The sequence below is a fragment of the Zingiber officinale genome, chromosome 1B (genome assembly GCF_018446385.1).
Source record: "Zingiber officinale cultivar Zhangliang chromosome 1B, Zo_v1.1, whole genome shotgun sequence".
In the NCBI taxonomy this organism is placed as follows: domain Eukaryota; kingdom Viridiplantae; phylum Streptophyta; class Magnoliopsida; order Zingiberales; family Zingiberaceae; genus Zingiber; species Zingiber officinale.
The window spans coordinates 92,108,438-92,180,526 of NC_055986.1; the positions used below are offsets into that span (position 1 = coordinate 92,108,438).

At 37.7% G+C, this 72,089-nt stretch overlaps 3 protein-coding genes and 1 non-coding gene across 5 annotated transcripts; 1 reads left to right on the forward strand and 3 right to left on the reverse strand.

Annotated features, from left to right (window-relative positions):
• Positions 1-8,458: 8,458 nt before the first annotated feature.
• On the reverse strand, positions 8,459-14,613 carry LOC121969741 (pentatricopeptide repeat-containing protein At2g35130-like). Of its 2 annotated transcripts, XM_042519977.1 has the most exons (8): positions 14,483-14,613; positions 13,590-13,783; positions 10,996-11,228; positions 10,373-10,622; positions 10,055-10,200; positions 9,762-9,967; positions 9,546-9,670; positions 8,459-9,088 (listed from the first exon to the last, which is right to left on the reverse strand). In XM_042519977.1, the coding sequence occupies exons 1-8, from the start codon at positions 14,521-14,523 to the stop codon at positions 8,505-8,507; spliced, it is 1,779 nt and encodes a 592-aa protein (XP_042375911.1). In that variant the 5' UTR covers positions 14,524-14,613; the 3' UTR covers positions 8,459-8,504. The 2 variants fall into 2 exon arrangements, with proteins under 2 accessions (XP_042375911.1, XP_042375918.1); XM_042519984.1 differs by lacking the exon at positions 14,483-14,613 and having other exon boundaries at positions 13,543-13,732.
• Positions 14,614-28,894: 14,281 nt separating this feature from the next.
• On the reverse strand, positions 28,895-35,138 carry LOC121969755 (casein kinase II subunit alpha-2-like). The gene is made up of 10 exons (XM_042519994.1): positions 34,725-35,138; positions 34,475-34,604; positions 32,144-32,338; positions 31,156-31,313; positions 30,027-30,117; positions 29,882-29,947; positions 29,561-29,643; positions 29,418-29,481; positions 29,291-29,359; positions 28,895-29,207 (listed from the first exon to the last, which is right to left on the reverse strand). Exons 1-10 carry the CDS (start codon positions 35,015-35,017, stop codon positions 29,151-29,153), a joined length of 1,206 nt encoding a protein of 401 aa, XP_042375928.1. The 5' UTR covers positions 35,018-35,138; the 3' UTR covers positions 28,895-29,150.
• Positions 35,139-36,116: 978 nt separating this feature from the next.
• LOC121969766 (formamidase-like) lies at positions 36,117-58,723 on the reverse strand. Its single transcript, XM_042520007.1, has 7 exons — positions 58,446-58,723; positions 38,556-38,793; positions 38,271-38,461; positions 37,739-37,974; positions 36,920-37,163; positions 36,732-36,839; positions 36,117-36,435 (listed from the first exon to the last, which is right to left on the reverse strand). Exons 1-7 carry the CDS (start codon positions 58,662-58,664, stop codon positions 36,310-36,312), a joined length of 1,362 nt encoding a protein of 453 aa, XP_042375941.1. The 5' UTR covers positions 58,665-58,723; the 3' UTR covers positions 36,117-36,309.
• An 8,544-nt stretch (positions 58,724-67,267) lies between these two features.
• Positions 67,268-67,373, forward strand: LOC121994571. Its single transcript, XR_006115784.1, has one exon. It is a non-coding gene; the product is annotated as a small nucleolar RNA R71 (small nucleolar RNA).
• Positions 67,374-72,089: the final 4,716 nt, after the last annotated feature.

Sequence of the window (72,089 nt, forward strand, 5' to 3'; positions counted from 1 at the left end):
GAGGTATAGGAATCCTGTATGCATGTCAAACAAATGCATCCATCCAATATGTAGCATATAAGTGCAGCAAACAAAAGCAATAAATGCATCAATGTATACGATGTCAATGACATGTCCTGGTCACCCCTACTGTCAGTCAGCCATCTCACACACAATGGTGAGACCGAGTGGGTAGGACTGTGACAACCGTGCACTCTGCCATCACTGCTCCTGATGAGTGACCGAGTGGACGGGATGCTGTCGGAGTACACCTATCCTCCTACCCCAAATCATAAGTGGGGGAGCACAATGCTCTCATCTCCCTGAGTAAGTCCAGAGGAGGGATCCCTGTCGGCTACCACGCTGTGTCACACTACCCATGAGCGGACCAACGGAGCCAAATAGAGCAAATTGTCTGCCGGCTACCATGCCGCGTCTCCAGACCAGCGGAGCCTAACAGAGCAAAACTGTCTGCCGGCTACCACGCTGAGTCACCGGACCAGTAGAGCCTAATAGTAGAACTACCACACACCCTGCCTGACATACTACTAACCCATGAGTGGTGGTGTGTGCAGATCTATGTCACTGGCGATGTGCTCAACAATAATGGAGCTGACTATCGTTCAACATGCAATCATACGAGATGGTGCATGATACTAAGCATGAGAATATCCTGAACCTATCCATCTCTATAAAATGTGTACCATAGGACAAAGAATCAAATCAAAGATACACAGATCAGATAAGGTATAAAAACCTAGGTCCTGAACATAATAAAGCATGGTTATGTCACTACCCCTATAAGCATGTATAATCAGGTAGGTACTAACATGAAGTGCATAACAAGTAAACAAAATAAGCATGTAACATGTATCGGGTGGTGACCAACCGATGCAGATAAGAAATATAATCATTACTATTTGTTAAAAACACTACTATGCATATCAAATGACATATCTAAAAAGATAAGTCAAAGTACCCACCTCCAATAAAAGGATCGTATCCGAAATAGATCCCTCGTCGAGATACCGTCTCGAATCAAAGTCCTGTGATATTAAACAAAATGTCTAGTTTAGCTAATTCTATCATACAACAATTGGCCAAACTAAATTCTAATCCAATTAAGAAGTTCTAAATTGGATCCAACTAATTAATCCAACACAATTAATGAACCCTAATTAGATAAAATCAATTGGTCAACTAGGGTTAGTTTCCTTAACCCTAGTCAACCCACTATTCGATTACATTAAAAATCTACATATGAACCTAAGTTAACAATTATTGCTAACTCGATTAGAAATCAAATTACCAAAATATATCTAACTCCTACACCTCACCTCAATTCACAGCCAGATGGTTGCTACCGGAGAAGGGTTGTCCGCTACTGGAACTCAAGGTAAGCAGTTGCCGGAACCCTGTGGCTTCTGTGGCAACAATCACAAACAAATGTTCAAATCTTCATAACAGCAAGAGTCAAAAGAGAAAGGTGATTGAGGTTGGCTTACCCTCGAATCAGTAGTTCCCTCTTCGGCGACTGTTTCCGGCAGTGATTGGTACCGGCTAGGGCTACACTGGCGATGATGGCAAGAAGAATTGAGGAAGAAGGCTTAGTTGTCGACGCTAGGGCAGAGAAGTTGTCGGCTTAATCGGCACTGCTCCGGTCGAGAGACGGTGGCGGCGTCGACAGGGCACAATGACAACAACCGATCAAATCTAGGGCAGAGGACCACGGGTGCTAGTGTGAGGCGTTGGCGCTAGAGCACGGACCGGCAGTGGCTTGCGCGTTGCCGGCGCTTGGGCAGAGGTGCAGAAGAGGACCAACTCGGGGAGGAAGAAGGAGAAGAGAAGGGGGAAGAGGAAGAAGATGGCTTTAATCGCGAGCGTGCGGCAGTTTTTGCGGTGCCAGTTGGGAAGGAGGAGACGGCGTCGAGGAGGTTAGGGCACGCGAGTGGTTCGGCGGGGGAGAAAGAAAAAAAGAATAAAGGAAAAAGAAAATAAAAAGGAAAAGAAACACAACTTTTCCTTGCTTAAATAGGGTACAATAAATAGGCTTTTCCTGGGGCCCAGTTTTATCCCCGTAAACTCATCCATACGGTCTTCGAAAAATTCCCAAAAAATTTCTAAAAATTCTGGAAAATTCCCTTATGGTTATTCACCATTTTTCGGTATTTTACACTTGAGGTCAAGATTTGAAAAATTGGAGAGGGCCCTAGAAAAATTGGCAATTAGTATCAAAGGATCAAAGAAGTCAGACCTAGGTCAAAATAGGTAAGAAACATCCAATGGTAGGTGAGATTTGAGTTACAAACCTAAAGCCAAAAAGGGTATGTCTTCTTACCATAAAGTTCCATATAACTATAGGACTGGGGTCAAGTCATGGTTACAAGGGAGACTGTTCCTAAAATTAATCTTGAAAAGACTAACGTGACTAAGGCTTCTAAGCAGTCTAAGAAAGTCACTAAGAAAGTCACAAGGAAAGTTATCTCTAGAGTTGACCTAGAAGAATCAAGTATGACCAAGGCTTATAAGAAGCCTAGGAAGGTTTATGAAGGTATCAAGAGAAGTCATCCCTAGTGAATACCTAGAACACCCAAGGAGCACCAATCGATTTTGGATTCCTAGGAGTATGTTATCTACACCCTATATGGGTCTAGAGAGTGTCAACTCTAATTGAAAGAATAGTTAACTCAATTTTGATGAAGTTGACACTTAGAGGCATTGTCAAGGTTTTATACTCCTTGAAAATGAGAAAGTTTAAATGCTTACTCTTTGGAAGAGTAAATGTACCAAAATTTGAAGATTTGGACTTAATTAAAATCGACACAATTAGGAAAGAGTCAAAGAAATATCAAGTTGGGATGTTGACATTTTCTTGGGAGAAAAAGGGACAACTTAGGATTAATTTTAGTTTAGCAATTAATTATGGATACTTAAATAGATAATTTAAGTATATTATTTATGCTAAATTGCTATGCTTTGTTTGCCCATCATATGCCATGATATCATAATTTGTATTCATAATTGTTATGAAAAATAAAAATACTATGTCATGTCATGTCATACATACATCATGTAGCTATAGTAAGTTTTTCTTTTAAAAATACTCATATTGATGTATGTCATAAATCATCATGCATTACTTTAAATTCTTGTAATTAAGGACAATGACATTAGTCAATAAGTGACATTCTAGGTGAATGATCAATTTTTAAAATACCTAGATAGATATGTATGAACCCTTAGATTATGGAAAACTAATATATAGCTCACAAAGACCATAAGTTGACTTGTATGTGTTTTAGTACACATTATATACAAGTGAGATACTTAGAGAATGAACAAAACTCAAGATGTTGATTTAGTGTATGATTTTGAGTTTTAATTTCATCAAAACACATAGTTTATGTGTTATCCAATCATTGGGAAAGCTAATGTACAATACATGTGTATTTAACCCAAAGAACATGGTTGGAAATTGATTTTAAAAATCATTTCAAAATATTTTTCGAAAATCTTGGTGAAGGCTATCTTTTGATAGGATCACCATTATATAGTTAAACACAAACTAGAGTAAAACATTAAAGTTTTCAGTGATTTTAAGTTTTGTGTCAATCTTTGAAAAATAAGATATATTTTCTTAGAAACTATTTTTTCCTGATAGTATATGACTTAAATAATGTCTATGTAAAATTTTATATTTTTTTGAAAATTGTAGAATTATTTAGGTATTTCTGAAATTTGACCAAAAGCTGATTTCAGAAAAACCAGAAACCCGATCGATCGATCGATTTGGGGGGAGGGGGGTCAATCGATCAGTTGATCGATTGAATGTGGTTTTCTGTGAGCAGTGCTTATGGAATTGATTGGTCGATCAATTCAACCCTACATTGATCAATCAGTTGATTGATTCAAGTGCATTTCCCGTGAATAGAAACTCACAGAATCGATCAGTTGATCGATTGAATGGGGTTTTCTGTGAGCAGTGCTTACAGAATTGATCGGTCGATCAATTCAACCCTACCTTGATCGATCAGTTGATTGATTCAAGTGCATTTCCCATGAACAGAAACTCGCAAAATCGATCAGTTGATCGATTAAGTCCCAACTTCAATCGATTAGAAAAGTTGATTTTTGGCTGAAATGATTTGATTTCAGTCCATTAAGCCTCATTTAGTCATGTTAACCATTATTAACCCTATGAAACTCATTTATGAACATTTAAGGATCATTTTCTTGATGAAAACAAGAATAGAATGGTTAAGGAGACTAATTTAAAGTTTTGGATGAGGTTTGCATTTAATATTGATTCTTGAACATCAAAACTTTAAATTTTAGATTTCCTAAAGTTTTAGGAACTCCAAGTCATTTTTGATGCAATAACGGAAGATTGAAGCATGTTTTGAGGGGGAGCTGCTCCTTAAAAACATGATTTAAATTTATTTCCAAACAATGATGAGTGTATGCTCTAGGATGAGAATTTGGGCACAATGAAGGGTATGAGATCTTCATAGTAAGGTTGTGAATAACTCTTTAGGGGAGAGTTTTTTATATGTACCAAAGGGGGAGAATGTATGGTTTAAGTTAAGAAATTCTCCATGTTCACAGGGGAAGATTGTGAAACCCTTATGTAAAGGGGGAGAATCAAAAAAACCCTCATTCATGCTTAGGCATGAAGAAGAAGTTGAGGTTATGGGATTAGGATTAGTCTAACTTAAACGTATTGTCAAACATCAAAAAGGGAAAGATTGTTAATGCAATATCTTCTAGGTCAAGGTTGACTAGTTTGACTAAGCTTGAGTTGGCTCAAGCTTGAGTCTTGATGTTTGATTTTTAATTTTTGATAATATATGAAGATTGCTCGTGCAATTATCCATATGGAGATTGATGGTCAAAGTCTGATCAGAAGAGTCAAGTAGGTCAAGGTTGATCGGATTCTTGACTAAAAGTCCTAACTAGAGGTTGGACAAGAGTAAGTCCAACAGGAAGGTTGGCAGAAGATGAAAATCTATGTGGGCCAGTGTTGACCAGACACTTGGTGTGGAAATCCTGATGAGTAAATTTAGACAGTTGGAAAATCCTAGTGAGAGAAGCTAGGTGATGAAAAAAATCTTGGTCAGTGAAACCAGGTGAAAGTTCTAGTGAGTGAAGTTAGGCAAAGGAAAATCCTGGTGAGTGAAGTCAGGTGAAAGTCCTGGTGAGTGAAGCCAAATGGAAGTCTTGGTGAATGAAGTCAGGCATGTGGAAATCTAGGTGAGTCAAGGTTGACCGGACATTTGGTGTTGGAAGTCCAAGTGGGTCATGGAGGATCGGAACTTGGCATAAGACAGTAAGTCCAATTTGATCAAGATTGACCGGACACTTGGCACGGGGAGAAAGATCTAAATGGGTCAAAGGATTGACCAAACACTTAGTGATGAAGTTCCAACAGGTCAATATTGATTAGATGCTAGGCATGAAGGAGTTCTAATAGGTCACGGTTGACTGGATGTTGAGATTTAGAACCCTAGACTTGAGTTAGTCAAGTTAGGGTTGGTTAATCAATTAGCCGATCGATTGAACCAGAGCCTAGTTGATCGATTAGGAGAGTTTTGTAAGCAATGATAGCCAAATCAATCAGCTAATCGATTGGGGCTACGCCAGCTGATCAATTGGTGGTTGTTTGTGAAAGAGCACAGTGTGCTCCCCAATCGATCAGCCAATTGTTTTGTCTACTCCAGTCGATCAGGTGATTGATAAGGGTGTAAATGAACCAAGTCACTCATGAGCTATTCAAAACTTGATTCGATAAAAGCTCATTTGAGTTCATTTAATGAAGTTCATTAAGATAAACAAACCAAGCTCAAGCTTCACAATACTCGGCTCGTTAGCTAATGAACATGTTCGTTAGTAAGTTCATGAATCAACTTTTAAATGAAAAAATAATAGTTTTGATATTGAATTTATAGATTTTACAATCTACTTAGGAAAAATATAGACAAATATATTAAATTTATTTATTAGAATAACATTATAAATTTTAATAAGAATATTATATTTTTCTCTAAATATATAATTTAATTTTTAATGAATATTTAAATTTATAGTTTATATTTATTAAGTTCGTTTAGGCTCGATAAAAGCTCAAATAATCTCATGAGCTATGAATATATTCTTTAAACAAAGATCGAGCTCGGCTCGATTATAAACGAGCCAAACTTAAACATTTAAGAGTTCGGTTCGGCTCGACTCGGCTCGGCTCGATTACACCCCTAGAGATTGATTGGGGCTAGATTTCTCATAGTAAAGAGAGGAAAGACGGAATCAATAGGTCAATTGATTTGGGGACTTTTGTGACAGCACAGAAGCATTTTAGATCGATTAGTTGATCAATCCAGCTACTCCTAATCGATCAGCCAATCGATTGGAAGATGACTGTTGTGCAAGTTGCAAGGTTTGAATGTCTGGGATCGTATAGATCTGACGTAGCAATCGATTGGGAACCCTAGAAATGCAGATATAAAAGCGACAGCGAGGTTCGGACAAAATAGCGCTTACGATTTCATCTCCACTATTGTTCATCGAACTTCACGCTTGGAAGATAAGTGTTGTTGCACTTTCCAACTAGTCCAGAGGCATCTTCATCAACAAGAGATCAAGCAAGAAAAGGTTTTTCATTTGTATTCATGTATTTACTTCTTGCTTCGAGTTGTATCTTGTTGTTGAGTTGTACGAGGTTTCTACACCTTCGGATTATTCCAAGAAATCTTGAGGTGGATACCAAGTAAATCCTCTTGTTAGCATTGGGAGTTTGCTTGAAGTTTATCCGCTGTAAAATCAACATCTACAAAGCAAGTGAGTAAGCGAGACAAGCTATTCCCCCCCCCCCCCCCCCAAGCTCTGGAGTGTCCCAACAGGTTTGACATGTAGAATTGTGTTCTCGGCAATACTGTTAAAGTGTAATAGACTTAGCTTGCAATAATGTCTACGTCATGAACTTGAGATTAAGGAAATGCAGTAATTCCCTATACATCGACAGTAGGGAGTTTTATGTATGTTTAAGTATGTACGCGTTTGGATCTTGAATACATTGTGGGGATGTTTGGCATATATTTAAGTAACCCTAGACCAAAGCATTGGAAAGCTGTAAAGAGGATTATGTGGTATTTGCAAAGAACGAATGATTATATGCTCACATATTGGAGATCAGTCATCTGGAGATCATTGGATATTTAGACTCCGATTTGCTGGATGCTTAGATAGTAGGAGGTTCACCTCAAATTATGTCTTCATGCTGGCAGGATGGGCTATATTATGAAAAAAAAAAATATTAAACAGATGCTAATAGTCACTTCTACTGTGGAGGCAGATTTTATAGCCTACTATAAAACTTCCAATATAGGATATGAATGTGGAATCTTATTATAATGTTACAGATCATTGGGGGCATTGACAGACTATTGAGGATCAATTGTGATAATAAAAAGCTGTATAATTATATTCCAAGAATAACAGTAGTTCGTCGAAATCTAAACACATTGATATAAAATTTCTGGCGGTTAAAGAAAGAGTTTAAAGTGGTCAAATTATGATAGATCATATAAAGACATATTCCATATTAGAGGATCCACTCATTAAAGGCTTGTCACTTACGGTGTTTTATCAATATATGTTGAGTATGAGAGTTTTTTCTTTTGATGAAGTACCTATTATATAGGAATCTATATTTTATGTGATGTTCTATATTAATAAACACATATATTTTTGACTTATTGTATATACTAAAGTTTTATATGTGTATATGACTTTGACTCTATGAACACATGATTCACTATTGTGGTTTTACATATCGTTTTGTAAATTTGATGTGAGGCTCTATTTACTATTACGGTTTTGTATATGATTTTGTAAATATGATTTGGATCCGATTTCATTCATAATGAAAATTTATTGAGAATGAATATTTATAGATCATATTTCATATCATTCTTATACTACAAATTTATATTTAATATATATTGTTAATGATATTAATACTATGATTACTCTACAGTCTTGTTATAATTATAATAATTCTACTTTTCTAGCCCCCTATATTAATTGAATTGAATTAATAGATCAGAATATGTAAATGGGTATCTGACCTATAAAATTTTGGCACGTAGATTCTGAGATGCATCGTATGGTTATCTATTTTGCTTTCAAGTAGTAGTGCTGCTTCCTGATGCAGATGAGACGCCCAAGCAAACAACTCAATGAAAGTCAATGGAGACCGCTGCTGGGTTGGCATAGGAAAGTTGACTTCCATATTTTACCTCTTAGGAAAACAACAAAGTTGACTTCCACATTCTGATTGGGGAACAAAATTTCAACTCAGAATGGCATTTTAAACCTTATTTTTTTCTCAATTAAAAATATTCCATGATCATGTCCTGTGAGATTCTTCTATTTTCCCCCCTAGCTACTGGCTTCTTTTGTAGGAAACATGGCAAAGACAAGCAGCTACTGATAAATTATATATAATTTGAATCTGCACTCGAATAAATTATTCATGCAGCAAATGTATTTCTTGTTTCCTTATGCATTGATCTAATTACAGTGGTAATCTGTTCGATCTGCTCATCCGTAGCACAAGAGGCAAGCAGCACTTTTGCAGTTCCTCCATCTGGATAACAACCAGCATCTATCATCTCTTCAAAAATCTCCAAGCATTTCCTGTACTGTTTCTTTCGCGCGTATGCGCTCATCTTCGAAGTCCAAGTCACTACATCAGCTTTCAACCCTTTGCTCGCTAGGGAATGAAACACATCTTCCATTCTGCTAAAAAAACCTGCACGACCAAAGAAGTTAATCAAGATGTTGTAAGTGCTGATGTCCCCTTCATATGGACCCTTCTCCATTCCCATTAAGACTTCTTCCATCTTCTCGAACCGACCGGCCCTTCCGTAGGCGTTAAGCATGGAGTTGAGTGCGAAGGTGTCCAGCTCAAGCCCGGATTTATGCATCTGGTTCATGACTGCTTCACATTTTGGAATGTTTCCTGCTCTTGAGTAGGCAGAAAGGAGCAGCATGTGTGATTTCATGGTCGGTGTCATGCCCTGCTGTTTTAGCTCTTCAAATGCGGCCTCTGCATCTGTATGGAAGTAATGGTGATGGTCATGTCCTCCAGTAACGCCATCAGCACAAAATTTGAACATGGTAAACCCTTTTTCTGCAACTTATCTAATTAAAACATGGAAATCCATAGAGTTTCTCTCGAGGAACTTTGTCAAAGCCAAATGCCATTGAAAATATAAGAAGAAGAAGAAGACGACGAAGAAGAAGAAGAAGAAAAGGTCAAAAAGGATGTAAGTTTGATAGATACAGCTGATCATGTACTCACAAAATGATTCCCATCTCAGAAATATTCCCTGATCTAATAGCAAAAGAAGAACCAACAGTTGCTCATTATGATGTGGGAGAGCTAAAATGGATGAAGATACTCTGATGGATGAATAAACTTGTCTTACTAGACTACATATTCTAAGTTCTAAACTATATACTCTAACAGAGGCAGTGAAAAAAAATTGAGAAAGGTTGAGCTATCTTACCTTCATGAAGGCCAGCTCTTCCAAATGCATCAACCAAAATGTTGTATGAAGCTCTATCTGGTTCACATCCCATGTGTTGCATTAGCGAGAAGATCTCGTATGAACCAAATGGAAAACCTGCACGACTTTTGGATTGGAAAAGCATAGCTTCTAAAACTCCAAAATGGTTAGCCAGAGTTTGAGAGAGAATCTATCATCTTTTGGTTGTGAGCTTACTTATAAACTTCCATGAGAGCATTGTATGCATAAACATCAGGTTCATGTCCAGCCTCCTGTAGCTCTTCAAATATCTCTTCAGCCTTCTCGCACATTCCATCTCTCGCAAATGCATTTATCAAAGCAGTATATGTACATATATTTGGCTTGCACTTTTCAGTTTTCATTTCATTGAATATCTTTAGGGCCATAGCAGATTGATTAGCCTTCAATACATTGAAAGTAACAACAAAGCAATAAATGAATTATGGATTTGAATGCATCATATTAACAAATTTAGGAGAAAAAGTTACCTTCCCGTATAGATTAATCATCATTGTGTATGTGTCTGTTGATGGTTTGCACCGATCACTTTTCATCCTTTGAAAGATTTCAACAGCCTTTCTAGTGTCCCTCTCCTTTAACAACCCATTTATGTATGCATTATATACCACAGCACCTAATCAAAATGGATGATCTATCTGCATAAACTTATGATTTAATAGTTTTCAGAAGATTATTGAATAACATGAGAGTATTGAATAATGTAGCTTGATTTTAATACGACAAACCGCTACATAGAGCAACAAAGAGCATTCATGTGAAAGGTGCATCATAAGGAAGAAAGGTACTTGGATGTGTGCCATTTTGTCTCATTTCTGTAAGGATAGCCTCACACTTCTTGTAAAACCCACATCTGGAGTAAGCACCCAACAGAAGAGCATAAGTATCCTCAGTTGGGATGCATTGACCTTCAAGTAGATCTGTGTAAATCGACTCTGCCTTCCTATACTGTCTCTTCTGGCTGTATGAGTCTATAAGCAAGTTGAAGCATATGACATCAGGGCGGAAAGAGCTCTTGTATAGTATCCACTCACAAACCTACAGAACATTCCTCAATTTATGGAAATCATAGAACGCTAAAGAATTTGCATGTATCTGGTTAGACAGGACTCATGGAAGAAGGAAATACAACATAAAGTCATAAATTGAGAAAAAAAATCTCAAGAACATGCAACATAGTTTACAATATAAAATGTAACTACTAAAATATTTTTCCATGACCCAACATGCTGTCAATAAAAGTAGAAAAACATCTATTCACTGTTTATAGACATTTGATCTAGAATAACCACAATTCAAAGAGCTTGTCAAGTCGATAATGTAACAAAGGAATGTGATGTGTCTTGATCCAACATTATTTTACAGGTGAATGTAAGTGTTAAAAACAAAAACAGTGGAAGATGATGCTTACAGATATAATAGGATCCCATTGCTTGTTGAGACGAAGTTGAACTGACACATTAATAAGATCATCCCACACATTGTGAGTGGCAGGGAGAGTGTCAAGTGCAGCCCACACTTTGGCAGCATCAGGTTCCTTCTGTACAAATTCTAGAATCTGCTGAGCCATGGGGCTTAGGACAGGGAAAACTCCATCTACAAACCCAGATCCATACTTCCAACCCCGTCCCCTTAGTGAACCACCTAATAAGGAATAAGAATGACGTAAAACAAGTCATTAGAATAAAGTCAACAAATTTGAAATTTGGTGATGTTTACTTAAACTAAGCTTGTTAAGGACAAAATGATCGAGTTAAGCCATTCTTAGGTAGCACGTGAAATAGAACACTTTTTATGAACTAGTGTGTCCATTCAGGCAAAATCAAATACTAAGTAATTTGATTGACTAAAATTAGTTAACTTTTTGTGAGACGAAGCAATGATCAATGTTAATTTTGAATGTTCCAAAGGTGGTAAAATTTGTAGGCCTGAAGTTTTTAGGACTAATTTTATAACATAGTCTAACTGAAAGAACATGTAATTTGATTGACAAAACATTGGAACATTGCACATCTGACTCATTAATACTTTATTGCTACATAAGATAAAATTATTCAAAGATAAAATTTACAGGTAAACCCGTCATATTCCTTCAATCAAGATAGCAATACGAAAGTTTAGTTATGAAAGGTAACTAAATCTATGTTAGTCCAGAAAGCGAATGAGAATATATAAAAAGAATAGAAGACTAAAATATATGCTGAGTAGTATCTGATACTGAATACATGAAGAATCAATTTTCCACTATAACATATGGTCTTTGTGCATTCTGCAGGCACTCTCAATGATCAATTGCCTAAGTTTCCTGCCAACTTATTTGTTTTGGCACAGAGGTTGAGTTGGGAAAAATGCTATTTCTCTCCTTCAGAGAGTACCAAAACCAAGATTTGACGAGGGAGAAGAAATTTATTTTAGATGCTTCCCTCCATGGAGTATCATCTGAGAAATATAGAGGGACAACATTCATCCCAGATCAGAAGATTGAAATGCAACCCTATAAATACCAACCAATGCAGGAAAAGAACATTCCACAAATAGATGATATGTAGATTAACAACAGAGATATAGATGAGATAAATAACACTAACCATTTCATACACTTAAAAAACAACAACTGCATTCAGCTAATTCTTCAATGTAAGCCAGAAAAGGAATTTAGTTTTCAGCGCTGACAAGTATTGCAGAAATAGTATTATCTTGATTAATTTCTGTTGTTTGTCTATGATAGTTGGAAAATATTTTCTCATCCTTTCCCATGTCATCCCATGTTCCTTTGATTTGATAAGAAACCCATTTGATTCAATCAGAAACCAACCAGCTTCAGTGATGCAGTGATGATTTGGGAAGAGTGCAATGATTTGGATCAACTGGCCACTATTTGTGTAGGGGGCAATGGCAACTTCTGGACTGTTTGCCTTGTCAAACTTGGTTCAAATTGAATATCTCATCCACAATTGCCTCCAGACAAGTATCAATATTAGGAATTGCTCGCTCTAAACTAACCATGAAGAACCAAATTAATCAACTGATACTTGTTCTTCTATGACCTTAACAAAATTGCACAACTACTTCCTAACCTCAAAGAATGCACATGAATGTTTGGTTCCACTAGACCCTTACCATAAACTGTTCATACTTTGTTTAGTTATGCCATAAAATCCCTAATTACAGTACATCAATTATGTCTAGAACATAATTCTTCACAAGGTATATATTATACCAACAAACAAATATGCATTGTCATCAAAACAAAAACTACACTAAAGGTGTTCCTCAGCTTTCATGGAATAATATTCAACTATTTGCTATAGCTTTGCTGATTTGCTACTGCTTCAACGCAACTTGGAAAACATGGATGACAAAAATTAATGTAGGAGATTACAATGTCACTCCCCAATTTGTTCCTCCATGCCATCACAAACTTTAGCAGCTAAGACAACAATCTTCACACTTTGTTGTTCTATTGGATACTAGTTGGAAGGAGTGTAACAGATGCAATTTTGTCGATCTCTCATTGACAACCTTGGAATAATGTTCACTTGAAGCTGAGGTGTAGACATCTAGACCTCCCAGATACAGAATGTATCCTTTCCTTATCAGGTCTATTCATCAGCAGGGTTTTCTGAATCTGAGGGAAAGTGAGGCAACCTTCACAGTATAATCACTGGCAGAGATTTTTATCTATCAAATACAACTTTTCTTCATAATCCCTCTCCATATGTTTGAACAACAGTGGGAGGAATTGAACATGTTTATAAATCATATCAGACTTCCTACGAATTTGTCTTTTTTTGATAATTTTTCCATCCTCCCTTGTATAAATTTTCCCCAATAGCTTCTCAAAAAATGAGGGTTTCTCACTTTGCCATATCAAAAAAATACGATAGAAAACTATGTTTAAATGAAGGTGTATAAGAAATATAACTACTCTGGTATGCAATTAGAAAATGACATATACCAAAATCTGATAAACTTCTGTTTGACTTCTGAAACGTATTGCCCTACCCCTTTTCCTGGACAATTTTTTGGGGTTAGAGATTCTCCATTTCCCACGTTTGTCAAGAAAAACATCCTCACTAATTTCTGCCGCATCAGAAATGTTTGGATGCTTACATCCTTGTCTCTGAGTTTTGTTGAGGCCAACTATTTTGAATCTTGATTTTGCAAACGGACTGTATGGAATACCCTCAATGGTAAACCTACAAATAGACAGCATTTAGAAAAAAAAAATTTTAAAAAAAACACATTTCAAAACATCTTTTCTCGTGAGAAATGGAGGGTCAAAGACCGACAAGAGATAGATGGCTTACAAGCATACATAAAGGAAGTATAAAATGTACAAGAATACTACTCTTATCACAAGCATTACATAGGTTCCACTAGATAGTAAAGAATATCCTTTTAAGGAGTAAAAAAATTCCATAAAGGACCCATTTTGATACCAAAGTCTAAACATCATGCAGAACATATTAGATTCTCTAAGCCATCTCATGAATCCCAAAACTTTGCAAGCAAGGAATGGTGGCACCGCTGGTTAAGATAGCCACTCCAAAATTTAAAGGGAAAAGTAACAAAAAGAAAAGGATTGATGGAAAGAGACAACTTTTCTTGTTCAATTTAAGGTTGCGTTGCTCTTCCAAATTCACAAAACATAAAATAAAAAAATAACGAATGTCGAGGATTCTGCATATAAGAGACTTATAGAGGCGTATTACATTAGAGCAGTACACATTTGACGCCCTCAAATGCCAATGTCTATCGACCTACCGATCTTTCTCACGGCGTTTCTGCTCTACGAAGAGATAGAACGATGCATTGGGAACAAGAGGGACAAGAGTCTCAAGCAGTAACAACAATATGAGAGGAGAAGGGAAGGAGAAAGAGAGGGATTTGGGTACCGGAGCAGGGAGAAGGAGGTGGTCGGCGTGGTGGAAGCCATGGCGCAGCAACCAAGCGAAGCGGAATCTTAGTCACGGGACTCCGTAGCTTCGAGATATGGATTAGAGATGACGTAATAGATAACAGACACATGAACCCAAGTTCATCCCACTTTTATAATATTTATTTTACGAAATTTCACCATTCTAATAACAGTTGGTTTTTCTTGTTGAACTATGGCTCTGAATAAATTAAGTATTCGTGAATAAATGTTATATTTAATTTAATAAAAATTTATTTATGTTCATTTAATATACATAAAATTAATTAAATAAATAAATTTGAACAACTCGTTAAATTAAAAAAACAAACTTAAACATATATATATATATTGTTAACGTTTATGAACAATACTGATGAACTATATTCATTAATAAAATACTTTTCAATATACTAAATAAATAATAAAATAAATAAATAAATAGGTTTAAATTATCAAACTCAATAATTAATCAAACAACTAAAAGTTTCAAACAATCAAATAAGCTTGAATTGAGAGCTCGATAACATCTAAATAAACTATACTCAAGCCAAGCTTGAATTGAGAGTTCGTTTTAAACAAGCTCAAACTCATAAAAAATAAACTAAATCAAGCTTGAACAATCATTTCAAAAGTTTGGTTCATTTTAAACTCGGCTCAGCTCGGCTCGTCTCGGCTCGATTACTTTATCAAACAAGCTTGAACACCTCAAAGCTTGGCTCGACTCATCTCATTTACAGCCCTGTATTGAACCACGTAGATAAATTTTTAAAATTACCAAATCACGTAAAGTTGTTTTAAAATTACTAAATCACGTATCTATTTTTTGTTTTACCCCTATCAGTCGACTGATTTTTTTATCAGTCGAATTGATTTTATTTTGTATAGAAACGTTTAAATTTTGAGCAAATCAATCTACTAATATTTTTAAATCACTCGACTGATTTACTTTTTTTTTAAAATCAATTTTAGGTGAAATCAGTTAATGTATCAAATGATCTCAGATTGACATGAAACTAATTTCTATATGTTCAGTTACCTCTCCTGATTATATTCATATCCTCAAACGTCAATTTGATTCAATATATTGAGAGCGGTGATTTTTTGAACATGAATGTGTTTAAAAAATTTAATTCATGTTCAAAAAATTATTGCTCTTAAGATATATTAGATTAAATTGGTATTTGAAGACATAGATATAATCAGGAGAAGTGGACGAATACATAGGAATTAATTTCATATCACTCTGGGCAAAATCGACTAATGGACCAAACGACCTCAAATTGATATAAAACTAGATCCTATGTAATCGGCTAGTTCTCCTGATTATATCTATGCTCTCAAAAGTTAATTTGACCTAATATATTGAGAGCAATGATTTTTTGAACACAAATATGTTAAGGTCATTTGGTTCATCAACCAATGTGTTTCATATTAATGTTCAAAAAATCACTGCTCTCAATATATTCGGTTAAATTAATATTTGAGGATATGAATATAATCAGGAGAACTATCCAAACATATAGGATCCAATTTTATATCAATCTGAGGTCATTTGGTCCATCAACTGATTTTTCCCAAAATTGGCTGATGGATCAAATGATTTCAAATTAATATGAAACTAGCTCTTATAGTTCATATACTTCTCTTGATTATATCCATGCAATCAAATATCAATTTGACAAAATATATTAAGAGTAGTAATTTTTTAAATAAAAATATGTTTGAAAATTTTTTGAATGTCAAAATTTTGAATAAATCAGTCGATTGATTTACTTTTTTTTATTAAAGCCTATTTTAGGTAAAATCGGTTGATGGACCAAACGATCTCAGATTGATATGAAACTAGTTCCTATGTATTCGGCTACCTCTCATGATTATATCCATACCTCAAACATCAATTTAACTTAATATATTGAGAGTAGTGATTTTTTGAACACTAATGTGTTTGAAAAATTAAATTCATGTTCAAAAAATCATTGCTCTCAATATATTGAGTCAAATTGGTATTTGAGGGCATGAATATAATCAGGAGAGATATACGAGCACATAAGAACTAATTTTATGTCAATCCGAGGTTATTTGGTTCATCGACCGATTTTATCCAAAATCGACTGATAGACCAAATGACCTTGGATTGATATGAAACTAGCTCCTATGTATTCGTCTACTTCTCCTGATTATATTCTGTTGGTGCAATTTTTATAGGTCAAGGTTGACCAGTTTCACTAAGCTTGAGTCTTGATATTTGAGTTTTGATATTTGACAATATATTTAGATTACAGTTGTAATTATCTGTATGGGGAGATTGTTGGTGCAATTCCCCCCTAGTCAAGGTTTGACCAGTTTGTAGTAAAGAATAGTCAAGTAGGTTAAGGTTGATCGGATACTTGATTGGGGAAAGTTCTAACTAAAAGTTAAGGAAGGGCAAGTCCAACTGGAAGGTTGGCAGAAGAAGAAAATCCAAGTGGGTCAATGTTGACTGGACATTTGGTGTGAAAAGCCCTAGTGAGTGAACTTGGGTAGAAGAAAAATCCTAGTGAGTAAAGCTAGGTGAAAGTCCTAGTGAGTAAAGGTAGGCAGTGAAAAAATCCTAGTGAGTGAAGTTAGGTGAAAAATCCTAGTGAGTGAAGCTAGGTAGAAGAAAAATCTTGGTGAGTGAAGCCAGGTGAAAAACCCTAGTGAGTGAAGCTAAGGAGATAGGAAGTTTTGGTGAGTAAAGTCAGGCAATGGAAATCTAGGTGGGTCAAGGTTGACCGGACACTGTGATTCGGAGTCCAAATAGGTCAAAGGTTTGGTCAAATACTTGGTACAAGGAGAGAAGTCTAAATAGGTCAAAGGTTTGACCAGATACTTGGCGTAAGGACAAAAGTCCAAGCGGGTCAAAAGCTTGACCGATCACATAGTAAAGAAGTCCTTGCAGGTCAAGGTTGTTTAGATGTTGTTGGTGCAGGAAGCATCCAACGATTGAACCTATGTTTTGATTATGTCAAAGGGTTCAAGTTAAGTTATTTTGTTATTTAATGTGCTTGAATGAGCTTTGCAAGAAAGTCCTAAGTGTTCTTAGGCAAAAGTCCTAGCTGCGATTAGGCAAGTGAAAAACCCTAGGGGTGGGGGTGGTAATCCTAGGTGGTGGAAAATCCTAAGGGGCGGTAACCTTAGGTCCTAGGGGTGGTAACCCTAGGTGGAGGAAAACCCTAAGGGGTGGCAACCTTAGGTCCTAGGGGGTGATAACCCTAGGTGGAGGAAAATCCTAAGGGGGGGAGGGTAACCTTAGGTCCTACGGGGAGGTAACCCTAGGTGGCGAAAAACTCAAGGGGGTGGTAACCTTAGGGAGAAAGTCCAGTCGGTCTGGAGGACCGGACTTGCATCAGTTATGCTCTCCTGAGTGGAGTAGGTGAGGGCGCGTTCCCCGCGGAGGGAACAATAGGCGTCGATTCGACCTAAGATTTCCGGTCGGAAATTCGAAGTCAGAACCGGACAGTCTGAAGACTGTCAGAATATTTTATTATTATGTTTATTATATGCTAACTTTGTTTTGCAGGATATGTGGTTGTGTTTGTGGACTAACATATTTTGCAGGGATAAAAGAGCACCTTATGCCTCGGATGAACACTACCTGAGGCGCCCTCATGGAGCTTGGAGGCGCCTCGGGTGCAAAGGTTGGAGTATGCGCACTGCGGAGTTGGAGGCGCACTGCGGAGCTGGAGGCGCCCTCATGGAGGCTTGAGGCACCTCGGACAGGCTTGAGGGCGCCCTCAATGGGTATGGAGGCGCCTTCAAGTGGATCAGCGATGACAACTTCAGAGCTCATCCGCGCGGCGAACTCGACGCGGATGAGGGTGCCTTCAAGGAGGTTGAAGGTGCCCTCAACAGGCTTTATAAGGGGTATTCGACCAGCAGCTTGAGATATCAAATTCTAAGTGATTTATCCTTCGTGTGCTGCTCAAGAAATGACCCGGCTAAGCTACGACAAGTCCCCGACGACCCGAAGCTTCGAGATTTCCATTTAGAGTTGTTGGTATAGCTTTTTCTGCACTAATTGTAATATTCAAACTGTACTTTTTATGGTATAATAGTTGTTGCCCAAAGTAAACGCTCAAGGAGCGTGGGCCTTGGAGTAAGAGTCACCCAAGGCTCCGAACCAAGTACAAATACTTGGGTCTTTCTGTGTGTTTGCTTTATTTATTTCCACTGCATTACTCGAACGTTTTCGAATATGAAAAGTGAAAGTCACGAGCGCTATTCACCCCCCTCCCCCTTTAACGCTTCTCGATCCAACAATTGATATCAGAGCTAGGCCGCTCTGATTTGGTGAAACCACCAATCAAGCAGGGGGTTCCTATTTTGAAAAAAAAAATTATATATTGTTTGTGTTAAAAATAAAACCTTACGCCTTTCATTTTTTCCCTCCAAACCCATTTTCAAAAAATTCATTTTCATTTTTTCACCATTAGTCGGCATTAGCGAAATATCGCATTTTCAAAAGTTTGAAATAATTTTTTTTTAATATTTTATTACTTTTCCCCCGAAATTAGTGAATTGTTATTTTTATCTTTCTCTCACAGTACTAATCCAAGACCAAGTCTTGAGATATTTGTTTCTTTTTCCTTTTTGTGTGCGAGATTCATTTTTATGGCACTCCAAGAAGGCTATAGCACTGCCCGCCCACCGCTCTTCACCATAGATGACTTTGGTTGTTGTAAGGGTCGGATGGAGTTGTACCTTCAAACTAATTTCGAAGTCTAGATGATCATCAAAATCGGTCTGGTACTTACAACTGACGACACCGGCAAACCAATATCATGCGAGAATTGGGATCCAACTCTAATAAGGAAGGTAGAAACAAACGCTAAAGCAACATATACACTTCAGTGCGGCCTAACCAATGAGGAGCTGAACTGCGTCGGCCCCTTCTCAAGTGAAAAAGAATTATGGGAGAAGCTGATTGAGCTACACGAAGGTACAAGAAAGACAAAGGAAGCTAGAAAGAAGAAGGTGTTGAAGGCAACATGGTCCGAGTCATCAGACGAATCCGAATCTGATGAAGAAGAACAAACGAGCTTTCTCGCTCCACTGATACAAGTGAACATCGTCAAAATCGAGTCCGAGTTCGAGTCCGAAATTGAGAGCGAATCAGAAATCGAGTCTAAGCGAAGCCACATATCCGTATCCGTTTCTGAAGGACCCAAAACCCCTGTAAGCACTTTAATTTCTGGTATTAACATAGATAATCTAGAAAATCTAGTTTTTTATTTATTAAAGAAATTGGCTAAATCCAACATCCGGGTTAAGTCACTCCAAAAGGAGGTAACATCCCTTAAGGAAGTGACTAACTCGAGTCCTTTGACTGAGCCAGTTCAAATTGGAAATTCAACCCAAGTCTAACAACTTGAGGAAGAAAATTTCAATTTGAAAACTCAAGTTAAAGAACTTAAGAATACTCTTGAACGATTCATGTTGGGTTCCAAGAATCTTAATCTAATTCTTAGAAAACAAAGAGCCGTTTACAACAAATCTGGACTTGGATTTAAGGCCAAACACAAATACAAGTCATACTTATTACTTGTAAATCGATCAAATAGAAAAGTAGTCCAAGCATGGGTCCCCAAGTCAAACCTGACTAATCAAGTCGGACTTGGATACTATTGGATCCCTAAGAATCAGATACATTACCTTGATATACCATATTGAGACTATGATCCAGGAGGAGCCAATAAAAAAATTATCTTGATAAATAGATAAAATTGCTTGATGATTGTTTATTTTCTTTTCTTTATAATATGTATGTTTAGATTATGATAGATTAAGGACCTAGGCGTAATTTATACTTGTTTAGTTAAACCAAGAGGTTTCAAAAAGGAAATTAAATATATGATTTCTTTGAAAAACTCTATCTAGAAGTGGTGGATGATCTCATACCCAAGAAGGTCTTGTGCCTCGCCACAACCTGGGAGCCAATATTTGAAATGTGTATTTAATTGACTAATTGGAAAACCTAAGTCTAACTTAAATATAAATCAATCCTTAGAAATAATCTAAATCTAAAGATAACCATCTCACAAAAATCAATAAGGTTCCTTGGTTGATAACTTAGAAAAGGGTGAGATAGATCTAGGTAAAAATTTAGAATTAATTTAGAATTAATTTACCAATTTAATTAAAATTTTAATTCACCAATTTAATTTACAAATTGTAATCAACAATTGATTAAAATACTTAATCAATTCAATTAAATTAACTTAATTAATTTTAATATTAATATTTAAATCATAATTAAATTATATATTTTTTTTTAATTAATTTCAAAAGTCTAATTAATTTCAATCAAATTAATTAATTACTTTTGATATTTTCAAAACTCAAAATCATTATTTACAAAGTTATAATTTCAAATCATAATTAATCTCACTAAATTTTAAAATTATTTTAAGAACCATAATTAATCTTACTCAATTTGAAAATTATTTTAAAAATCATAATTAATTTCGAAATCTTACTCAATTTTATAATTAACTTTAAAATCATAATTAATTTCAAAATCCTATTTAAATTCTATAATTAATATTAAAATAATTATTTTCAAAATCCTATATTAAAATAATTATTTTCAAAATCCTATTTAAATTCTATAATTAATATTAAAATAATTATTTTCAAAATCCTATTTAAATTTTATAATTAATATTAAAATAATTATTTCAAAAAACATAATTAATTTGATAATTATTAATTATTTTTTTAAAAAATCATAATTAATTTCAAAATCTCACTTCATATCATAATTATTTTCATAATCATAATTAATTTCAAAATCTCACTTCATATTATAATTAATTTTTAAATTATTTATTTAAAAGTTAATTATTATTAAGGTATAAATCATAATAATTTCAAAATTTAAAATCATTATTTACAAAATTATAATTTTCAAATCTTAATTAATTTTTAAATCATTTTCAAAATCTTAATCTTAATTAATTTTCAAATCATATTTGATTCAAAATCTTAGTAATAATTAATTTTTAAATTATATTTAGAGTCTTAATGATAATTAATTTATAAATCTTAATTAATTTTCAAACCATATTTGATTCAAAATCTTAATAATAATTAATTTTAAAATTATATTCAGAGTCTTAATGATAATTAATTTTTAAATCTTAATTAATTTTTAAATCATATGTTCAAATTATAATTTCAAACTCAATTTTCAAAATATTCATAATTTTAAATGTTTACTCATTTGAAATTCAAACTCAAACTTATTTTAAATATCAATTACAATTTAAACAAAGATAACTCCGTCTCACACTCACTCATAAGCTGAACTTACTTGATAACCTAAAATGAGTGAGATGGTAAATTAGGAAAATAATTACCTTTAAATACATGCTTGGACTATAGGCATTAATTAAGGGGGAGTGAAATTTTTTTTCTAAGTTAGTTTTTCTTTAAAATAAAAATTGTTTTTGACTTAACTTCAAAAATAAAAACTATTTTTGACTTGTCTTCAAAAATACAAATTATTTTTGACTTGGCTTTAAAATTAAAATTATTTATGACCTGACTTTAAAATTAAAACTTTTCTAGAAGCTAAATTGTTTCAAAGCTAAGTACTTAAGCTAAGCTTTAATGTAAATCCTTTTTAAGTTAAGTATTTAAACTAAAATCAAGAAAATCTTTTAAAAGTCAAGTTTTTATCAATACTTTTAATCATCTTAAGAGTTCAGTTTTTCAAACAACAATTATTTTCAAAAGCTTAAGTTTAGCTAAGTATTTTTCGAAGCATTTTTAAAATTTTAGCTAAGTGTTTCTTAAAGCAATTATTTTCAAATGCTAAATTTTGCTAAGTTTTTGTTGAAAGCGCTAAGTATTTTCCAAAGCATTTTCAAAATTTATCTAAATGTTTTTCAAAACAATTCTTCTTGAAAAGCTAAGTCTTTTTAAGTCTAAATACTTGACAAAACTATTATTTTCAAAAGTTTAGCTAAGTCTTTGATAAAAGTATTTTCAAAGCAAAAATATGACTAAGTTTGTTTTTTTTTTAAAAAAAAAAAGGGGGGGGCTAAGTTTTTGCAAGATTTTTTTTACTAAGTTTATTAAACTCTCTTTCAGCTAAGTTTTTAACTAAGTGAAAGTATTTTCTAAACTTAGCTATTTAGCAACCTATTTTCTCAATGCAATCATTTTGAAGTTAAAAATTTAGCTAAGTTTATTTTTCGAAAGAGAAAAAAGTAAATATGAAAGTTTCAAAACTTATGCTTATCTAAGTTTTGTTGAAAAAGTTAAGCATTTCTAAATTGGCTAAGTATTTTTAAAACTTCATTCATCTAAGTGCCACTCTTCAGGGGGGCTTAAAGTTAAATAGAATAAATATTTTTTTCTCTCTTCTTAGTGTTCTTTTTTATTTATGTCAAAGGGGGAGAGAAAAGTCAAAGTTTCAAAGTTAAGAATTAAGAACTTAAACATAATGAATGAAAGGGGGAGCATAAGGTGTTGTTTTGAAATTATTTCATTTATGCTCATGTTTAAATTTTTACATTTACTGTTATATTTTTTATTACTTAACTTTAAACTGTGTTGCCATAATCAAAAAGGGGGAGATTGTTGGTGCAGGAAGCATCCGACGATTGCACCTATGTTTTGATTATGTCAAAGGGTTCAAGTTAAGTTATTTTGTTATTTAATATGCTTGAATGAGCTTTCCAGGAAAGTCCTAAATGTTCTTAGGTAAAAGTCATAGCTGCAGTTAGGCAGGTGAAAACCCCTAGGGGGTGGTAACCCTAGGTGGAGGAAAATCCTAAGGGGTGGCAACCTTAGTTCCTAGGGGGTGGTAACCCTAGGTGGAGGAAAATCCTAAGGGGGTAACCTTAGGTCCTAGGGGAGGTAACCCTTGGTGGCGAAAAACCCTAAGGGGTGGTAACCCTAGGTCCTAGGGGGTGGTAACCCTAGGTCCTAGGGGGTGATAACCCTACGCAAAAAGTCCAGTCGATCTAGAGGACTAGACTGGCATCAGGTATGCTCTCTTGAGTGAAGTAGGTGAGGACGCGTTCCCCGCGGAGGGAACAGTAAGCGTCGATTTGACTTAGGATTTCTGGTCAAAAATTTGAAGTCAGAACCGAACAGTCTGGAGACTGTCAGAATATTTTATTATCATGTTTATTATGTGTTAACTTTGTTTTACAAGATATGTGGTTGTGTTTGTGGACTAACATATTTTCCAGGGACAAAAGAGCACCTCATGCCTCGGATGAACAGTACCCGAGGCGCCCTTATGGAGCTTGGAGGCACCTCGGGTGCAAAGGCTGGAGTGTGCGCACTGCGGAGCGGGAGGCGCCCTCATGGAGGCTTGAGGCGCCTCGGACAAGCTTGAGGGTGCCCTCAATGGGTATGGAGGCGCCTTCAAGTGGATCAGCGATGACAACTTCAGAGCTCATCCGCGCGGCGAACTCGACGCGGATGAGGGTGCCTTCAAGGAGGTTGAAGGCGCCCTCAACAGGCTTTATAAGGGGTATTCGACCAGCAGCTTGAGATATCAAATTCTAAGTGATTTATCCTTCGTGTGCTGCTCAAGAAATGACCCGGCTAAGCTACGACAAGTCCGCGACGACCCGAAGCTTCGAGATTTCCATTTAGAGTTGTCGGTATAGCTTTTTCTGCACTAATTGTAATATTCAAACTGTACTTTTTATGCTATAATAGTTGTTGCCCAAAGTAAACGCTCAAGGAGCGTGGGCCTTGGAGTAGGAGTCGCCCAAGTCTCCGAACCAAGTAAAAATACTTGGGTCTTTCTGTGTGTTTGCTTTATTTATTTCCGCTGCATTACTCGAACATTTTCGAATACGAAAAGTGAAAGTCACGAGCACTATTCACCCCCCCCCCCCTCTAGCGCTTCTCGATCCAACAGATGCTAGGCAATAAGAAGTTCCAACATGTCAATGTTGACCAGATGTTGGGTAAGGGAACCCTAGACTTAAGTTTGGAAGTTAGGGTTTGATAATCAACTAGGTTAGTAGATTACCGAAGCTTAATCGATTAGGGTAATCGCTTAAGCTTGGAATCATGAGAAAAACTTTCTAATCGATTGGTGTAATCGATTAGGATATCGTAAGCGATTAGGGTAATCACTTACGGTGCCTTTTGCTTCGAACAGAATGGTTTTGTTTGAAGTTTAAGTGATCAGGTTGATCGCTTAATCTATTTCTTGCAATTGAACAAAATGGTGTTGAATCGATCTGGCTAATCGATTTAGCAAAGCCTAATCGACTAGGGTAGTCGATTAAAGTTGAAAATATAGCCGTTTATACAGGTTGCTCACGTAATCGATTAAGAGGATTCTTAATCGATTAAAGTGCCAACGGTTATCCTAGAAAAGAGTTTTTCGAGCACTGTTTCAATAGCTCTTTTCTTCCACTCTCTTCACCGAGCACACGACTTCACACCAGATTCTTGGAGACTTAGAGAGAAGTGTTGCTACACTTTCAAGTTGATCAAGAGGTGTCTACATGGAAGAAGTAAGAAGCTAAGGTTTCATTTGTTGTAAATCTTGTACAATTTCATATTGTATTAGCTTCTTCTTGTATTTCTATGTGTGGGTTTGTAAGAGGCTTTTTCACCTCTGGATTATTTTTAAGGAGTGTTTTTGATAGTAGATGTGTGAGTGAGAGTCAGATCCTTGGATTAGTCACCTCTTTTTGAGGTGGATTGGATACCAAGTAAATCCATCTTGTTAGAATTGGAGAAGTTTCCTTTAAGTATTCCATTGCAAAAGATCATCATTAACGGGAAGCGAGCTATTCACTGCCCCCTCTAGCTCCGAAGTGTCCCAACATATTCATGCCCTCAAATATCAATTTAACAAAATATATTGAGATTAGTAATTTTTTGAATATAAATGTGCTTGAAAAATTTTTGAACGTTGAAATTTTAAGCAAATCAGTCAACTTAGTTTTTAAATCAGTCGATTGATTTTTTTTATCAAAGTTAATTTTAGGTAAAATCAGTTGATGCATCAAACAATCTCTGATTGATATGAAACTAGTTTCTATATATTTGGTTAGTTCTCCTAATTATATCTATATTGTCAAACATCAATTTGACTGAATAATTAAAAGCATTGATTTTTTGAACATGAATTAAATTTTCAAACATATTCATATTCAAAAAATAATTTCTCTTAATATAATGAATCAAATTGACATTTGAGGGCATGGATATAATTAGGAGAGGTAGACGAACACATGAAAACTAGTTTTATGTCAATCCGAGTTCATTTGGTCCATCAATTGATTTTAGATAAAATTAACTGATAAATCAAATGACTTCAGATTGATATGAAAGTAGTCTTTATGTTTTTGTCTAGTTCTCTTAATTATATTTATGCATTCAAATATCAATTTGACCTAATATATTAAGAGTAATAATTTTTTAAAAATGAATTGAATTTTTCAAATACATCCGTGTTTAAAAAATCATTGCTCTTAATATATTGTGTCGAATTGATATTTAAGGGCATATATATAATTAGAAGAACTAGACAAACACATAGGACTAGTTTCATGTCAATTCAAGGTCGTTTGATCCATCAATCGATTTATCTAAAATTGACTTTAATAAAAAAAAAATTAGTCGACTGATTTAAAATTTTAGTTGACTAATTTATTCAAAATTTCAACGTTCAAAAATTTTTCAAAAACTTCTGTATTCAAAAAAATCACTACTCTTAATATATTATGTCAAATTGATATTTGAGGGTATGGATATAATCAGGAGAAGTAGACGAACATATATGAACTAGTTTTATATCAATTCAGGGTCATTTGGTCCATCAATCGATTTTGGAAAAAATCGGTCGATGGACTAAATAACCTCAGATTGACATAAAACTAGTTCTTATATGTTTTAAAAAAATCACTGCTCTCAATATATTATGTCAAATTGATATATGACACAATATTTTGCAAAATTGGCTGATGAACCAAATGACCTCGGATTGATATGAAACTAATTTTTATGTGTTCGGCTACTTCTCCTAATTAATATCAAACCCTTAAATACCAATTTTATCCAATATATTAAGAGCAACGATTTTTTTAAAAACAAATTAAATTCATATTAAAAAAATATATTTCTATTAATATATCGTGTCAAATTGATATTTGAATGCATGGATATCATCACGACAACTAGCTGAACACATAGGATCTAGTTTCATGTCAATCCGAGGTTATTTGGTCCATTAACCAGTTTTGGACAAAATCAGCTAATGAACCAAACGACCTCGGATTGCCATGAAATTAGATCTTATGTGTTTAGCTAGTTTTCTTGATTATATCCATACTCTCAAACATCAATTTTACTTAATATCTTGAGAGTAATTATTTTTTAAACACGAATTGAATTTTTTTTAAAGATTTTAATGTTTAAAAATTTATTATTCTCAATATATTAGATTAAATTGACATTTGAGGACTTGGATATAATCAGGAGAGGTAGACAAACATATATGAACTAGTTTTATATCAATCCAAAGTCATTTAGTTCACCATCCGATTTTGGGCAAAATCGACTTATGGATCAAATGATATCGGATTGATATGAAATTAGTTTTTATTTGTTTGTTTACCTCTCCTAATTACATTCATGCTCTCAAATATCAATTTGACCCAATATATTGAGAGTAATGATTTTTTGAACATGAATTAAATTTTTCAAAGACATTCATATTCAAAAAATTATTGTTCTTAATATGTTGAGTGAAATTGACGTTTGAGGGTATGAATATAATCAGGAGAGATAGCTGAACACATAGGAATTAGTTTCATCTCAATCCAAAGTCGTTTTATCTATTAACCAAGTTTACCTAAAATTGACTTTGATAAAAAAAAAAAAAATTAGTCGACTAATTTGTTCAAAATTTTGACCTTTCGGCAAAGAGCAAAATTGATTCGATTGATAAAAAAATCAGTCAATTGATAGTGGTAAAATGTAACATCTGCCCGGGGAGGGGCTCGCGTCTGATTAGCTAGTTGGTGAGGCAATAGCTTACCAAGGCGATGATCAGTAGCTGGTCCGAGAGGATGATCAGTGGGGAATTTTTCGCAATGGGCGAAAGCCTGATGGAGCAATGTCGCGTGGAGGTAGAAGGCCCACGGGTCGTGAACTTCTTTTCTCGTAGAAGAAGCAATGACGGTATCTGAGGAATAAGCATTGGCCAACTCTGTGCCAGCAGCCGCGGTAAGACAGAGGATGCAAGCGTTATCCGGAATGATTGGGTGTAAAGCGTCTGTAGGTGGCTTTTCAAGTCCGCCGTCAAATCCCAGGGCTCAACCCTGGACAGGCGGTGGAAACTACCAAGCTGGAGTACGGTAGGGGCAGAGGGAATTTCCGGTGGAGCGGTGAAATGCGTAGAGATCGGAAAGAACACCAACGACGAAAGCACTCTGCTGGGCCGACACTGACACTGAGAGACGAAAGCTAGGGGAGCAAATGAGTATATAATTTGGTAATTTTAAAACTATTTCATATAATTTGATAATTTTAGAAACTTAGCAATATGGTTGGATAAAAAATTATTCTAAAAATGGTAAACTTTTTTTATATAATTTATATATTTTTTAATAATGTGGGCCAGATTATAATTGATCATTTTTTTTTTAATTAATAGCATTTAATAAAATTTTCTACCAACTACATAAATGAGGAAGCACTCATAACATCCTACCATTATATCATTGTCTCATGGCCAACTTATCCCTTCGAGATAGTTTAGCAACTAGCATGTGCTACTACCATGACCAACTTGGTGCATACGATTATTTTCAATCTACTAAGCCTTAACATTTAGATTTACTTTTTTCCCTTTATTTTATTATTTTATAATTATATATTATTATTTTGTTTGCATATTGATAAAGGTGTAATTAGTGATGAAACGAGTGGAGTTGAAATAATATAAAATATTAATATTCAAGTATATATATATATATATAATATTTAAATTCAATTTAAAATTTAAAATATAAATAATTTTACTGGAGCTCGGACTTAAATTCGAATTCAAATGATTTCTTATAAAAGATAAACATTTTCCTTTTATTTATTAGGTAAAATTTGAGTGATTCATTTACTACTCAAAGCATTTAACTCAAATTGAAAACTAGCACAATTACAGAACAAGCTGTCACCTTATAACATTCCTATTCTCCTATTAGATGACTAATAATTTAATTTTCAAATATAACAAAATGAAGCTTTATTTTGAGGGCATCATTTATTTATCAAATTCATGAGTTGAACACAATTAACCCATTGATATTAATTATTGGAAAATTTCAGATGAAATCAAAACAAAAATAGCACCTTCGGCCACAGTCATCAGACTAGAATAGAAATTAAGCTGACTAAATCCATATAAATTGTCCCCTCCATGATAAAATATAGGGCTCAAGGCTTCAGTACAAACCAAAATATCTCATCTAAAACTAAATTGATCCAAGATTGAAAATTCAACTTCTGAAACAATAAATCAAACATTCGGAAAAATGAGGACAAATAAATCAACTTGTAAAGGTTATCCCACAATAGCACACGCACAATCACTTTAAGATGCATGAACATGTAAAAAAAGCATCCAGCTCAAACGATTATGGACGAGTCCTGGAGCTTTCAACATTTCGCACTGGATTGAAATAAGAATGGGCCTGGAAACAGCAGCAAATTTTCAATCAGAATCATTCATCAGAAAAATGGTGCAAGACTTGCAACAAGGGTATTCAGTATTCACCATTGCTTCCTTTGCCGTGAGCCTATCCTTTTGATCATATTGGAGCAGCTTATCGACGAAATCAACAGCCTAGAAGAAATAACATAAGTAAAAATGATAACCAGAACTTTTGAATCTAGCACATTACCTCTGGAACTGCCAGATGCTGGTTTTCAGAATTTATAAACCTTGTCCATGGCTTCCTACTGTGCCTGTGAAATGGAAAATTGATGTTAAGGAACAGTTTGCAACAAGAAGAGGGGGCTTAGTTATGGAAGGGCGTTTGAGAACCTTCCAACAAGCTTTTCAAGGTGCGGATCCAGCTCAAGTCGGTATTTGTTGAGATATGAGTTTAACCCATCTGTTCCAAGCACCTGAACCACAGTAAAGATTCCTTGCTGAGTTTCGCAAGAGTAGCGAAGTTGACTAATTGGCAAAAAGCGATCCAACAATTAAAGCAGAAGTCAATCAACATACGAGGAAGCAGTGTGTAAAGAGACAATTATACACAAATTAATAACATTTCAATTATGCTATGGGCTTGGAAGTCTTTTTGACATATTACTCACATCCGCCAACTGTAATTAACTTCCATTCAAATGTGAAGCATACCTTAGCTATTTTGACCAACTGATCATAGTTATCCTGCCCATAAAAGAATGGTTCCTTCCTGAATACCTGCTTAATCATCAGAGTAACATGAGAAAATAGAAAAAATGGTCAAATGAATGGAAGCAGTACAACAATTTTAACGCACCATCCCAGCAAACATACAACCAAGGCTCCACATGTCAAGTGAATAATCATAATCTTGCAAGTCGACAAGAAGTTCCGGGCCTTTAAAGTACCTGCAAGGAAAAGGCAAAAAAAAAAACTTATCCTAAAATTCTGCATTTGATTCATGAAGTAGCAGCAGTAAAGGAAGGAAAATGTCACAATTTCCTGAAGCAAAGAAACCAACAAACCTCATTAGATAGATATTGCCCCTCCATTGAAAGCTATGCAGCTCTCAAATCACATTAATTTGGTTAACTATAGTTTCTTGGGACTCCCTTTGCCCCTTATATCTTCAATTCTAATCAATTCATCCAGTCAAATTATAAAACACACCAATTTATTCCCTGGCAGAACCTACTTGAATTAAAGAAATATTCAAGGAATACAATGATTTGTTTAATTGATACAAACTGTGACCTAGATCTTGCAGATATTTCAACTCTATTTAACAAAGATGCTATAGCTTCCCTCTAAATGGTTCTAAATAAATTAGTATCTACAATTTGTGGGAGCTGCTCTAGCTATATAAGAAATCTTTAACTATGATAAAGAATCAATAGTTAAATTTTGGACGATTTTTGGGATTTAGTTACTTTCTAAAATTAAATTTAAATAAAAAATAAAAAAGAAAGTGTGTGCATATTGATAACATGTTACTATGTTACATGATTTCTTTGTATCCCAAGTAATGTTCTTGATATCTTAAATATAAGATTAATGAATACAAGAGAACACGTATTGCATACAAGTCCCTTATTATTCCTACGAGGGAAATTTCATATGGGTAACCATAGAAGGGATTTCAGTATAACAAATATCAATTACCCCTTTAAAATTTAGAACCGAAACAAGTATGCAAAAGAAGAAAATAGGGTTCAAAAAAGAAGAAAATAGGGTTCAAAAAAGAACAATAATGATTTCGTCTGTTTTTATTGTAGACATGCATATCAATTTGTTGCTTCCGAATTGCAAAATCTAAGAAATGGTTTCCATTCATCAAGGTTGGCAAGCTATGAGGCTTTGCTTTCTTAGAGAAACTAATCACATGCCTAAATCAATTCCATTTTACAAAGACAAGAAAGAAAATGTTAGAAGGTTGAGCATCATACCTAGAGGCAACTCTGACATTGTACTCTTTTCCCGGGTGATAAAACTCAGCTAGACCCCAATCAATAAGACGAAGCTTCCGTTGTTGATGATCTATCATAACATTATGAGGTTTGACATCTCGATGCATGATGCCTTGAGAGTGGCAATAATCAAGGGCCTATAGAGAGTTAAAGGCAATCAAACTTGACAAAATCTAATAAACTGAAAGAAAGAAAACAAAAATTTGCAACACATGCCACTTGCAATACATATGAATAGACAAATTTGCAAAATTCAAATAATTGAATCATGGTACTCTGCACATCACTGTAAATGTTAGAAATCTATTTGCAAAGAAATTCCATTAATTGGTGTAAAGCATCCTATTCAACATTTTAAAAAAAATGATGAAAAAAGCAATTTGGCTCAGACCACATTGAACCAATCATCCTAAAAGGTAAGTCATTTCACAAAAAGTCGCTGACAGGTTGAGCATGCAGAAAATCACATCAAGTTTAAAATGTCACACAAATTATCATTATAAACACAATAAATAATATATATAACCATGCTTACTAAATCAAAAGTTACAACAATAACAACAAGCAAGCCTTCATCTATATGGGCACTACATGCCATTGGGCTTGATCCCCTACTACTAAATCAAAAGTTACATCTAACATTTTTAATCAGCTACGATACATGAGATAGTATCTGGACTACTCCAATTGGATTGAGTTACCAGCTATTCTCAATCATATCATAGCTGGTCAATTCAAATCCCACTTACAAATATGTGGAAAATCAGGGAAACATAAGATACACCTTATCTGAAGATAAAAACTTACAGATATTTTGATTGGTTGATCTAAAATTGGCAAGTGCATTATTAACTACCATAACCAATACCCATGCCACAACTAATAACTAAATGTCATTCAAAATTAGTAAGTTGACTAACAAACTGATAATTTCATCTCAAAAACAAAGATGGAAGGATAAACATGCCTTTAGTAATTCATAAATATAGTATCTGATATCATAGTCTGATAATGTTGGATAGAGAACTTTAAAGTCAGTATTGTTGACATATTCAAAAATCAGACTAGGTGTCTTTGATTGTTGATCTCTGACAATATCAAGTAGTTTGATGATGTTGGGACCACCACAAAGATTTTGCAATATCTTTATTTCTCTCTTGATCTGCATCAAAGGAAAAATAGTTATGTATAAAAACACAACATAAGAAGGAATTACAAATAAGAAACATAAATGTTACAACATCAAGTAAACCTTACCGTGTGAATCAGGCAAAGAATTTATCACTATTGACTAAGTTAAATGCAATTAGAAAATAAGGAAATATACCAGAATTCAATTGTAAAAATCATCATCATCATCAAGCAGTGTTTGCCCCAACTATTTGGGATCGGCTACATGAATGCTATACTTCATTGAGCATCAAGCTATGTACAAGGCAATATCACTAGTAATATTAAATTATTTCGATTGTTATTACATTGACTAATATTTTCTTTGATCACCTACTCCTCCTTACCTTCCACTCTAATAGGTTAAATTATTCTAACTATCGAATCTACTAATTTCCTTTGAATATGTCAATACAGTTTCTATATTCTCTTATTTTATCATCTATTGAAGCTACACTTAATTGCTCTTGAATATTAATTTATTTATTTTTTTATCATTTCTAGCAACTCCAAACATCTACCTTAGCATTTTTATCTATGCTAACATTAATTTTTATATAATTGTTTCCTAGCAGCCTAACACTTAGATACCTAAAATATAGTATAATATAACCTTATTAAACTTTCCTTTAGCATAAGGGAGATATGACAATCACACAAAACTAAAGAAGCTCCTCTCTTTTTTGATCATCCATTTTTTTAACCTATTTAATTTTATCTTCATTACTATCACCTTCTTATTGAATAATAAATGTGAGGTTCCTAAACTCATTGACAGGTTCATCCATCTTAAGTGTTTTATCAATACCCTTTTTGTTATTGGAACAACATTTTTATGCATCAATTTTTATTTATTTATTTAATTCAAACGAAGGGACTTGAAGTTAACCTTTTGTATAAACCTCCAACTATGAGAAAATCATTTATAACACTCTTTGTAGACTTAACATTAATAACAATATTACCATGCATATATTTTGTCACTCATTAATATAATTAGTAGATGTTCTTTTATTTTCAAAAATGTACCACAATAGTTGTCTAAGGATTCAATCATTAGAATTTTCTCTAAATCAGTAAAAAAAATTGTGCAAGTCTTTGTTTTCTCTATATTTTTGTATTATCATCAAATAAACATCCCTGGTTATCTTGTAAACATGAAACCATATTGATTTTCCATAATGATAGTCCCATCTCTTATTCTCCTCTCGCTAACTCTTCCCTGAAATTTTATAGTATGCCTCATCAATTCGATACCTCTATAATGAGAATGGCATTGTATATCCCCTTTATAATTATAGGAATCAAATGAAATATTACCAAAATTATTGAGATAATGATTGCTACATCAATAGCACTTCGTCATTAGAATTATACAAAAAGAGAGCTCAGTTCCAATTGCAATAGCTTTTATAGAGTTTGAGGGTAAAATGCATTTACTAATGAGTGATGACAATGTATGAAGCACGTGCCCTTCAGCAAACTCAAAGTAATATAGCTTAAATCAATTGCAATCTAATGCGAGTTTCACATCACTAACAAAGAAGCATATGCCACCTGAGGAATTTGAATATCTTCACTAGCTTAACAACGATACTCTACCCATGGCATCAGACATCCTTCATCTAGTATATTATTTGGAGAGTTTGAGATCACTAGTAAAGAAACATGTGCCACCTAAGGAATTTTATATATCCTCAGGAGTTTAACAATAGTACTCTCCAATGGAGTCAGGCATTCTTCGTCACGTATATTATTTGAAGTTACTTAGAATTCTTCGATCAATTCCAGACAGGCATTATTCATCCTCATAAATTTTTGGGATGATTCAAGTATGTTCCTCCAACCTCAGGAATCAACTATTGGAGCATTGGTCAAATGAAATATTGAAAACAAGCCAACCCTATAAGACTTTGCTTTAAAATATCAGACTCTTACGTGAAAATTTTGGCATGTCTAAAAGCTCATGTGATCCCACAAGGCCAAAATGATTAGAAGACATTTAGGATATTCAGTAACAACCAAATCAATCTGTAAAGCAATGGAACCAAAACACATCGTAGCAACTCCTTTATTATTAAGAAGATCTAAAATAAAGCATTAGATTATGACGCAACAAATTTTGCACCTTCTTCTTTTTGACTGGCTTGAGAATCTTAATAATGCACTTCTCATTGTTAGGAACGTGCACTCCCTCAAAAACCTCACTATACTTTCCTCTTCCTACCTTCCGAACCACCTCGTAAGGATCTTGTTCCCTACGAAAGCAAACAATCAACGACCAGCCAGTATGAAGCCTTGAAGGGGAAAACAGAAAATGTGAAATCCAGAAAGAAAACTCAAATCGTTGGCGATAGAGGCATCAATCACGCTCTTACCCCCACTGGACGATGAGTGATTCGTAGTCCCAGTAGTCCTTAGGGCGATGGACGTTGACGTCTGCGTAGACCCGAGCCAGGGAAGGGGCGCCGGGACGGCGGAGGGACTTGCCTATCTTCTGCGCCAGGGCTCCTGCAGCGGCGGACGCGGTGAACGGACGGAGGAGGAATCCGGTGATAGGGGTGAGGAGGCAGTTGGGAGCAGAGGCGGACGCAGTTGCGGGGAAGGAGGGGAGGCGAAGGTGGCGGAGGAGGGATCGGATTGCGGAGGGGAGGAGAGGGCTAAAGGTCATAGAAAGAGAGACAGGGATTGGAGGAGGAGGAGGAAAGATAGAGGGGGAGGAAAAGCGTCGGCGGTGGCGGCGGGTCGGCGGAGGGAGATTGGGATAATACGCATGTCCTTTTAGCGGCGCAGTGGTTTGCTGAAAGGGGCCGAGCATATAAATATTGGACAATTTTAACCCTATGAATTTATTTTTTTTATCAATTTATTTCTGCTAAATTGCTAGATAAAAAACCCATTATTTATTGTTTTTTTTTTTATTGACGAGTCTAGATACTTGGACTGCTTTTTACTATTCAAGGAATGGTCCTTAGATATGTATTGATGAGGATGAATGATCTCTACCTATTTTATAAGTAGGAACCATGTATTCCACCAATAGATACTTAGGGACAATCCCCTAGATCGTAAAATCCTGGACCAGGAGTTGTTGCTAGTGGAATCTCATGGACCCTACTTGTATAACAGGTAGGGTCCATGAATTTTCACCTATGAGTGAAGTGGTTCATCCTCTGAATCGTACTTTGCGGTTCAGAGGATCCGGCCTCGCCCCATAAACGTTTAGTATCGTCCAGATGATCCGGCCTCGCCCCATGGAGGTTTGGAATTGTCAGTTTACCCCCTTATAGTTTTAATTGGTTGTTAAAATATCCATTAATTATTAATGTCTATTTTCAATAGAGTGTAAATTAGCTTGTAGTGCTCAGTAAATTATAGATTTTTAATATTTTAGAGTTATAAACACATATTATGACTCATTTTTTGAACGATGAATCTATTTTTTTTTTTTCAAAAATTTGATAACATTTCTTGCAATCAATAAATTCAATTTTTTTTAAAAAAATATACAGTTTCTTATATTTTAATTATCAGTTTGTAGTTATTTTATAATAATATAATGGCAAGTTTCAAAGTGCAAACTACTTGTGCCGTGTTAAGAATTTGTTAAGCAAGAAAACTAAAAAAACTACAATCCCTCCAAAATATGCATCATGAGAAGAGGATAACTGCTTTCTCAAGCCATGTGCAAACTACTTGTGCCTGTACCCAAGGCTTTTTTCTTGACATTAGATGCGCATCATGAGCATCTACCATGGTAACTCTCCATCTAAGAAGAGGATAACTGCTTTCTCAAGCCTTTTTATTCGTGTAATGCAAGCATATCATGCTCAAACATCCATTACATGGAGTAGTTTTCATAAATTTAAGCAAACAGGGTTATAACCATATATGATAATGTTGATAGCTAGAATGCTGTGATAAAGAACTTATTCAGGACCCAGAGAAGACAAAGCAGCAGAGTCATATATCCTTGGTCGGGTTTTGTGTTATGGGCAGATCTCCATCGTATGTGCTCTTCAGAACATCTGGGAGTCTCTTCAGCACTTGAGGTCCTGCTGGCACTTTTCCAGATTTTGGTCTTATATCCTTTGTTCCCATTCCATTCCGAGAATGTAAGGATAATAGTATTAATTAGGCATTACAATCGTATGCTCATTGAAAAAAAATAAGAAAAAAAAAAAACTACAGCCTCTTTTAAGTTTGATTAGCTGAATTGAGAAGTTATAGTTATATTATTTGCTGCTAATATTTTTGTATCTCTGCAGTGGGTAACTTAAGCTGCACTGATCAATGAACTGGACTATAGATAGGTATGTAAAGTTGTTTGTATAGGATTGAAAGAACTCAATCGGATTAGCAGCCATTGAAATTCAACTACCAACCTGATCAAATATGGATATAGGAATGGCAAGAGTTGCCAAAGCATTTGGAGTGTCTACTATTCCTGATATCCTCCCTTCGCAAGGGCAGCATGAGAGTAGTATATACACCTGCATTAAGTATGTGCATTAATTTTTCGGTTTCATCTTCATGGTTTGTTGGTATTAGAGTGTGATAGAGTCTTTCAAACCTGTTCTTTGGAGTACCCAAATTTTGAGAGGTAGTCTATGGCATTTAGGACAGCACGCTTGAAGGCTAAAGTTGCATCAAGGAAGTGTTGCCTTCCTTCCTCATCCACACTAATTCCTTCAAAGACTAACCATTCAGAGAACCTTGGTTCTACTGGCCCTATCTCAAAAATTGGGTTTACATGGAGATGTGTTGGTCCCATCGGTGTAAGGTACTCTTTCATTCCGCCTCTTATGATCTCACACCTGCATATTACGAGTCAGAGAAGTCTCATCTTTTAAAGCTAGTGTCAATTTGATGATTATTAAACATGTCTGCCTTTAAAGATACTAAAACAATGTTTTAGTCTCAGTACAAATTTGAAGTAGTTACTAATTCAGATTCTCACACATTCATTGTTTTTTTCACCATGATTGTTTTCAAATGTATTGAAACACTTACAAATGCATATCACAAAAGCATTACGGTCATCACTTATCGATATGAAAATATTTGTTTAATTTACTGATAAGAGTAAACACTCTTAATACTCTTTAAGTTGACTAAGCTATGAAGATACTAATGATTATCTCCTTACATGCTTGCCTTTGAGTATTCTTAATGTGTCATTGTGCCAATGGGAAATTTATTCTTTAAGCTTTTTTTGGAATTCATCACATGCCGCTTTTGCTCAATGGTTATGTTCAACAGCTGGACTCATTTCTACCATATTTCTTGCTTCTGGTTAAATTTTCTTTTATGACTTCATATTTGATGCTTACTGAAATCATGTATATGTAGAAGCATATAAACAAGAATGCAACTGAGTTTGAATAGTTACTTGAGTTCTAGGAATCCACTCATTTCTATTGCTCCACAAAATGTGATTTCACCATCTCCTTGCGAAAAGTGCATATCACCTGTACTAAGATTTGCTCCTTCCACGAATACTGGAAGATACACTTTTGAGCCTGTACTTAGATTTTTGATGTCACAATTCCCTCCATTTTCCCTTCCAGGAATTGTCCTTGCAGCCTCATTTGCAATCCTTTCCCATTCGGGGGTTCCTTCTTTTACCTACAAGTTTCAAAACATATATATATCGGGATTGCGGTACATATATAGTAATATAGAACATACATTATAGTATAATAGCAAAATATACTAGCTTAGAAAATTCATGTCCCCAAATAATCCAAAAAAGTAATAGTATAATAGCAAAATATACTAGACAAATATGCTTTAGATGCAGTTTTATGTTGTAAAAGATTATATGATAACCATATTTTTTATTCCATTCCTACTGTTCAAGTTGTACATACTTACACTTGAAGATGGTAGTTAAAACTCACAGATTCTGTGTCGCATCATACCTTTCCAAGGAGGCAATTCCTTGTGTTTGGTAAGTGTGCTACCGGTCGTTGGTGTACGACTTCAGATAATTTCACTGATCGAATGTCAGTTTCTACCAGTTTCTTTTCCCTTTCATTCCATGTTTGTAGAAGTTCCATGGAAGGTGCAGTTCCAACTACCCCTGGGTGAGTCAAACCAGGAAATCTAACACCTACAAGCCAAATTAACTTTGTAAAGGCAAAATCACTATTCAGAGAAAAGGCAGATCAAACTGTTGGAAAGTCAAAAATGTTAAACCAAGTCACCTGGTATGTTTGGGGAGTATGCATATATTCCTTCAAAGTACCAAATGGCCTTAGTAGCACAAGGAAAGTGATCCGTTAGAAACCCTCCGCCATTATCTCTATCCAATGTTGCTGTAAAACCCCATTCGTTACCAAGCAGTGGACCTAAGTTGCATATTTCTACGACTAGAAGATCCCCAGGTTTGGCAGGAACACCTTTTGTATCAAGAACTCTTAGAGGACCACTAAGACAATGAGACTGTGAATTATCACAATATTATGATATGATTAAGAACTTGATATCCAGCATGAATAACATATATATATATATATATCTAATCATAATAATAAAAAATCATCTTGAATTGATTTCAATCCATTAAAATTTATTATATTTGACATCATAATTAAGATTAAATAAAATAATAAAAATAATATTTTCAGATCTATTATATTACTATGCTTGTAATTATTATGATTATATGTCATATTTAATATTTTCATCATTATTTAGACAACTTGTATAAATAAATTTATTGGCTTTAATAATAATATAATTAAAAAAATTATTCTCCATTATATTTCTTTTCTCTATATATTAGTTTCTACATGGTATAAGGGTGAAGTTCTCTTTCTCCTAATTTTCCTCTTCTGAATTTTTGTTACAACGGCTACAGGAGTTTCTACATGCTGATTTGATATCATCAGTAACAATGCGGCAACTTCGACGACTACAGCAGCAACTTTTCTTCACCTTTCATCAAAAGATTTTTCCCATCGACGGCAACAACCTCGGCAACGTCAATCGTAACAAGGTGAAGTTGCTATTTGTTCATTTTGTTTTGTTTTATTTTTTGTCCGTTATTTTTTTTATAATGTGTTTTTTTTTATAATAATGTGTTTTTAAAACTTCATCCTAATTATTGTCTTGTGAAGGATCCCGCGACAGAAACTATTCTATTCCAAGGGGATACTAAAACAGTTTTTATCATCTTCAACCCACCTCTCTCAAAACTGTTGTTAGAGAACGCACAAATAAATTCTCTTGGCATGCACGTCTTGGTCATCCATCTCTACATCTTATTCAGAATATTATTAATCGTTTTGGTTTACCAACTTCTTTAGCGTCATCATCTCATTTATGTGAAGCTTGTATGAAAGTAAAATTCCATAAATTACCTTTTGTATCCTCTACTCGCAACTCTAGTTTTTCTTTAGAAATTATTCATTATAACGTCTGGGGTCCTACTCCTATTCTTTCTAATTATGGTTTTCTTTACTATGTTATTTTTATTGATAACTTTAGTAAGTTCACTTGGATTTTTCCTATGAAAAAAAAATCTGATCTCTTCGATATTTTTTGTCATTTTCAAAAGCATGTTGAGCGTTATTTTGATCGTAAAATACTCTCCCTTCATTCTAATTAGGGAGGAGAGTATCAAGCACTTCGTTGTCATCTTACTTCTTATGACATCCTCCATTAAGTCTCTTGTCCTCACACTCCTAAACAAAATAGAACCACCGAGAGAAAATATTGTGATACGGTGGTAATGGGAGCCCACCGAGTATGAATCAAAGGGGAGAATAGTGTTCGACATGGAGGGCAAAGTTAAGGCGGTCAAAGGCAGGAAACCACTGGCTCACCAAAGTTGGCCGAACGGGTGGCAATGGGTCAAGCGGGTCTAAAGAGCCCAATCGGCCCGGAGACTCAGCTGAACAGATTGCTCGTTCAGTCGGACGACTATAGAGAGGACATCTAATGCTCATAACTGTGACCAAATGAAAGCTAGTCCGATCGGACCGCCTATCCGGTCGGGCGAGGAACGAACTATTGAGCCGAGTGCCCATGGAGAAGAACAACCTTGAGCGACCAAACAGGGAATCCTGGCCGAATGGCTCCCCCGCTTAGCCAAACAGTGGGATCCCTTGCGTAGCTCATCATATCCTTCTGGGAGTTAGTAACACTTGTAAGGGGGCGTGGTCAACAGACAAATTGTATGACGGAAGCTTCTATTGTTATGCCAGGGATTTGCACGCTCTGTTAAGGAATAGTGTCAGAGATACTTTCCTGACATGTCTTTGCATAGGACAGTTGGGAAAATGTGCACACACCTTGAGAAATATGCACGTATACTACTGGAGCACTATATAAAGGGGGGTCTATACACTGACAGAAGTATGCATTATTTGTGCTTGAGTTCCTATTGTTGCTACAATTCTTTGTCGTCTTTCTACTATTTTGGTGACTAACTTGAGCATAGGAAGGTCAACGCCGAGGACCCCTTCCCTGGCCCAACACTGGCGTTCTTGGTTTTGTTGAGCGGAGGGGAGTCTTCACGAGGGCAACTGCTGATCCACATCCCTAGCCAGTTGTCTTCACCGTTTTTGGGCATGATCATATTAGTGCAGTCTGTGGGAACTTAACCTGTATCCAAGACATGGAGATGGAGGACGCTGGACGACTTATGAACGTGACATTGACAAAGGTAGAGTTGGACATGTTGATACAAGCCCAGGCGGTCAAGATGGTGGAGCAGCAACAGTAAGCGATGGCCGAGCGCCAAGCAAAGGAACCCACGACATTAGCAGCGGGATAGCAGGCCAGCTACAGAGACCGAGTAGAAAATATATTTGCTCAGGGGCTAAACAAGAAACTGACCGACATATATGGAGATGCACCAAATGCGTCTATCCCCTTTCACCGAGTGTTATTCCACACCCCTTTAGAGGAACAAGGTCGAGTGGGTAGAGAGCAAGGATCTTCCTCGGATGACACGCCTATCTAAGACGGACAGAAGGGAAAGGCACCAAAGATCAATGATTCCCCCGAACGAATCAATAGACAATTCTCTTAGGGGATCTTGGACGACCCACTACAATGGCATTACACGCCATTGACGATTCATGAATATAATGCGACAACCGACCTATAGGACCATCTGATCAAGTTTGACAACACGACCATGATCCATCAGTACACTGATAGAGTGAAGTGTCAAGTCTTCCTTACCACCCTTTCTGGATTAGTACAGAGGTGGTTTAGACTCAACCGATCGGATCAATCCATAGCTTCAAGGACTTCTAGGCGGCGTTTCTGCATCATTTTGCCAGCAGCCACCATTACCAGAAAATGAACGTTAACTTGTTCACTGTGAAGCAAGGGGCCAAGGAGACGTTGAGGGCCTACATCAAGAGATTCGACCAAGTGGCCACAGATATCCCATCGGTCACCCCAGAGATACTGATAAGTGCCTTCTCGCAGGGGCTTACAGAAGGAAAATTCTTTCGTTCACTCATCCAGAGGCTACCAAAAAACTTCAACCACCTGCTCAGGCGTGCCAGTGAACACATGAACATGGAGGATGCCCAAGCGGCATGAAGGAAGTGCCCACCGAACATACTGCAACCCCTGAACGACGACCGACTAGTAGCCATCAACCATCAAAGGGCCCCTGAGCGAGAGCAATGCAATCGCACTAGGAGCCTGAGCCATGCTGTGCAGCATGTGGAAGCAGAGTGACCGAAGGTTGCGAAAGGCAAGCCGTGGACACCGTTGTTCTGCTCCTACCATCGCTCGACGACAGATAATACCCGGGACTACTATGACTTGAGGCCAGTTTCAAACTAACCGACTCCTCCAGGATATTGCCGTCATTCACCCTCTCTCGATCAGCATCATCGACGTCGATCGAGCGACAGGAAGAAGAAAGACTACCGGCCAAGTAGCATCAATGCCAACCTCAACGAAGAGGTAATGCAAGTCCCGCTCAGGCTTCGGTTGAGTGGGCTCAATCTTCAGCTCGGGAGGAGGAAAACCGAAGCAATGCAGCTCGGGGTGAAATCAGAATGATAGCCAGAGGGTCGACCGATGTTGATTCCAACAGAGCGAGGAAGTCGCACGCCCGACGACTAGAGATACATGCTATGGGATGCAATAAGGAGAAGGTCGACAGACAGAGATTAGTTTTGGCCCTTGGGACCTAGAGGGAGTGAAGATCCCTCATGAAGACTCCTTGATTATCCGAGCGGTAATAGCTAATGATCCTGTCCAAAAGTCAATGAGATGAAAAGTTGTGGGTGTGGTGCTCCCGCTGACCGCTTGTATACTCCGCTCGAATCTGCAACACAAATTACGTCAGTGCCAAGCCAGGGAAGGGATCCTTGGCGTTGACCCTCCGATGCTCAAGTCAGTCACCAACGATGAAGTAGAAGGCGGAGCAACAAGAATGAACAGTAGCGAGAATAGTGTCTATCGCATATTGTGTACCTCCATCGATGCTTGGACCCCCTTTATATAAAGCTCCTGTAGCATGCGTGTACGCTTCCCAAGGTGAGCACACTTCCGAAAGTTTTCCCTAAAAAGACTTGTTAATAAATTGTCCCTAACACAGTACCTAACAGGCCGAGCATATCTCTAAAGTGACAGTAGAAGCTTCCACCGTACGATCTTTTGATTGTCCATACCCGGTGTCGGCGTCACCAACTCCCAAAAGGATGTCGATGGATATCAGAGAGAGTGTACTACTAGGTCGAGCGGGTTAGTTGCTCGACCGAAATTTTGCCGCTCTGGTGTTCCATCCAGTCGGCCAGAACCTCGCTACTTCTATGCGTGTGTCCGCTCAGCCGAAGTTCCGCTATGCCAATGTCAAGTTCTGCTGCCTGGCTGAGTGGGGTAGGCGCTCGGCCCGGTACTGCACATCGTCTCCTCCTCCATTTGGCGTCCAATACTCCATTAAGTGTCGGTCATTTGACATCTCCCCATGTCGAAGACAGAACCGGACCGGGACCTTCTCCCCCGATCAAGGCATGCTCGTCCCGACCGGCCGATGCTATCTGCGCGTTGACCGCCTTGACTTTGACCTCCACCGTGGCAGCTATCCTTCACGTGGTGGGGCCCCTCCGCATCACTGCATCAGCTAACTACACCATTCACCAAACTTTTGTGGGTACAGGTAGCTCGGTGAATATCATCTTCAAGAAGGCGTTTGATCAGCTACAAATCGATCAGAACGACTTGCAGCCCATGACGATCCCGCTGTATGGCTTCACAAGCAATGAAGTATTGTCGATTGTCTAGGCTCAGTTGGCCATATCACTCGGAGAGGAGCCTCTCAAGAGGACAAGAATCACAAACTTCATCATGGTGGATGCACTATCCGCTTACAATGTAATATTGGGCCGACCAGCCCTGAACGAGTTTTGAGTGATAGTATCCACCTTTTGCCAGATGATCAAGTTCCCAGTGGATAATTTGATGGGTGAAGTCAAAGGCGACTAATTGGTCACTCGACGGTGCTACGTCGAGATGGTTAAATCTGAGGCAAAGGCCTCTCGAACAACCCAGTGTTTGGAGGTGAACACAATCATGGAGGAACCTCCTGCGCTGGTCTATGATGAAAAGAGGAGGTTCAGATCCATCCTAGCCGATTGGAAGCCACAACATTTGTCGTCGCCGACCTGACAGATAAGAGGAAGGTAGAGTTCGTCTCCTGCTTTAGGCAAAACCATGACATATTTGCCTATTCAACTCATGAACTCCCAGGCATCTCGACGAGCTTGGCATAGTACAAGCTTCACGTCCAACCGGATACATGACCAGTGAAAGGAAAAGGAATTTCAGCTTAGATAAGATCCAGATCATCCGAGCAGAAATAGAAAAATTACTGGAGGTCGGTCACATATGCAAGGTTGAATTTCTGAGTTGGCTAGCCAATGTTGTGCTGGTCTCCAAGTCAGGCAACAAGTGGCGGGTCTGCATCAACTTCCGTTAATTGAACAAGGCTTTCCCAAAGGATTTCTATCCCTTTCCACATATCGATTAGAAGGTGGACTCCACAGCAGGCTGCGAGCTGATCTGCATGTTTGATGCGTACTAGGGCTACCATCAAGTGTCGCTCGCCAAGGAAGATCAAGAGAAGGTAACCTTCATTACGGCCGACGGGATCTATTGCTACAATGTCATGCCATTCAGACTGAAGAATGTTAGCGCCACTTACTAAAGATTGATGAACAAGGTGTTCGGATAGTAGATCGACCAGAATATAGAGGTATATGCCGACGTTATATTAATAAAATCACTCCGAGCCACTGGCCTTTGTGTAGATATCGAAGAAACCTGCCCAACCTTGAGGAAGTACAAAGTCAAGATGAACCCGAGCAAGTGCTTGTTCGGAGAAAAGAGTGGTTGCTTCCTCTGTTATATTATGACCGAGCGGGGAATCAAGATAAATCCAAGCAAAGTGAAAGCGTTACAGGACATGGCTCGCCCCACAACTTAAAGGAGGCTCAACAGCTAACCGGATGGATCACCGCGTTATTAAGATTCATCTCCAAAATCGTCCAATCGGAGTCACTGTTCTTCAAGATCCTGCATCGCTATAAAATTCTAGTGGGACGCGGAATGCGATAAGACACTAAAAGAACTTAAGAAATACTTTACCTCCCTACCTGTATTGGCAAAGCTCATCGCCGACGACCTGCTTTGGATATATTTGTCATCCACAGAGCATGCGGTTGGCTCGACGTTGGTGCAATAAAACGACTCTGAATAACAGTTGGTGTATTTCTTAAGTCATGTATTGAAAGATGCAGAGTCCCGCTACACCTGTCTCGAAAGTTAGTGTTCGACCTAATACTCACCGCTTGGAGGGTTCGTCTATACTTCCTCTCACATCCCATCATTGTGCTGACTAACAATGCACTGGGAAGAGTCCTCATTAACCCGGAGGCATCCAGATGGCGGATCAAATGGACCACCGAGATAAGTGAGTTTAACATATAGTATCAACCCTGAATGGCAATCAAGGCTCAAGCCTTGGCTGATTTTGTCACCAAGGTACAGAACGTCCAGCCGGACGTGACTTGGAAGATATATATTGATGGTTCATCCACTCGGCAAGGTAGTGGAATATGCATCCTATTAATATCACAGCGTGAGGATAGAATGCAGTTGTCAGTGCGACTGGATTATCGGGCCACAAATAATGAGGTAGAATATGAGGCCTTGATAGCTGGCTTGCAAGCATCCCAACATGTGGGAGCCACAAAAGTCCTCATCTATTCGGATTCTCAGCTGGTAGCTCAGCAACTGTCAGGAACGTTCGAGATAAATAATGCCTCACTTAAGTTGTATGCCGAAGCTTTCGAGAAATTGAACGTAAGTTTCCAAGAAGTAATTATACAGAAGATCCCTCGGTCAGACAACCAGTATGCTCGCGAGCTGGACAAGTTAGTAAGTTCTTTATCTCTGGTCGTCATAGATAAGTCGATCAAGCAGGTTTTACTGGTGGCACATATCGACAAGATTGCCAGAATTGTCTTTCCGAGTGACTAGAGGATGCCATTGATAGACTTCCTCTGATCGAGTGTCACACCGGTCGATAGGGAGGAAGTTAGGTTGTTAAAAAGGAGAGTCGTCCGGTTCACACTAATTAGAGATCAGTTATATAAAAGTGCCTTCTCGAGGTCGCTACTTAAGTGCATCAGATTGGATGACATTGAGTACATCCTGCAAGAAGTTTACCAAGGCTCCTGCGATAATCAACTGAGTGGCAGATCACTGACTCACAAGATCTTGTTGGTCGAATATTTCTGGCTCACATTGCAAGACAACGTCGCTCGGACGGTGGCCACTTGTCTATCTTGCCATAAATACCAGAACATCCCGCACCAACCCACCGAAGAGTTGAAAGCATCAACTGTGTCATGCTTGTTTGACCAGTGGGGCATGGATATCGTTGGACCATTTCCCATGGCGACCGAACAATAAAGATTTCTACTTGTGGTAGTAGATTGTTTCTCAAAATGGGTGGAGGCCGAGCCACTCGCCAAGATAACCGAGCACATGGTTATCAAATTTATAAGGCAAAGCATTTTGTGTCAGTTCGGCATCCCTCGCAAGCTCATCTCAGATAACGGAAGATAGTTCTCAAGGTGGAGGCTCAAAGAGTGGTGTGACGGCTATGACATCTTATGGGGTTTCACTTTAATGGCTTATTTGCAAAGCAACGGTCAGGCGGAAGTCACCAATAGAGAAATCCTCAAAGGACTCCGAGCTCGGCTTGACCATGCCAGAGGTAGTTGGGTCAACGAACACCCAAGCATATTGTGGGGTTATCGCACCACACCTAAAGAGGTGATCGATATAACCTCATTCCATTTGGTGTACGACGGTGAGGCAGTGGTGCCAGTCGAAGTAGGAGTAGAATCTGACTAGGTGTTGCTCTACAATGAGGAAAATGTCAATCCGAGGCTGATGGAGCTCAACTTGATGGATAAAGTATGAGATAAGGCTGTCGTCTGACTCATGGCGTACCGACAATGCATGAAGCAGAGCTACAACCAAAGAGTGATTCCGAGGTCATTTCAGGTCGACAACTTGGTATGAAAGAGAGTGAAGCCAGTTAGCAACGCCACCAATCTAGAAGCACTATGGGGAGGACCATATAAAGTCATTCAGAAGCTCCTCTAGGGGGCTTACTATTTATAAGATGAAAATAGAAGAAATCTCGAGCGGCCCTGGAGCGCAAACCATCTCCAGCCCAATAAGGCAGGTTGAGAGTCAACGAAAATAACAACTGAAACCACATTAAAAAAATACCATACAGTACTTACATCAACTACATTCATCACATTGTGAACCATTGATGCATTGCAATATCGTTAGCTGATGATTCCCCAATAACAGTTGTGTCAGATGACACCAAAACACTCAATTGGTTTATATAAATAAGGCTCTTCGTGACAGTACCAATTGTAGTAATGGGACAAACCTATTTTTATAAACCTAAAACTTAACGAAAATAATAGCTGAACGATGACTATAAACCTGAGAGTCGACGAAAATAACAGTCGAGCGGCGGCTATAAACCCAAGAGTCGACGAAAATAACAGTCGAACGGCGGCTATAAACTTGGCTAAAGTATTTATATCAATAGCCGAGTGGCGGCTATAAACCTGAGGGTCAACAAAAATAGCAGCAGAGCGGCGGCTATAAACCTGGGAGTTGACAAAAATGCTAGTCGAATGACGGCTATGAACTGGGGGTCGAAAAAGAAAAACAATAGCTGAATGACAGCTATAAACTTGAGCACAATGTAATTTGAGAGTCGAGAGGCGACTATAAAACCTTGAGAACTAACCAGCCGAGCGACAGCTATAAACTTGAGTATAAGGGGATAAATAGTTGAGCGGCGACTATAATCGCAGTTCAGCAGTCGAGCAACGACTATAAATCCCATTTTAATAGCCGAGTGACGGCTATAGAATCTAACAGGTGTCATCGAGATGTTCGAATAAAAACGCCAAGTGTCAGACACTCCTAACCCGACCGGGTGAATCATGAGTGGGCTGAGAGGAATCTTCGTATGAAAACGTCAAGTGTGGGAGATACTCGACCCGATCGAGCCAAGCACCTGTTCTTTTTTTTTTTTTTTTTACAATGGGGTGCCGCTTGGACGCGACTCGTGGGATTCTGACTATTGCATGATTTAACTAAATTAAATGGAACATGCTAAATTGATGAGCGGGGACGTATAGATTAGTACTTGGTAGCTTCGAGAATGAAACGCTACATGCAACCGAACGGGAGGACATTGATTCATTCTTGGAAGTTTTTTACAAAAAGCTGACAAGAAACTTAAATTGAAAATATACTCCAGATCGACAACAATTTCCTCAAGGTGTGAGGCCATAAGCTCATCCTTCTGAATGGAATCAATGGAGACATCAGCAAATAAGTGGCCCCCCTCCTTTAGTTGCTGGATGGTGCCGGCTATACCGAGATCGAAAAGCCACGTAATCATATCGGAGAAGAGCTGGTTGAAGCCCTTTGAGCGGAGATATTTAAATCGGAAGTCCTCAAGTTGAGCAGGCTTTTCCTCTTGAAATATAGCCATTTGGGCCTTGGATGCTTCCAGCTCGGCCTTAAGAGACTTCAGTTCGGCATCTTGATTGGCAATTTTCTATTGCTCCGCTAATCAACTTGATTGTTCTTACACCAAAGCTGTCTCTATTTCCTTAAGTTTTTTCTCCAAGGCCCAAGCCTCGAGGTTTTTCTTCTCTAGATCCTCTGTTGCATGGAGTTTTCGAGTGTTCACTGATTTGACCTTGGAGTCAAAATCCTTGGCTTGCTTGTTGAGTCACTCGAGCTACTGAGCCTGATCCTGGCTTTTTTTCTTCTCGGATAATAACGCTGGCTCAGAGCCCACCAGCTATTCGGATAATTTTTCTAAATCCTCCTTTAGCTGAGCGACCTCAGTGGTGAGCATTTTGACACTAGCTCGGCACGTGCTTGCTCCACAGGTTGAAGCCCGCAGTTGCTTTTTGTCATGCTCAAGGAAGGTCAACCTCTGACACATCGTCAGACTCTCCACCCAGTACTACAAAAAGTATGAGTCAGAGCGACGCAACAAAGATGAATAATAACTCTTGGGAAACACATCATGGTGGATTTTTGAATGAAGTCATTAGCCATCTCAACAAGCAGAATGGTCATCGCCCTGCTCTGGGCATCCTCCCAGGTCTTAGCCAGAGGACCCTGAATGTAGATCGTATGCTCGGGCGATTGGGGCATGCCAACATCGAAGGAGCGCTAGGTGTCAGTGGGTACATGGATCAGAGTGGAGATGTGTCTACGGCCGATCGGATCAGAGAGCTCTGAAGCTGCATGGCCCTTGGACTTGGACTTTGAGGGACGGATGGAGGAGACTAGGGTCTCTAGATTGGCCGATGGTGGAAAGAAGGAAAAAAGCTATGCCAAAAGTGTGTCGGTCGGCAGCTTGAGCACTAATAGAGTCTGATAGGATAAAGCAGGCATGTGTAAAATTGACATCCTCTTGTGAACGGAAGAAGATGAACTCTCACCCCACTCAGGTGGAGGTCAGGAAGTATGCACTTCCACGGGCGCCTATGTTGAGGCTCCCGAACGGGGGGTTCCTTCCGAGCAGAGTCTTTTCCTCCACTGGCGCTGAAGTAGTGGCTCACCAAAACCAACCGAGTCAGTCGGCAGCAACTCAGATGGTATGGCCACTAAGGACCATGGTGTGCCGCTCAGAAGGAAGCTCTCTAGTGGTGACGGCTGTACTACTCCTGGCCGCTCCGCTCGCCTCACCTGTCTTATCAGCTGAACTTCCGACTAGCATAAGCCCACGGTTCTCTAGCTCAGCAACTTCACAAGCATTGATCTCAGTAAAGGAGAGCTTGCTCTTGCCGCTCAACAAGGACTTCAACATGACTTCGGCTGCAAAACTGAAAGTGAAATCAATTAGATTCTAAGGCGACATAGGAAGAAACAGTTTACCTAATGAGCCGAGTAACCGTGAGCGGAGGGGACTCAGTCCAAAAATATATAGAACACCTTTGTGCAGCATCTTATGTATGTGATACTTCTGACTGGCAAAATGAGTGGCCGTCTCGAGGTAGGTCATCTCCCAGCAATACTTGCTCAAAGAAGGAGGCTTTATCAACTCCATTTGCAAGCCGGTCGGGAATGATGGCCGCTCAAGAAGGTGAACAAAAAAGTAATGGTCCTTCTAGTGTTTGTTGGAAGAAGGTATTTTATTAAAGAATACAGAGCTTACTTGAGCTTGTAAGAGAAAGGTTCCTACCTCAGAGAGCTTAGGATAGTAAAAATAATAGAAAATGCATGGAACGAGCAGGATGTCGTACATGCGGAATAAGATTACCACCTCACATAGAAGCCTAAAAGATTTTGGCATTAACTTGGGTAAAGGAATATGAAAGTATCTACAGACTGCAGAGAAGAAGGGGTGGATCAGAAAGCACAGGCCGGTCAAAAATTGATTTTTTTAACAAAGAAAGGCAGTCGTCCAGTGGCGTATGTGGGCGTACGTATGCAGTGGGAATGATTATTTGGTAGTCATCGGGAATATTGTAGGACATTTGCATCTGCATTATTTTGTCACCGTTAAAGTTGGACTTGGTCGATGTATACCACAAGCCAGCGATAGGTGGAGGGGGAGGAGAAGAGGCAACCATGGAGAAGCAATGAAAAGCAGAGGCGGGAACGTCTACGAAAATCAAGAAGCGAATGAACAAAGGGAGAGAGAGCTTATAGAGAAATATCGCCAGCAACGAACGATGAAGGAGAAACTCGGTCGAGAGCATGCGCGAGGAAGAAGCAGTGAAGTAGGAGAATGATGGCGAATAAGGGTTTATAAACCTTGCGGAGGGATGCTCTGGGTCGTCCGATCGAGGGCTACGGAAAACAAAGCCAAGATATGACTGTTGAATTCGAAACGATGCTTGTCACATCGATTACGGATATCTGCCTAGCACATCAAACATGAGGCGGTAGAGAGCGATACACATGGCGCCTGGTGAATGAGAAGCATTAATGAAGTTTAATTAAGAGGCATAGGCAACGTGCTCGACAATAATGACCAAAGATTTGCAGTCTTCAAGAAATTGGGGTGACGTCGATAACCATTAAAAGGCACTCACTTGCCAGAGGAAGCGGCTGGAAGTTGAAAAATTTCTAAGTGCTGTCCACGAGCATTCCGAACGGACAGCGTGGATTGAGTTATAGCCGAGCGACGGCTCTAAACCCATGGCCATAAGTGATAGCAGAGTGGTGGCTCTAAACCCAGGTCAATAATTGATAGCCGAGTGGCAGCTCTAAACTCACGGTAGAAAGCAACCGCAACATTCACCATAGCTGAGCGGCGACTCTAAACCCATGGCAGAAAGTAGTCGCAACATTCACTATAGCCAAGCGGCGGCTCTAAACCCATGTCAGCAAGTGATAGCCGAGTGACTGTTCTAAAACTGAGAATGCCAGATCGACCGTGTAGGTCACCGAAGACACTGCTCGTCTAGTCAGTCGGACTTACAGCCTCCTTCTACTCGATTTGAGGGGAAGGCTTGTGATGTGGTGGGAAAGGGAGCCCACCAAGTATGAGTCAAAAGTAGGAACAATAGCCGACGTGGAGGTCAAAGTCAAAGAGATCAAAGGCAGGAAACCACCGGCTCACTAAAGTTAGTCGAGCGGGTGGCAATGGCTGAGCGAGCCTGAAGGGTCCAATCGGCTAAGAGGCTCAACTGAACAGATTGCTTGTCCAGCTAGGACGACTATAGAGAGGACATCATATGCTCACAACTATGACCAAATGAAAGCTAGTCGACTACCTGTTTGGCTGGGAGAGAAACGAACTACTGAGTCGAGCACCCATAGAGAAGAATGACCTTAAGTGACTGGGTGGGGAATCATGTCCGAGCGGCTCCCCCGCTTGGCCAAATAGTGGGACTCCTTACATAGCTCATCATATCTTTCTAGAAGTCAGTGTTGCTAATAGGGGAGCATGGTCAATAAACAAATCGTATAACGGAAGTTTCTATTGTCATGTCAGGGATTTGCTCGCTCTGTTAAGGAATGATGTCAAAGACACTTTCCTGATATGTCTTTTCAAAGGACAATTGGGAAAATATGCGCGCACCTTGAGAAACATGCACATCTACTATTGGAGCACTATATAAAAGGGGGGTCCATGCACTAGCGGAGGTATGCATTATTTGTGCTTGAGCTCCTGTTGTTGCTACAGTTCTTTGCTATCTTTCTACTATTTCAGTGACTAACTTGAGCGTTGGAGGGCCAACACTGGGAACCCCTTCCCTAGCCCGGCACTGACGTTCTTGGTTTTATAGAGCTGAGCAGAGTCTTCACGAGAGCAACTGCTGAGCCACATCCCCAGTCAGTTGTCTTCACTATTTTCAGACAGGATCACATCGTAATATGGTTGAAACTACCTTAGCTCTTCTTAAGCATGCCTTAGTTCCACATAAATTTTGGGATGACACCATCCAAACTGTAGTCTACCTTATCAATCGTTTACCCGCTCCACTACTTCTAAACAAGTGTCCTTTGGAAAGATTTTATAATCATCTAAAATCTCTACCAGATTACTCTTTCTTCTGTATCTTTAGTTGCGCATGTTATCCTTGGCTATGACCTTACTCTAAACACAAGTTAAACCCTTTCTCTCAATAATGTGTTTTCCTTTGTTATAGTAATTTACATCATGGGCACCATTACCTTCGTATTATGACTGAGCGAATATATATTTCTTGACATGTTACTTTTGATAAATCTCTTTTTCCATTTGCAGTTGCTACCTCATATCTTCCCTCAGATAATCAAGGTACTTTTCTAATATCACTGAGTAATATACTAGAATCCCCACAGATTACTTCATCAGGACATATTAAAAGTACAAGGTTAGGGATGGTATCTTGGGTCCTACTCCATCTCCATAAATTCCTATAGACTCAGGGCTAATGGTGATCCACTCTCTAGTTCTGATTCACATCCGTCTGACCACCCATCTTCGAGTAGCTTTGATGATGATAGTTCTCGGTGAATGCTTCCTCTAAGAGATATTTATACACGATATCAACTAGTTTCCACTCATTATCCTCTTCCACGTGCTCTTATTGTTTCTTCAAATTTTGTTGATCCTTCTAGTTTTACACAAGCAGTCAAAGATCTAAATTGGCGTGCTATAATGACTATAGAGTTTGATGCTCTTCTTCGCTATGCAACCTAGAGCTTAGTTCCTCATACTCCATCTATTGTGGGTTCTAAATGAGTTTACTAAATTAAGTATTGTGCAGATGGATCTATTGAACATTACAAAGCTCGCCTTATTGCTAAAGCTTTAATCAACAACCAAGTATTGACTTTAATGATACTTTTAGTCTAGCCGTCAAACTTACAACTATCAAATTGCTACTTTCTATAGTTGTTAGCTGTAATTGGCTAATACAATAATTAGATGTTTCTAATGCTTTCCTTCATGGATACTTTGAAGAAACTATTTTTATGAAGCAACCACCTAGATTCATCCACCCACAACTTCCAACACACGTGTCAACTTCAGAAATCTATATATGGTATTTGGCAAACAACTCGTGCATGATTTCATCATCTATCTACCTGGCTTTATACTCATTGATTTTCTGACTCAAAAACTGACTCTTCCATATTCTACAAATGTAATGAGGAATTTTCAATATTTATTCTGATTTATGTGGATGATATCTTAATAACGGGTAGTGATCTAAACAACATTACTACTTTACTTCATCTTCTTCATCAAAAGTTTCCTATTCGAGATCTTGGCAATGTTTTTTTTTCCTTGGCATAGAGTTTCTTTCACATTCTGAATGTTGTATTCTCTCTAAGAGCAAATATATTACTGGACTTCGACAACGAGCAAAAATGGATGGTGCACGTCTTATATCCGCACCAATCATTAAAGGTAGTTTCACTGCACCTTCATCCTCCTCTTCAATGCTAGACCCCTATATCTATAGAAGTATTGTTGGTGCTCTACAATATGTCACTATTACATGACCTGATATTACTTTCACTGGCAATCGTGCCTATCAATTTATGCATGCTCCTACTGAACACCATTGGATAGGTGTTAAGAGAATTCTTCAATATCTCAAATGCACTATTCTACATGGTCTTCTTTTAGATCGTTAGTTCTCATGAAAGTTGATTGCCACAATGGTGTAGATTGGGCTAGATCTCTCGAATATAGATGTTTTATCAGTGGATATGCCATATTTCTTAGGTAAAATATTGTTTCCTGGCTTTCAAAGAAGCAACCTATAGTCTCTCGCTCAAACACTAAAGTTGCATATAAAGCTATAGCCAACGCGATATCAAAAATTATTTGGCTATAATCTCTTCTTTCGAAATTACACTTTTCCCTAACTGCTACACCCAAAATCTAGTGTGATAATATTGGTGCAACTTATCTTGCGATAAATCCTATTTTTCATGCTCGTACCAAGCATATAGATATTGATTTTTATTTTGTTCTTGAGCGTGTGACGACTCAACAATTTTCAGTTTCTTACATCTCTACAAAAAAAATTACTGATATATTTACTAAGCCATTATCTAGATAATGTTTCACCAAGTTAGCACTCAAACTCAACGTTCAGACACTCCCGTTGAGTTTGTCGGGGGTAATGACAATATTAAAAAATAATCTTAAACTGATTTCAATCAATTAAGATTTATTATATTTTGCATCATAATCACGATTGATATAATCAAATAGCAAAAATAATATTTTTAAATTTATTTATTACTATGCTTATAATTATTACGATTATATGTTATATTTAATCTTTTCATTATTATTTGGACAACTTGTATAAATAAGTCTATTGACTTTAGTAATAATATGATCAAAAAATTTATTCACTGCTGTATTTCTTTTCTCTATCTATTAGTTTCTACAATATCAGCCATAAAAATAAGATTTGTATGCATAAATGTGTTTTTTTTTTTGTTAAAAAAGTTTTTTTTTAGGGTGGATGTTTAGGCCTTTGAGGTACGTTTGGTCTTCAACATTTTAGATGAACTTATGTTGTTTGTCTTCTACTTCAAGCTTCAGTTATGCTTTTTGATTTATATTTTTGTAGATTAAGGGTGAAACTACATACTATTTTAACTGAAAATTTGTGAAACTCTTCTCGGTTATGATCATTTACTCTAATTTCATGTTCATTTTCTAGGTTTGAGATAGTCATCAAGTTATTTGTACATTCATGTCTTTCAATGTTCAGAACTAATGATCAGTCTTGCTGTACTTACATTACAGTTAGTGTATAAGCTATCTTCTAATATATATCAAGCTCAAGTATAGCTTTATTACCCTATATAAATCATTTACTTTTTTTTTCTTCCGTTCATGTTCTAGTGGAAATGTTTTAGGTTAGTGGCTATATTTAAGTTTAAGATACAATGCACAACAGCATGATCTTAACTAGGCAAGATAGGTAAATACGATTAATGTCTTTGATATAACTAATTAGAGTAATAAGTAAGGATATAAGTGAACCAAATGTTTTTGAGCGAACTCAATGTTTGCTTTGGTAAGAATTTGTTTATGTCCATTCATTATATAAAAGATAAATTAAATGAATAAGGTTAAATACATGTATTCAACTTGTTAATATTTATGAATAAAGATTGTGAATTGTTCATAAATAATGTTCACATAGGGATGACAATTTCCTTCGAATCCGATGGAGGATTTAATATCCGACCCGAATCGACTATGGAGAGATTTTTTTTTTACCTGATTAAATAATTCGATAATCAGGTATGGATATTCAGGTAATCAGGTATAGAGACGGATCTAGTAGAATCCTATCCATAACCGACCTGAATACCCGATTAAATAAATATACATACCTAAAATCCATTAACTATTTTATTGGTGCTTAATATGTTTTTATTGAATATAGTTAAATGAGGAGTATGCTATAGATGTTTAATCTATTTTTTAAATTTTATTTTTTTTATATGATGTTAATTCTAATATAGCTTAGTTGAATGATGGTAATCGGATGAAATGAAAAAAATTATTAGTATAGAGGATATCCGGTCCTCTGATGAATATGAATATGAATATGAATATGGATATCCGATCCCTAATGAGTATGTAGATGAGGATGAAAGTTGAAAACCTGATGAAGATGAATATAATAAATGGGGATGGAGATGGAGGATATGGAACCTGACCCATTGTCATCTATATGTTCACGAATAAAGTTTGTGAACTATATCCATTAACAAAGTGCTTATGAAATTTGTAAATTGATAAACAAGCTCCTATAAAACAAGCAAACAAACAAGCTTGTAATATTAAGTTCACTAACCAACTGAACAAACTTTAAAATGTAAAAATTTTAAATAATTAAACAAGTTCTAAATGAGAGTTTAATAATATCTAAATAAATCAAATTCAAGCCAAACTTGAATCAAGCTCAATCTCATAAAAAAGTAATCAAGCCAAGCTTGAACATCCATTTCAACCACTATGTTCATTTTAGGTTTAGCTTGGCTTCACTACCTTATCAAATAAGCTTAAACAAGACAAAGTTTGGTTCAACTGAACTCGTTTAGTGCCTTAGTAATAACCCAATTTTGTGTATATTGTTCACTAGGATAGGAGTTATATGAGTTTATTATAATTTTGGAATATTTTTTTCATCTAAATTTTGAGGTAGCCCTGTTATTGACTCAGTTTATCTGCTCTTTAATTTCTATTTATTTCAACTATGTTTCTTGGGCTATACTTATTGTTTGAGGTGTAAAACTTCTTTGTCATTAGATTCACCGGATTTGTGGTATTGTGAATCGAAGAATTTCTTGTGTTATGATATAATACAGTATGAGAATTTGGCAAGATTTCTTTACTAAGGTGATGTATATTGATCCTGTCTGAAAGTTGGACAAATGACGCGCTGAGCAGGTGGTTGCCCTATTAATTGCATGGAGACTTTGAATTAGAGAAAAAGGGACTTCTTTTTCCTCTTTGCACACACCAAAGAGATCAGATAGGATGTCAGCGCCAAAAACCAAGGGAGGGGTCCCTAACATTGGCTCTCCGACGCTCAAGTCAGTATGCTAGCCGAGCAGAAATAAGAACAGTAGATGAATCTCAGTAGTAGAGCGTAATTGAGCGTAACTTAATACAATATAGCATACCTTGCTAACGGAGATGACCCCTCCTTTATATACCATCTCTCATACCCTCCATAATTATGAGATGACAGAGAATGTCGGGAGTCAAAAACTATTGAGTAAGAGAATATGTATATCCTGGGAGGCGTATAGTCACCGTCCTAGGAATCTTTCATTACTCTTGTGTACCCCTTTTGTAACTTATATCATTAATGAGACGCTTGAAGGAATATGTTATCATAATGTATTGGTTGATGGAGAGTGTAAAGACACTTTCGAAGAAGGTTCCACGGAATATTCATATTACAATAGTGAAATATTTTTTTAACAAATTATTGTAATTCTCTGACAATATTGTCTACTGAATGTATCTTGACTGGGTCTTTAACCGACTGACTATAGGGTCGTCCATCCTTTAAGCCACTCGGCTATGTACTAAGTGATGTTGGAGATTTGCTCAGTAATATGTAGCTAGGTCCCTTAGATCCAGTCAATTAACGGGATACTTGCCTATAAGAAATGGGGAGTTGAGTCCCGAGAGATTTGATCAGTGTTTTAAGCTGATTGTCCATATGATTAAAGATCTGCCTTTGAAGTGAGACCCTGAGATCTGGAAGTTCATCCGAGTTTGTAAGGAGAATCGCTTTACACTTTTATCTTCTATACGTATAAGCGACGGACATGCCGAGCTATATAAGTCTGATCAGAGTTATTATCGACCAGCTATATAAAGGAGGACTGACATGTGAGAAAACTCATAGGATCGACCGATAGTGGGGTCGACCGATCATATACTGAAAGACTTGTTCTAAGTGTGAAGTTGGGTCCCTCTACTCTAGCCGGACGTATGTACGACCAACTTTATGATAGGTTAGACATCCCTTAAACTCGGTCGGCAATAGAATGATCGGATATATAATAGATGTCTTAATACATAAATAGAGCACTAGGTCCCCTAGGTCCGACTGCTTATGGGTCAGTCGTCCTCGTACTGAAGACCTTAGTATTGGACGAAGAGCAAAGTCCCGTGGAGAGTGACACGCTAGCTAGTATCTCTCATTGACTTTGATCGTCATGTCACCTTAACTTTGACCGTCATGTCATACCCGGGTCCGCCCATAACATCTTGTATCATCTATACTTCCAAAAATGTTACTTGTATTGGAACCATATTTAAAGCAGTATCCTGGTTTGGTTACAAGAATTATGAGATGTCATCTTGGTGAGATTTAGCTTCCGCTAGAAATTAATAAAAAGAAGTTCTGGTAATAAATTTATACCATGCTGATCAATGTTTATCACTTCTTTATTTTGCAGCTTGCATTCCTATCTTGGTTGTTAGATATTCAGATTCAGTTATTTTTAGTATCTTATTAGCAGTGAAGAAGGCATGCAGTACTTACTATCGACGCGTCCACAAATTTTATGTCTTCAGCCGAGTTATTATCGCCAACTCGACCTCCGACACAATCTAACATCTCAACTCGGAAGACCTCCCCCTCGGTCACCTCTGCGACTGGGGGTATGTGAGGATGCCAGCGGTTGTGGATGGGTAGCTTCTGCTCCCAAGGGCTTTTCTTCACATCTATGGGCACAACAAGTCTGGGGGTGGGGGGAGCCATTGGTGGAAATGGATGCTGCAAGTTGTTGGATCAAGATCTATCCTTAACAGAGCTTGCAGAGTGCTTGAGTAAGTATATATACTCGGAGGTTCAAGTCTGCATCAAGTTGTGTCTTTCAGGGGTAGAATAAGCGAAGACTTTTCTCCTAATGAAAGAAACTTATTAGTACTGAGGGATTTGAGCTCTTCATTGGAAGTTCCAGTCTGCATTAACCTGTAACTTTCAGAAGCAGATGCAGCCAACTTACATAAACGTGAGCGGTTAGAAAAGGAGGCAATTCCTTACGCACATTTACTAAATAATGTCAAATGTCCGGATCACCAGCCGGCTTGCCACCTTAGTGACAATGAAGTCTTCCATACAAGGAGAATTTCTATTTAATGATAGCCGCCATTGTCTTTTTCCACTCCTGGACAAGGATCTTTCTTATTGAAAGAGCCTTCATGGTTTGGAGCATCTTTGAATTTCTTAATTAGAATCAGACCATGTTTTTTTCCCAGTATAGGTGAAACATATTGCTTTTTAACAGTTTCTATCCTTCAGTTTTGATCATATCTGAAAATTACAAAGATGATGCGCGGGATATGATGGTTTGATGATTGACTGGTAGAAAGATTTTTTACTCTACGAAAAAGTTTCCTTTCGATATTGCACACAGAGTCGGTCCTTGTTATTTAAAGGCCCAGGGCGAAACTATCAATAATGCCCCAATTTTATTCTTTTATCAACCTAAATAATAATTATTTTAATCTATAAAATTTTGTTTCGGATAAAGAAATTTTTTAGTTGTAAGATGATGTTTTTTATTTACGTATAAATTTCTACCATTCTAACATAAAAATTAAGAATAAAGTATCAATTCTAAAATTGTGGATATAATTTTTTTTTTTCATTCTTACACTGTTAAATTATCTAAGAATAATAATTCTATTTGTATTTATTCTGAATGTAAGAGGTATTTATAAAGAATAATCATTTGAATTCTTAGTAAAAGAACACTGGTAGAGAAAAAAAATTATAATCAATTTTTATCAATCTCAGTTCAAATCATTTATCTTTTTTTCTTCAGTCAAAGAAGAAAAAAAACGTCTAAAAGAGCTGATCACCAATTCCTTCATAACACTAGTTTCAAGTTCCAACTTTAACTAATCAATTGAAACAACTCATGGATTCAAATGTAAACAAATAAGGATGTGATGTAAATTATGAGAGAATGAAAGCTACTTAAAACTTTCTTTTAACTCAAAAGCATTTTATTATTCCGGCCATCAGATGACACTCATTTACCATAAAATTGAATTTGAGTTGCACAATCTCAATATAGTGTTGAAATAAGTGAGTAAACTAATCATAAATCTTCTACTTATATAGATTAAAGACTTATAATCTAACACGATCAAGCAGAATATTTGATTTCAGAATTAACAAAACCACCACACAAGATGATGTTAAAGACATAACAAAGGTCTAACAAACATAAGAGTAAAGAATTACAGCATTGATCTAAAATTAATGATGTTTAGATGAGATAACAACTTGTAATAGGTAAATAAAATTGTTATCATAGAAAATTAATTTACCGTCAGAAGTGAGCAAGATAGTATTCTGTTAACATGGAATTCTGTTATGAAAATTAGCAAAATTAGACAATTTACACCTGAAACAATAAAGATCAAATGCAAACAAGGTCAAAAGGCTTGCATGATACATATGCGACAACTCCACTGTAAGGACCCGACCCCTCGGCCCCTTGGGCGGCCCAATTGGCAACCCATTTGGCGGCCCTTGGCGGTCCCTTGGGCTGCCCAACTAGCGGCCCAACTGGTGACCCCTTATGTTGTCGACCGACGACCCTCGGCCGTGCCGTTACTCACTAGGTCTTCCCACCCCTGGCCAGTGGATTTTTGTCATCCCCAGGATTCGAACTCTAGACCTCCAGGCTAAGTACTTGTTCGCTCTCCGCAAGTGTACGAAAATGTCGCAAGTAATATAAAAGATTATCGTATCCACAGGGACTGGAATAAGCACTAGAAATGTCTCAATGCGAATTAGCTAAACAACTATCCAATCGTTTCAAAAGCAAAGTAAAGGTAAACAAATCTAATATTAGATATCAACAAACAAGGGTTTAGTGTTTTGGGTTATGATAAAGGGAGATTCTAGGAGTTTCGGTTTCTTTGTAAGATTTCTTGAATGTAAATGGTTCACCAATTCTTATTCCTCAATTGCCAAACATGTAGAAAGTTGCCGGTTCCCTCTTGCAATAGACAATCGGCTAAGGACTGAAAAATGTATCTAAATAGGATTAATTAGACATGAACCTACGTTGTCCTTACACAGAAGCGCACCTATTACTATGCCTTCCTCGGATATCAACATAGAAGCCCACAACTTATTAATCTATAAAGATACAAGAAGCTAATCATAGAATCCATCCTACTCTCTTGAATATTCCTATTTCCTCTTCAAGATTATCTCTCAAACGTCCTTACACGGGCTTGCACCTGTCACGTGGATCCCTCGGATGATTGAGTGAGAGTTTATCCTTACCAAGTCCATAAGAAATCCAAACAATCAATCAAGAATGAGAATTAAGCACAAACCACCATCAATCATTCAAGATCTAATTGATACAAGCAAGATAATGTCATTGAAACAAGAAAATGGCAAATCCATAAGAGATTACATCAATCCATCATACAAATACTCCCTTAATCCTAGAATACAAGATCTACTCCATGAATCGAGGAAGAAAACCCGAAAGAATAGAGATTACAAGCATTCCTTGAATCCCCAATCCAAGAAAACAAGAAGAGGGAAAAAGAGAAAACTTATCTACGAAGAAGCGTCGTCTTCAATCCTCGCTCCGGAGCCGGAATCGCCAAGAACTCCCTTAGAATCGCCCAGAAATCCTCCCAAGAATGGGAGGAAACCACCAAATCTTGCCTTCTCCCAAAGGGGGAGAGATCCCCTTTCAATTCATGAAGAAGGGTTTAAATAGAGGAGGGAATCGGGCGCCACACGGCCCCGTGACACGGCCGTGTGAGATTCACACGGCCATGTCCAGTTCCCTCTCTGCCAAACCTGCACGGCCGTGTGACTCCACACGGCCAGAACCCTTCTGCTCTCTGGAAATGCTACACGGCCGTGTGGTGCACACGGCCACAGCCTGCTTGGTCTCTGGAAGTCTCACACGGCCGTGTAGATCCACACGGCCATGTAAGGCTTCTGCTCTGGTTGGCTTCAAATCTTGACACGGCCGTGCGAGGTTCACACGGCCATGTCATCTTTCTCTTCTGTTGGTGCCAAACTCCACACGGCCCGAGCTCCATACCAGTGCAGGGCCGTGTGAGGTACACGGCCCGGTGCTTTCTCCCTTCGTCTCCTCCAATGCATGCCCAAAGATGTAGATTCTTCACCAAATCGACTCCTGTGTACAGAAAATGCACAAAAAGCAGATCTCCGAACCAAAAGAGTAAATATGCTAAAAGGAAAGCTGGAAGTATAAAAATGCATAGATCAAGCATGCTCAAAGTATGTAAATGTGCGTAAAAACATGCATAAAAGAGTATATAATCTACGCACATCAAGTAGCATCCTCAATCAATCACTGGATCAATTCAAATGTCCTACAACACATTCATAAAACCCAGTGCACTTTCCTAACTCTATCAAAAAGTTTCATTAACGAGCATGATCATGGAAACAAGTAAAGTATGGTTCAAGCATAAGAATCTTGTGCGCAGTGTAAAAGTAACTCAACACCCTTCAAGTTTCAATCCATGTCCTAGTCAAGTCGTCATCAAATTTGAATTCCTAATGTTTCCAGTGAAAGACAAGTAACCAGTGATAGGCACTTACTTACCATTCACTTGGTTCATATTTCTCAACTAACCCAAGGTCTCAAAGGTGTGCTCAATCTCAAGAGAAGCTAAACAATCATTTCCCCGGTAACCTAACTCGGTCTCAAAGGGGTGACTTGCTAGATTCCACTCATGACAACTGTTTTTTATATCCCTTATTGTTTTTTTTTTATTATTTTTTTTTATAAGTGTTTGCATTGTGCAAAACTTATTCACAAATGTACTTTTAGCACACATGTTGAGATATTTTGATTTTTCCAAATGAGCTTTAATGATTTGAGCCTCATCCAGTAACCAAAATGAAAGTTGAGAAATCACCATGGAAACCAAGTACTAAGCAAACAAGATGAATCATGACTATTTCAATGACATCAACTATTCAAGCATCAAGCACAAGTGTAGTGAAGATAAAATCCTTAAGGTCGAACCAAAACTAAAACTCATCACCATAAGATTCTTAGCTTATTAATGCTTCCCAAGATAGAAAAAAGAACTACACAAAGTTTACTAGTAGCATCATGCGAACATCATGAATCGAGACAATAATCGTGCTAACATTTCACTTGAATCCAAGAAAGCATATAAGTGAAGATTTGATGTTCTCAAAATTTTTTTTGCCATGATTATTTCAAAAACAAGCAAAATAAAGCAACAAGCAATGAAAATAAGAACCAACATGAAAAACTAATCAAAAACTAAAAACTGAAAACTAAACTAAACAATACATGCCCCAGACTTAAACTTTTCATCGTCCCGATGAAATCAGTATGGTGGAGGAGGTGGAGGTGGACGAGGGAAAGGAGGTCTACGACGTGATTGGCCAATAGGAAAACTAGGAAAACCTGGAATCTCACCCAAGGATCTATGATACTCATATAAAGCATCAACTTGTTGGCTAGTAAGCGTCATATTCTGCATAAAATCTCTCATCCTAGCCTGATCAGTATCATAATCCTGCACAAACTCAGCCACTTGACCTTGAAAATTCCTCGTAAACTGAAAATGATTTTGTACTTCCCTAAACTGATCATCAGATAAAGAGAAGCGCTCCTCCAACAATTTTCGTTGGGAATCTTGCTTCTCATGAAGTGATTCTAGAGACGTACGAAAATCTGAAAAATCAAACCTAGAAGATCCCGTGCCATATGCAAAAGAATGCCTAGCAGGCTCCATAAAACTAGAAGGCTGCATATGTCCAGATGACGAGGGTTCATTATGTGGCTCAGTGTCTCCAGGTATAGAAGGGTTATCCTCAAAATCTAACTCAGAAATTACCCAATTAGCCCGGTTACGAATAGTAGTTCGTTCAGGAAAAGGAAGTGGTAAAGGAGAACCACTCCTCCTAGGAAACGCGAAACCATTCTCATCCCGAACGATCATTTTCATAGCAAGACATGTATCAATGTCAATCATGTCATTACCATGAATTATTTCCAACCCATCAACATCAAGATTTAAATTACAAGCTATTCGGGTAATCAAACCACCAAAAACAATTGATCCCGATGATGCCCTAACTGATCTCAATAAGGTTTGAACAAAATGAAAACCAGAGTCAAATTCAACCTTATAAAGCATAGCCCATAAAGCATAAAGCTCTATCTTCTTAACCACCCCATCACTCTCTCCCCTACCAAAAATAGTTTTACTCATGACTCTATGTAGATACCTAAAGATGGGGTTTTGCATATGGGAGGCCTTAGCTCTTGAAGGCTCATAAGGTTGATCTAACCCAATTATTGCATTCCAAAAATGATTCCAATTAAACCTTGGATCAAACCTACGAGGGCTACCGGTGGTTAATCCAAAACAAGAATTAAAGTCACTAAATGCCCATAGAAATTCTTGATTCATTAGTCTAAATGAGATTTTTCCAAAATAATCATCTTCATTAGTAAAATGGACATCCAATGAACTTAAAAATTCCAAAACAAGACGAGGATATGTAGGCAAATGTGTGTACATAATATCACTCCAATCCAAAAACCCAATCATCAAATCTACATCTTCCCTAATTCCAAGCATATCAAGAACAGTTGGGTCCATATATCTAGTACACACTATCTTTCTATTGACAAGAATTGTAAATCTAGTTACTTGATCATCATTTCTGAACACAATATTGAATTCATTGTCATTACCTTCGTTGCGTGAAGTCCTTTTGCCTTTGCCCTTCACTGGTTGTTTTCCTTTGTCTCTTGATGGCTCCTTCTCTTTGTCCCCACTAGATCCACCACCTCCTTTGCGAAATCTCTTCAAAATATTGGACATCTTGATGAGTTTAGATAGGGGAAGAATTATCTAGAGTTGTAGAACTCAAAGAACAAAACTTCAAAGAACAAAAGATCTTAGGTTAAGAGAACAAAAGTCCAAGTCTTAGAGAGGAGGAGAATCGGATCTAAAAGATCTTGAGAGATTAGAGAGGAGTTTTTAAGAAATTGGGAGAGAAAGATATGTTTTGGAGAGTTGGGGGTGTGCGGAACACGGCCAAGATCTGGCCGTGTGAGGTAGGAGGTAGACTTTAATAATTCTCCTACACGGGCCGTGTAGATCTACACGGCCTCCCCATCTTTCCTCTCGGGATTCTTTGCACGGCCGTGTCTATGACACGGCCTATACCTTTTTCTCCTCGGGAGATCCCACACGGCCGTGTTTGGATGACACGGCCGTGTCTGGATGACACCTGGCCTATACCTTTTCTCCTCGGGAGATCCACACGGCCGTGTCTGGATGACACGGCCCAAACACTTCCCTTCTCTGCAACCTTTGCCTGGCCGTATATAGCACACGGCTGACTCTGTTTTGCACCTAACCTGAAAAAAAAATCAAAAGAATGCATCAAACTAAAAGAAATTACAATACAAATCAAAACTAACTAAAAGAACCCTTGGGTTGCCTCCCAAGAAGCGCTTGTTTAAGGTCTTTAGCTCGACCAAACTTAATCATTCGCTCCTTTTCCTCGCCCTTGGAGGACAGATATACTTTTTGTTTCTGTTGGGAGATCTTCTCCCAACATCTTCCACCACATTGTCTCCTTCATTTGGTGGCCTTCCATGAGGATGGAAATTCCATTCCTCAAGTTTATAAATGCTTGTCCTGCTACAAGCATTTAAAAGAGACGAGACATGGTTAGAGATATTAGATAAATCATATTCCAGCTTTTCCTTACCAATTACCAAAGAAAGCTTATGATTTTTGACATCAATTATAGCTCCAGCTGTAGCAAGGAAAGGTCTTCCTAATATGATAGGAATCCTAGGGTCCTCTTCCATGTCCAACACGACAAAATCTGTGGGAATAACATTCCCATCCACCTCTACCGGCACATCCTCTATAATACCCAAAGGGTACCTGCAGGAATGATCGGCAAGTTGAAGTGCCATAGTAGTAAGTTTAATGTTTTTGAGACCTAATTTATTACAAATTGAATAGGGAATGAGGCTAACACTCGCCCCCAAATCACAAAAAGCTTTTTCAAAAAATTCTTTTCCTATGTTGCAAGGAATATAAAAGCTCCCTGGGTCCTTCAGTTTTGGAGAAGTGTTCTTCTCAAAAATAGCACTACATTCCTCACTAAGCGCAATGGTCTCGACCTCTCCTCTTCTTCTCTTATTTGACATGAGATCCTTCAGAAATTTGGCAAATCTAGGCATTTGTAGAATAGCATCAATAAGAGGTACCTCTACACAAATTTCCTTAACCCTTTTTAGAAACTTGCCAAATTCTTCATCCTTCTTGAGCATTGTAAGTCTCTGAGGAAAAGGGACAGCTTTGCTCTGATGGTTCAGTGGAAGAGTCTCTTTAACCTCAATGGTACTCTCCTCATTAGCTTGAATCTGATTCGGTATAGGAGGAGGGAGCTTTTCTTCTTTTTGTATCCCTTTTGAAGCAGTCACTTGGGAGTCTCCCAAGGTCCGTCCGCTCCTAAGCTCAATCCTATTGCAATGCTCCATAGGATTCACATCAGGTTTTCCTGGAAGTTGTCCTGGTGCTCTGGATGATGAGGAAGCTAGTTGGGCAATTTGACTATCTTGAATCTTTTGATGCTTTTCAGAATTATCCATTCTCTGAATGAGCTTTGCTATATCTTGCTTCATTTCATTCTGAGTTGAGATAATTTCTTCAAGCATCTTTTCAACATTTGACTTTGGTAAGCCTTGAGAAGATAGATGTTGAAAATTTTGTTGCCCAGCTTGAAAATTTGGTCTTGCCCCCATAGATGGTCCTTGATCTTGGTTATTTCTGTAAGAAAAATTTGGATGACTCTTCCATCCAGGGTTATAAGTATTTGAGTATGGGTTGTTCTGCCTTTGATTGTAACTCATGATTGCATCACATTGTTCAAGTTGATTGATTTGTGTAGTGATAGCTCCCAATGGACATGAGTCATTTGAATGCTCTGAACTCCCACATACTTCACAAGATGTACTAATAGCATTGACCATATTAGCACTAGTCCCCATATTCTCAAATTTCTTTGTAAGAGCGTCCAATTTTGCAAACAAAAGAGTGACTGCATCTACATCAAACTTCCCTGATGCTTTAATTGTTGGGTTTACAGAGGAATAGCCACCACTTCTTTCATTTGCCCATTGATGATGATTTTGTGCTACACTTTCAATGATTTCTTCGGCTTCATCTAAGCTTTTGTTCATAAGTGCCCCTCCAGCTGAATCAAGGGACACTTTGGTATGATAATTGATACCATTGTAAAAAGTGTGCAACACTAACCATCTTTCCAACCCATGATGTGGGCATTGTCTGAGCATACTATTATATCTATCCCATGCTTCAAAAAGAGATTCTGAGTCAGTTTGCTTGAAGCTTGCAATTAAATTCCTCATATGAGCTGTTTTGCTTGGTGGATAGAACTTATCAAGAAACTGTTGCTCACACTGCTCCCAAGTGGTGATGCTATTAGGGGCCAAAGAATTCAGCCATTGCTTTGCCCTATCTCTTAGAGAAAACCCAAATAATAATAATCTAACTGCATCTGAAGGAACTCCATTCATTTTCATGGTACCACATATTTCATAAAAGACCTCTAAGTGTTGATTAGGGTCCTCATGAGGTCCTCCACCAAATTGGTTCTGCTGCACCATAGATATGATTGCGGGTTTGATCTCAAAGTTATTAGCTTCCACTGAAGGTCTTGAAATACTAGATCGAAAACCTCTCGCATAGGGTGCTGCATAATCCTTAAGTGGTCTATTTGCCATATTCAAATGTTCCTGTTCTTCAATTTGCCTTTTCAGAATTCTTCTTTTATGGAAAGTTCTATCAATCTCAGGGTCAAAAGGAAAGAATTCCCCTGCAAAGTTAGATCTTCGCATACACAAGAACAAGATAGCAGATAGCAATTCAACACAAAAAGAAAAATAGAAGAATCAAAAATGCAGAATTGAGTTTGTACAAAAAGAATTAACAAGAAGTGAAAGTTATACAAGAAAGTAAAAAAAAACAGAAATCTAATGATTAGTTACAACTATGCAATATGAAAGGAAAACAAATGTTATGTTTAGTCTAACTCAATTGATAATTCCTAATGTTATAGCGCAGTCCCCGGCAACGGCGCCAAAAACTTGTTCGCTCTCCGCAAGTGTACGGAAATGTCGCAAGTAATATAAAAGATTATCGTATCCACAGGGACTGGAATAAGCACTAGAAATGTCTCAATGCGAATTAGCTAAACAACTATCCAATCGTTTCAAAAGCAAAGTAAAGGTAAACAAATCTAATGTTAGAGATCAACAAACAAGGGTTTAGTGTTTTGGGTTATGATAAAGGGAGATTCTAGGAGTTTCAGTTTCTTTGTAAGATTTCTTGAATGTAAATGGTTCACCAATTCTTATTCCTCAATTGCCAAACATGTAGAAAGTTGCCGGTTCCCTCTTGCAATAGACAACCGGCTAAGGACTGAGAAATGTATCTAAATAAGATTAATTAGACATGAACCTACGTTGTCCTTACACAGAAGCGCACCTATTACTATGCCTTCCTCGGATATCAACATAGAAGCCCACAACTTATTAATCTATAAAGATACAAGAAGCTAATCATAGAATCCATCCTACTCTCTTGAATATTCCTATTTCCTCTTCAAGATTATCTCTCAAACATCCTTACACGGGCTTGCACCTGTCACGTGGATCCCTCGGATGATCGAGTGAGAGTTTATCCTTACCAAGTCCATAAGAAATCCAAACAATCAATCAAGAATGAGAATTAAGCACAAACCACCATCAATCATTCAAGATCTAATTGATACAAGCAAGATAATGTCATTGAAACAAGAAAATGGCAAATCCATAAGAGATTACATCAATCCATCATACAAATACTCCCTTAATCCTAGAATACAAGATCTACTCCATGAATCGAGGAAGAAAACCCGAAAGAATAGAGATTACAAGCATTCCTTGAATCCCCAATCCAAGAATACAAAAAGAGGGGAAAAGAGAAAACTTATCTACGAAGAAGCCGTGTCTTCGGATCCAATCCTCGCTCTGGAGCCGGAATCGCCAAGAACTCCCCTTGAATTGCCCAGAAATCCTTCCAAGAATGGGAGGAAACCACCAAATCTTGCCTTCTCCCAAAGGGGGAGAGATCCCCTTTCAATTCATGAAGAAGGGTTTAAATAGAGGAGGGAATCGGGCGCCACACGGCCCCGTGACACGGCCGTGTGAGATTCACACGGCCATGTCCAGTTCCCTCTCTGCCAAACCTGCACGGCCGTGTGACTCCACACGGCCATGTACAGTTCGGTGCACAGCCTGCTTGGTCTCTGAAAGTCTCACACGGCCGTGTAGATCCACACGGCCATGTAAGGCTTCTGCTCTGGTTGGCTTCAAATCTTGACACGGCCATGCGAGGTTCACACGGCCATGTCATCTTTCTCTTCTGTTGGTGCCAAACTCCACACGGCCCGAGCTCCATACCAGTGCAGGGCCGTGTGAGGTACACGGCCCGGTGCTTTCTCCCTTCGTCTCCTCCAATGCATGCCCAAAGATGTAGATTCTTCACCAAATCGACTCCTGTGTACAGAAAATGCACAAAAAGCAGATCTCCGAACCAAAAAAGTAAATATGCTAAAAGGAAAGCTGGAAGTATAAAAATGCATAGATCAAGCATGCTCAAATTATGTAAATGTGCGTAAAAACATGCATAAAAGAGTATATAATCTACGCACATCAGTACTAGAGTTTATGAATCCAGGTAGCCAAGTGAGCGGTTGTCACACCCCAGGTAGTCCCTGCCCAAATAAAATTTCGGCAGCATCTCCCCTGTACGGGTGACAATCTGAAACTTAATACATTGCCCTCAGGGCCACATATACCTCGACCAACACGGCCGAAACAATAACAATAATAAAAATGCAACAACCAAGCATCCTCGTAGTTTAGTAGTAAACAAACTAAAGCAGTGATAAGAAAACTCAAAAACAACCCTACTCAACTACACCCATAACACTCAAAATCGATATCCTACTCCACTACACCCATAAAACACAAATCACAACGAACTTACCTCTTCTACCATCTAGGTAGGTATGTAGCAAAACACATCCAAATAAAACTCATCGACAATAAAGCAAAACTATACAGTGTCCAGGTGTCAAAAGTAGAACAGTCTAAAGGTACAAGAAGAAACCAAAAGACAAACTATATCCTCGATATGCAGGGGACTGACGACTGGAACTCTCCGAACAGCCTCAATATGAAATGTAATAATAACCACAGGGTGAGTAAACTCCTCAGCGGGTAATATCGACATGCATAGAAAGAAAATAACAACTAGCAGTAATCATGCGTACAGTCTCCTGATATAAGAAAGATAAAAATACAATTGAATAAACAGGAGAAAACTGTATTAACCAAGACCTAGGTATAAATATAACAAGGTCGTCAGACCGAGAGTGTCATAAATCCTGTATTAATGTCAATCATATGCATCCATCCAAATACAGCAAATAAATGCAGCAAACATAAGCAATAAATGCATCATGCATATGATGCCAATGACATGTCCTGGTCACCCCTGACGCCAGTCAGCCATCTCAAACACGATGGTGAGACCGAGTGGGTATGGCTGTGACAACTGTGCACTCTGCCATCACTGCTCCAGATGAGTAACTTAGTAGATGGGATGTTGTCGGAGTACACCTATCCTCCTACCCCAAATCATAAGTGGGGGAGCTCAATGTTCTCATCTTTCTGAGACAATCCAGAAGAGGGATCCCTGCCGGCTACCACGCTGCGTCTCCAGACCAATGGAGCTTAACAGAGTAGAACTGTCTGCCGGCTACTACGCTGAGTCACCGGACCAACGGAGCCTAACAGCAGAACTGCCACACACATGCCTGACATACCACTAACCCATGAGTGGTGGTGTGTTCAGATCTATGTAACTGGAGATGTGCTCAACAATAATGAAGTCGACTATCGCACAGCATGCAATCATGCGAGATGGTGCATGACACTAAGCATAAGGAAAATATCCTGAACCTATCCATATATATAATGTGTACCCTAGAACAAATTGACCTACTCAATTGTCTAGGTACACAGGCCAGATAAGGTATCAAAACTTAGGTCTTGAACATAATAAAACATGATTGTGTCACTACCCCTATAAGCATATATAATCAGGTAGGTACTAACATGAAGTGCATAACAAATAAACAAAACAAGCATGTAACAGATCGGGTAGTGACCAACCGAAGCAGATAAGAAACATAATCATTGCTATTTGTTAAAAACACTACTATGCATATCAAATGACATAAAGTCAAAGTACCCGTCTCTAATAGAAATGATCGTATCCAGTCCAAATCCCTCATCGAGACACCGTCTTGAATCAAAGTCCTGTAGTACATGGTATCCAGATTTAGCTAATTATATATATAAATAAATTAGCTAAATCAAATCCTCGAGAAGCTAACATAAATCCAAATCCAATTATAAACCCTAATTGGATCATCTAACTTCTCAATCGATTCTAACTAATCCAGTCGAATTAGGACTTGCAATAAGTAAAACAATCATAGCATCTTACCCAATTTAGCCCTAATTCTACACAAATATTAAATCCTTATGCCTTACCTCAAATCACAGCTTTGTTCTAGAACAAGAAGCTGTTGGAATTTGCTGGAATCAGTGTCTGCTAGATCCAAGAGCAGCCCACAGCACACAATACTTGCTGGAAACTTCACTGCTCGAAAACAAGAAGAGGAGATTCACTTATTAACACCCAACCATACTACCCAGAAATCAACTACCTAATTTACCAGTTAGGGTAGAACACTTACCTCAAATCTGACTCAAGGTTTCCTCTCTGACGAAACCTAGTTGTTACACTGGTGATGAACAAGGCAGAGGGAACAGCAATGAGAGAAGACCGACTGGTGTAGCAAGGAAAAGACACCAAGAGTCGGCGGTCTAGGGCACAGAGGGAAACAGAGCAGAGATCAGGGCAGAGGCTGGAGTCGCCCAATCCAGTGGTCGACAGAGGCACAGAGGGAAGAAGGGAGAGCGGCAGCGACGAAGAGGAGACCGGCTGCCGG

What these genes read in the sequence shown, in the direction of transcription:
- LOC121969766 (XM_042520007.1), bottom strand. Translation starts at nt 58,664, where the DNA reads ATGGCTCCCCCCACCCCCAGACTTGTTGTGCCCATAGATGTGAAGAAA. An exon ending in AATTTGTGGACGCGTCGATA is followed by an intron (nt 38,794 to 58,445) that starts GTAAGTACTGCA and finishes GATAATTCACAG; the next exon opens with TCTCATTGTCTTAGTGGTCC. An exon ending in ATACTCCCCAAACATACCAG is followed by an intron (nt 38,462 to 38,555) that starts GTGACTTGGTTT and finishes TTTGGCTTGTAG; the next exon opens with GTGTTAGATTTCCTGGTTTG.
- LOC121969741 (XM_042519977.1), bottom strand. Translation starts at nt 14,523, where the DNA reads ATGGCTTCCACCACGCCGACCACCTCCTTCTCCCTGCTCCG. An exon ending in ACCTCCTTCTCCCTGCTCCG is followed by an intron (nt 13,784 to 14,482) that starts GTACCCAAATCC and finishes GTCTATTTGTAG; the next exon opens with GTTTACCATTGAGGGTATTC. An exon ending in TGATTAATCTATACGGGAAG is followed by an intron (nt 9,968 to 10,054) that starts GTAACTTTTTCT and finishes AATGTATTGAAG; the next exon opens with GCTAATCAATCTGCTATGGC.
- LOC121969755 (XM_042519994.1), bottom strand. Translation starts at nt 35,017, where the DNA reads ATGACCTTTAGCCCTCTCCTCCCCTCCGCAATCCGATCCCTCCTCCGC. An exon ending in AGTTGGTCAAAATAGCTAAG is followed by an intron (nt 29,644 to 29,881) that starts GTATGCTTCACA and finishes ACTGTGGTTCAG; the next exon opens with GTGCTTGGAACAGATGGGTT. An exon ending in AGCATCTGGCAGTTCCAGAG is followed by an intron (nt 29,360 to 29,417) that starts GTAATGTGCTAG and finishes TATTTCTTCTAG; the next exon opens with GCTGTTGATTTCGTCGATAA.